At 35.3% G+C, this 72,089-nt stretch overlaps 1 protein-coding gene, 1 long non-coding RNA gene and 1 pseudogene across 2 annotated transcripts; 2 read left to right on the top strand and 1 right to left on the bottom strand.

Annotated features, from left to right (window-relative positions):
* Positions 1 to 19,773: 19,773 nt before the first annotated feature.
* On the bottom strand, positions 19,774 to 22,737 carry LOC105750934. The gene is made up of 3 exons (XR_001121310.3): positions 22,667 to 22,737; positions 21,532 to 21,605; positions 19,774 to 20,441 (listed from the first exon to the last, which is right to left on the bottom strand). It is a non-coding gene; the product is annotated as an uncharacterized LOC105750934 (long non-coding RNA).
* A 139-nt stretch (positions 22,738 to 22,876) lies between these two features.
* On the top strand, positions 22,877 to 60,233 carry NUCB2 (nucleobindin 2). The gene is made up of 13 exons (XM_031944120.1): positions 22,877 to 23,017; positions 33,628 to 33,771; positions 35,161 to 35,268; positions 42,309 to 42,435; positions 46,089 to 46,192; positions 47,249 to 47,434; positions 47,676 to 47,766; positions 48,993 to 49,051; positions 49,449 to 49,541; positions 52,387 to 52,476; positions 54,620 to 54,790; positions 54,954 to 55,035; positions 59,937 to 60,233. The coding sequence occupies exons 2-13, from the start codon at positions 33,628 to 33,630 to the stop codon at positions 60,068 to 60,070; spliced, it is 1,389 nt and encodes a 462-aa protein (XP_031799980.1). The 5' UTR covers positions 22,877 to 23,017; the 3' UTR covers positions 60,071 to 60,233.
* Positions 60,234 to 71,722: 11,489 nt separating this feature from the next.
* Positions 71,723 to 72,089, top strand: part of LOC111721406 — a 7,397-nt pseudogene continuing 7,030 nt past the window's right edge.

Below are 72,089 nucleotides of genomic sequence, written 5' to 3'. Positions count from 1 at the left end.
ACCAGGTGAATGCAGAAGCACTGAGGCTGGGAAGCGGTTGGCTGTGGATCCTTAAAGTTCTTGGTTTTAGATTCCAGGCCAAAAGGAAGGAATGAAGGAAGACCTGAAGTCATAAGCGCCATTTCTCCTCCTTATCCTCCCCTCTCCCGCCCACCCCCAGCTCCAGGAATAGAGGTGATTACACTAAGAAACTCTTGTTTTGTTTTTAAAAAGCAGTCAAAAGAGAAAGGACAGAACTATAGAAAATTACTGTCAGAATAAGGAAGACAAGATTTTATCTTCAGAGGATACTGAAGTAAAAAAAGCTTCTCTAACTACAAGATAATGTTAAAAATATTTAACATGCATTGATCTACTTGCATTCTAGGGGAGGAGTGAGGGTAAGGAGGGGAAAAGTTGGAACAGAAGGTTTTGCAAGGATCAATGCTGAAAAATTACCCATGCATATATCTTGTGAATAAAAAGCTATAATAATATATATATATATATATATATAATAAAAAAGAAATTTCACAAGACAGTAAAAAAAAAGGAGTAGTGATAAATTATTACTTGCCCTCCAAAAGTTTATAGAATTAAAAAAATAAACTTTAAAAATCCAATATGAGAAACTGAAGGGAAAAAAAAAAGAAATCAAGGAAAGAAAGCCAATCAACTAGAAGTTATCCAGAATCTTTCTTCTTCTTCTTCTTTTTCTTCTTCTTCTTCTTCTTTTTTTTTTTTTGTTGAGACAATTGGGATTAAATGACTGGCCCATGGTCACACAACTAGGAAGTGTTAAGTATCTGAAGTCAAATTTGAACTCAGGTCCTCCTGACTTCAGGACTGGTGTTCTATCCACTTTATCACCTAAACTGCCCCATGATCCAGAATCTTAGGGAGAAAATGACTCTTTGAAAATTAGAATTGGGCAAGGAGAAGGCAGCGAAGTTATAAGAGACTAAGAAACAATAAAAGAAAATATAAAGAATGAAAAAATGGAAACAAATGTAAGATATTTCATAAGAAAAACAACAAATCTAGAGAACAGATCAAAAAGAGAAAACAAAAGAATAAATGGACTACCTGAAAACTATGACCAAAAAAAGAACCTTGACATAATAATACAAGAAGCAATACAAGAAAATGGTCCTGAAATGATAGAACATGAAAGGAAAGTATAAATAGAAAAAAAAAAAATTTCAAAGATCACTACCTGAAAGAGATCCTATAAGGAAAACAGACAGGAATATCATTGCTAAACCTAGCAAATCCCTCTATCACCCTCCCATCAAAGAGAAAAATTTTACAAGCAACAAAGAAAAAATTCAAATATGCTGGAGTTACAATTAGAATTACACAAGATCCATCAGCAACCACAATTAAAGATTGTAAATCCTAGAATACTATATATCCACAATCAAAAGAACTAGGATTGAAGCCAAAAATATTATATTCAACAATTTAAGGATAAAACTGAATGGGGATGGGGGGTGGGAATGGGGGTGGAAGACAGTCAATGAACTGTCAGATTTTCAGGATTTTGTGCAACAAACCTGAACTCAATAGAAAATCTAACATATAAGAAACTAATTTCAAGACAAATTGTTTATATTTTATATATGGAAATGTAAACCATTATCTCTAAGATTGTCATTAGTTAATTGGATAGTCCAAAAGAAAGATTGGGGTAGTGAAATGGTAATATGAAATAGATTTGGGAGAGTAATAGATTTTTAAAAAAATTATATGAAAATAGTATAATAGAGATTTAGCTTGTAGCATCAAGAAATTATGTTATAAGGATGATTTCAGAAAGGCCTGGAGAGACTTACACGAACTGATGCTGAGTGAAATGAGCAGGACCAGGAGATCATTATATACTTCTAACAATACTAGATGATGACCAGTTCTGATGGATCAGGCCATCCTCAGCAACGAGATCAACCAAATCATTTCTAATGGAGCAGTAATGAACTGAACTAGCTATACCCAGAAAAGAACTCTGGGAGATGACTAAAACCATTACATTGAATTCTAATCCCTATATTTATGCACACCTGCATCTTTGATTTCTTCACAAGCTAATTGTACAATAATTCAGAGTCTGATTCTTTTTGTACAGCAAAATAATGTTTTGTCATGTATACTTATTGTGTATCTAAGTTATATTTTAATATATTTAACATCTACTGGTCATCCTGCCATTTAGGGGAGGGGATGGGGGTGGGGGTAAGAGGTGAAAAATTGGAACAAGAGGTTTGGCAATTGTTAATGCTGTAAAGTTACCCATGTATATATCCTATAAATAAAAGGCTATTAAATTAAAAAAAAAAAAAAAGAAATTATGTTATAGGCATCTATCACAGATTACAAAAGGATACTATTTATTTTACATGAAAATAGCTTCATGGACTCAAGCAGATATAACACAGAAGGCAGTCATACTGAAGGAGCAATTTGGTTTGGGAAAACACAATCTTTTAAAGTCTCAAAGGAACAAAGGAGTGGGGAGGAGGGCAGAATCTATGTAGTAAGGGGAGGGATAAAGGAGGAACCAGGTGGGCTCCACCTGACTGACCAGGTCCCAGAATTGTATAAAAATATGCTAATCAAGATCTCAAAGGTTGTTGTGACTTTCTTTTAAAGATGTTAACTAGACAATTTCAGAGGTTAGAAAAGCTGATTTAAAAGTTTCCCCTCAGATCATTGAAAAAATAAGGACTGAATGAGAAGAATTTGGGCCTCTTATTACTTTATTTTTTAATTTTTTTTTATTTTTTTATTTAATAGCCTTTTATTTACAGGATATATACATGGGTAACTTTACAGTATTAACAATTGCCAAACCTCTTGTTCCAATTTTTCACCTCTTACCCTCACCCTCCCCTAAATGGCAGGATGACCAGTAGATGTTAAATATATTAAAATATAACTTAGATACACAATAAGTATACATGACTAAAACATTATTTTGCTGTACAAAAAGAATCAGACTCTGAATTATTGTACAATTAGCTTGTGAAGGAAATCAAAATGCAGATGTGCATAAATATAGGGATTGGGAATTCAATGTAATGGTTTTAGTCATCTCCCAGAGTTCTTTTTCTGGGTATAGCTAGTTCAGTTCATTACTGCTCCATTAGAAATGATTTGGTTGATCTCGTTGCTGAGGATGGCCTGATCCATCAGAACTGGTCATCATCTAGTATTGTTGTAGAAGTATATAATGATCTCCTGGTCCTGCTCATTTCACTCAGCATCAGTTCGTGTAAGTCTCTCCAGGCCTTTCTGAAATCATCCTGTTGGTCATTTCTTACAGAACAGTAATATTCCATAATTTTCATATACCACAATTTATTCAGCCATTCTCCAACTGATGGACATCCATTCAGTTTCCAGTTTCTAGCTACTACAAAAAGGGCTGCCACAAACATTCGTGCACATACAGGTCCCTTTCCCTTCTTTATAATCTCTTTGGGATATAATCCCAGTAGTAACACTGCTGGATCAAAGGGTATGCACAGTTTGATAACTTTTTGAGCATAGTTCCAAACTACTCTCCAAAATGGTTGGATTCGTTCACAACTCCACCAACAATGAATCAATGCTCTTATTACTTTAAACAGGATAGTCTGGGAGAATTGATCTGATTGTAATTCTCATTTTTACAATTCTTGAGAATAAACTAGTTGAGGGTTCATATTATTAAGTTGAATATGATATGATTTTAAAAAGCAAAACTGTATAGGAAAAGATAAAAACAGTAATTATGTTATATGAATAATATGCAAGAGCAAGAGTCAACACAGAGGCATTAGATGGAGGAGGAGAGCTGGTAGATCTGAAATCCTATTTACATTGGGAATGGGTTAAAAAGTGAACAATACATATGGAGGAGGAGAGCTGGTAGATCTGAAATCCTATTTACATTGGGAATGGGTTAAAAAGTGAACAATACATATAGATACCTAGAAGGGAATAATACCTTCCAAAATCTATAAAGAAATGAGGAGCAGGGAATAGAATGTCAGGGTATAGAGGGGATGTATAGATTATTAGGAAAGGAATAAAGATGGAGGGAGTCAGGGCAGAAGAGATGGGAAGGGATGTTAAGTTATAGTAAGACAAACTAGAGGATAAAAGCAGAAGACTTAACAGGAATAGGAAATGGGACAATGTGTATATGTATACACACATATATGTATATGTGCATGTTACATGTATATTTATATACATGTAAACAAAAATATAACTATCTTTAAATGTAACCTGTTTGGAGGAGGTAGAAGAGAATAAAAGAGGAAAAATAATAAAGTAAAAATACACAGCAGACAACAAAAGAAAATCTACAAGGAAGCAAAGAAAAGGTAGACAGTTCTTAATACAATGTGTTCTATTATTATATATACTTTCTTGAATTGACAATTTATTGTTATATTATTTTGAATCCTCTCATGTTCTGTTGTGCACATGAGTTTTTTTTCTGTTTTTCTTTTTCGATTTTCTATTTATGTTTTAAATTTTTAAAAATTAAAAAAAAGAAAATCTCATGGAATTACAAAGAGCCTGAAGCAACTAAACAACAACTAGGAGTTATCTATATTCCCTGTTAAACTGGATTTTCAATTAATCACATAATTTTATCTTTAGCCAACCTGGGAGATCTAGGAAAGCTATTTTTGAATGAAATGGAATCTTCAGAAGTAAAGTTGTATACTACAAAATTTTCAATTCTTGTTATTCAATTCAGTTATTGTTTAAAAACTGACACGTTTCTAGGTTTGGTTTGCTGAACACCTACAGGTTTACTAACAACTACATTTTTGCTCATACCTATTTTGCTCATATAGTTATTGTTCTTGTTCTTGTTCAATCTAATTCTTTGTTATCTCATTTTGTTTGTTTTTGTTTTTGCCAAAATCTGACAAAAAAAATGGTTTGCATTTCCTTTTCCAGTTCATTTTAAAAATGAGAAAACTGAAACAAACAAGGTTAACTCTTACCCATGATTACACAGCAAGTAGATTTGATTTGACCTCGACCAGGTCTTCTAGGCACCAGATCCAGAGCTCTATTCACTAAGACACCTTGCTGACTCTTAAATAAGATTTCAGAACATATCCAAAAACTGAGTACAAATTTGCCTCAATACTATTTTAAATCTAAAACATGTCTAAAATCTAAAGTCTAAGAAAATTTATTTATGAGATTTTAACTCTAGAGATTCAATGGTGGTAACACACTTCTGACACTTTGATCTCAGGAGCATGCACTACAATTAACACAATTCAATGAAGTTACAACTATAATGGTCAGGGCTGACAGAGTAAAGCTTTTCTTTTTTTTATTTCTGGGATTTTTCCATTCTTTGATCCTGAAACTGTAGAAACTTTTTTCCTCAGATTAACTCCTCTGTAATTTAAAGATTTAAAAAGATGCCTGTGATATTGAAAGGCAAAGTCAACCAATTAATCAGCACTTATTAAGATCTGCTTAAATGCAAGCATTTGAAATACAGACAAAAATAAATAGTTCTTTTCCTAACAGAGCTTATATTCTGTTGAGAGAACAATAAATATGCATAAATGTATACATATACATGCTAATAAATTCAAAATGATTCTTTCCGGGGAGACATTAGCAGTGGGAAAGTTTCTTGTAGAAAATGGCATTTGAGCACCTTTTGAAGGAAACCAAGGATTCTAAAAAGCTGAGATGAAGAAGTACATTCCCTTTATGAGGAACAGCCTGTGAAAATATTATGTTAAGAATAGCAGTTTGAAATAAGAAATCCAGTTTGTCTGGGTCAAAATGAGTGAAAGGGAATAATGTATAATTGGCCTGGAAAGATAAGATGCAGTCTGTGAAAGGCCTTATCATGTCAGAGTTTATATTTGATCCTAGAAGTAAAAGGGGAAAATCTGTGTTTTAAGAATATATTTGCTCATGGTGACACAATATGTGGAGGAAGCGAATCTTGAAACCCGATTTACCTAACTGCAAGGCCAGCCAACTTATATCCACTCTGCCATGTTGACTTTCTCTGATCTTTAGGAGTACTGACAGATATCACAGAATTCCTTGGGCTGGCAACACTTAGCACCTGATGTTCTCTAGAAAATGTCAATTGCTTTCACAAATCTTTTGTGCCAACATGCCACTCTGACTGGGTTGAGTTTACAAAGCAGAATGACTCAAATTGTGGAAGCTTACTTTTTCTCTCATGGTTCCCCTTTTTCACAACTTAATGAGAAAGATTCAACAAATTGTGGTATATTAATTTAATGGGGCATTATCGTATCTAAATGATGAACATGAGAAAATCAGAGAAATATACCTAGATTTGTTTGAACTGATATGGAATAAAGGAAACAAAACTGGAAAATGATGTACATAATGATTACCTGATGTATTTGAGATTTAGTATGATGTAGTGTACCTCTGTTGCCCAATAATAACAAAGTTTCTCTCTCTCTCCCCTTCTTTCCTCCCTCCCTCCCTCCCTCCTTCCTTCCTTCCTTCCTTCCTTCCTTCCTTCCTTCCTTCCTGCCTGCCTTCCTTCCTTCCTTCCTTCCTTCCTTCTTTCCTCCGCTTTCTTTTTCTCTCTTTTCTTTCTTTCTCTTTCAATCGGGGTTAAATGACTTGCCCAGGATCACACAGCTAATATTGTCAAGTGTATGATATCAGATTTGAACTCAGATCCTCCTGACTCTAGGGGTGATACTCTATCCACTACACCATCTAACTACCCCAATAACAAGTTTCTGAGACAATAATGAGGTGCATACCAAACTATTCTTCAATTCTACCTTTAAAGTCATAAAACTAACTTATCAGTGACATGAAATATCTGATCTCTATCTTCTTCCTCTTTGCTAAATTCTTCTGGAACTTAGCTCCCTGTTAGCAGCATAGTAAATCTTTGCCCCTTAACTTGGAGACAAATCAAGTTTGCAAATTCTTTCCCCTTATCTTTGACAATGAACTGGGGACCCTAACATTGTTGGAGTGTCTTACACCTCATCAAACACACCAAATGATGAGATTTAGGAGAGCAAATGGCACCAAATGTTAGGTGTTTGGTACTAAATGTTTGGGTTGGTCATCTGAGGAATTCACAATGGCTATTCTCTTGAGCAAAATGTAGGCTTATTTACGAGAAGAGGTTATAGACAAAATAAAGAAATACAGTGGGCACCAGGAGTGGTAAATATGAAATAGATTTGGGAGCACATATGGCTAGACAGGAAAGTGGTTTTAATAATTAACAATGGAAAAGGCAAGTACTAGTAAAACTCACAATTAACCAAGAGACAGGGAACACACCATGAGGTGGGAGTATTCCATTGACTGGCAGACTAAATTCATAGAGGAGTTTAACACCCCAAAAGAGTTAGCTTTAAGAAGGAGAAAGATACCATGAGCCATAGTAGGGGGATGAGAGCAAAGACAACATGAGACTTGGGGGAGGGGTTAAGAGAAAGATACCATGAAGCAGAATGTCTTACCAAGTTAACCCAGAAGGAACTCAGCAAAGATGATATGAGCCATGGACAGATGTATAGGGGAAATTTAACCTTAAGGGTTTGACATAACTAGGCTTTCTGGTTAGATACAGTAAGGTGGGGTTACCCATGATTTCCACAGGGGGTGGGACTGTAAGGCTGAGCTGATCCCTATCAGTGCCCTTCTCTGTTTGCCTCAGGGAGTAATCTTATCAGTACTTCAGGCTTTCTCTGCCAACCACACTTAGTTACCCCAGGACCTCATCAATAACACAAATTAAAGTAGCCCTAAGGAATCAGAAATCAAACTAAATTCAGTGACTGATCTTGATTCCAAAGGACTGGCTCCAAGTCCTTCTTTAGTATAGAGGTCTGAAACTATGAAGCAAATAGTGACTATTCTGCCAACGCTCAACTGTTTTTCTTTGTTATAAGAGAAGGTGCTATTTTTGGCATATTGAGAAATAACTGGCATAAAACCTGAAAAGATATAAATAAAACATTTAAAAAGTAAATGTAACTGATGAGCTGATGCTCAGTGAAGTTAGAATAACCAAAATAACATTGTACACAGTAACAATAAGATTATGTGATGATCATCTGTGAGGGACTTGGCCCTTTTCAACAATGAGATAATTCAAGGCAAATACAATAGACTTATGATGAAAAATGTCATCCACATCCAGAGAGAGAATTATGAAGGCTGAATGTGGATCAAAGCAGAGTATTTTCATTTTTTTTGTTGTTTGTTTGCTTTTTTTTTTCCCTTTTGATCAGATTTTTTTTTTTTTTTTTTTTTTTTGCTCAGCATGACAAATATAGACATTTTAGGATTTAGAAGAATTGTATACATTTAACCTATATCAGATTACTTGCTGTCTCGAGGAGCAGGGAAAGGGAGGAGTGGGAGAAAAAATTTTAGAATACAGGGTTTTGCAAAGATGAATGCTGAAAACTATCTTTGCATGTATTTGGAAAAATAAAATACCATTAAAAAACACTTTTTAAAAGTCAATTAGCAAATTAACAATTAACAAAAAGAAAAAAAAAACATGACTTCAAAACATAAAAGTTCATTCCAGTTCTGCCTTTAGCCCTTGGTAGCTGTGTGATACCGAGTTAATCAAGTAACCTCTCTGTTGCTCAAGGAGCAACTATTCCTCCAATACCAATGAAAGCACAAGACTAATTTCATCCCATCATTGAACTCAAGCATTAGACCTGTGATTCTTTTGCTAAAGGGTACTTTCCAATGGAGAAACTCCTTCTACCAATGTAGACTATTAGCACTTTGTAATTTATAGTTTTAGCTTGTTTCTGGGGACATTCAGAAGTTTAAATGGCTTACCCAATGTCATTGTAATGCCAAAGAAACTGAGCAAGACAGAAGTTAAGAGAACAATTCAATAGTTTATTAAATGGAGAGAGATATTGGGACCAGATGGATCTTGGTCCCAGGGCTGGACGAGACTATCATCTCAAAGAATCCAGCCCTGGGTACTGGGACAGCAAGCTTTTTTATAGTATAACAAGAACAGTGACATAATGGGGGAGGTACCTAGGTGGGGATAACCTAATGGTGGGGGAGGCCCCTAGGATGACACAATGGAGGGAGGTTACTGATATTCTAATGACATCTAAAATACATAAACCTTTATCCTATCAAACATTAAGAAGGAATAGACATAAAGATATAAAACCTTCATAAAGAATGAATAAAGAATGGTGGATATGAATCCACCATATCAACCATTTAAGAGGGAATGATAATAGCCTAGGGTTTTGGGGCAGAGCAACTGAGGTAGACCTTTATCTCATCAAACATTAAGAGGGAAAGGTTATAACCTGAGACAGAAAAACTAAATAGGACAATTGGAGAAACTGGGTCACACATTAAAAAGGGAATTTTGGCACAACATCACAAAGCAACTTTAGGTCCGAGGCATGATCTGAATCCAAGTCTCCCTGACTGCAATGTGAGCTATTGAGTCACTATGTGACAATAGCTTTCTTTAATTTGCAACACCCTTATTTTCAAATTGACCAACTGAAAATGGTGAAAATATGGTAATATTTATGGAGATATATGAAACTGGGGTGTATTTAAAAGGCATTAATTACTTAACCAGCATTACCTTTGGTCTTTCTTTTTTCTTTTTTTTTTTGCCTAGCTATGTTCTGGCAAGAAAGGAGAAACAATGCTAAAATGGGGAGAGGCCTGGGATCTTTTCCATTTGAGATCAAATGACTAAGGAATGTGGGCCTTGATTCTTTATCTTCCCTTTATGTCATTTTAGTTGAAGATTGAAATCTATGACTTTGTAAGTTTTGGAAGGGTAGAAGCATGGGCCATTAGGAAATATAGGAATAGAAAATTTGTTATTGTTTACAATGTAGAGCAATGTCTTTGACTTAGATCAGTAATAGCTGAGAGAACTTGTAGTAGCAACACTGCATTTAGGCTGAATTTAATAGGGCCAAAGTTATGTCAAAGTTGCATTAAATCTGAGCTTGATGAGGATTCCCCTCATCAAACTCACTCTTGGTACAGGAACCAAGAAGAAGGTGTGGCCCCTATATGCTATGGGGAAAATGTCACACTGCTATTCTTGCTATATCTTTGAAGCAATTATCTCTTTGTAAATGCTTATTGATGTTAACTGATTAAATGGAACTGGGGTATTTCTTTCCACAGAATGGGAGCTTCATCTGATAGCTTTAGATAAAGACTCTCCAACTCCTTAGGAGTACCTCCTAGAACTCTAAGAAGGGAAATGACTCTTAGTGAAGTCAGAGTAATTGCTACATCAAGAGAAGCATGTTTATGAATTGGTGAGGGTATTAAAAAGTGTTTTCCAGTTTCCATATCCTTGAAATACTTTCTAGAGATGAACTTATAATCATGAATAGTGAAGAAAACAGAATAAACCATATCGAGGAAAACAAGTTCAACTGTTAGTGTGACATTACTTCCTCTAGCTAAATACTTATCTTGTTAGGTCACAACTGGTTACAACATAACAGCTTGGTAAGAGTTTTAATGATGTGTCTGGAAGGAAACTGCTGAGGAAAAGTCATATGAAAATGTATCATACTAATTTCTTATTAAGAAAAAAAATCTTAAAGGAAGTATGACATATATGGAGAATGTATCCTAGTGTCACCTATCTATAGATGTGAATAATCACCTATCTATAGATGTGAATAATTTAAAATAACTTGAATAAAGCACACAAATGAAGTCTAAACATTTTGACTTCTGGCCAATACAATTCTAGGGGAAATTTCTTTACTTTGTGATTTTGCTTTTATCAGTTAATGAGACAGTTCTCTCTGTTAGTGAATCTTACTCAATAATCTTATTGTGTTGAGAATTTTATTTTTGAAGCATTACTTAGATCCCCACAGAGAGTTGGAGATATTTTTTCTTTATCACATTTAAAAATAATTAACTTTGTATTATAATGTGTCATAGTGCAACACTGTACAAGTTGAAATAGATTCTTCTGCCTAGTAATCAGAACCACATTTCTGATAAAATAATTTATTGTCCCCCCCAAAAGCCCAATATTGATTCATTTTATATAGCTCAATCTTCTATTTACTGAGGCAACATTTATTTAGCTTAATACAATAAACATTTGCCTGCCTATTACATAGAATATTATATTAGGCCTCAGGAGTTGAATATAAAGTTAAATAAAGTTAAGCTCCTTTCCTTGTTAGGCTTATTATCTGTCAGGGTAATCAAGTGCTATAGTATGTCTTTTCCATGCCCAATCAAATATGACCTTTCTGAAAACTATCCCCAGTTCAAGGCATGCTTAGCATCTTGCATCTACTCAAAAATGCTTAGGAACTCTTTCTGACATTTTCCATTTATGAAAACAACAAAAGAAAAAAAATTAGTTCAAAGCACAACAGCAAGGTAAAGAACAAGGAAGATTCTCTTTATCTGGTACATACATACAAGGGCATGTCTGCCTAAAATTCCCATACCATTAGTGATAAAAGGAATATGTGAAATGAATGGTGAGCAATTAATCAGTCAACAAACATTTATTAAGTACTTACTATGTGCCAGACACACAATGTATCTAAGAAACATGTATGGGAGAGAACTCATATGTAGGGAATATTTTTAATCAGGGCAACTTACATTCCTATGGTTGCATTCTAGTTGAAAGGCTTATCTGTGTTTATGATCCTGTTTGTTCCTTTTTCTGCATCACTGCCAGTTGCTGGTGTCCTCTAATGAAAGGCCCTGATGTTTGCTACTTCTCCACTGAGTTACTCTCACTTCTCCCACTAGTTCTCCATCAAGCTGTTCTCAGCTTTTATCTTTTGTTTCTCCACTAAATTGAAGTTTTTATATGGGTTATTTTTCATAGGAGACAGACTATTTTGGCTCTTTTGTGAGTCTGATCCATGGTTGTACCCAGCCCTTTAGCAGTCTATTACCTAATGTGGTAATAAGCACATTCCTTTTAACTTCTATTATGCCTCTAGTGGCTACTTTGGTTCATCAAAATCACCCCGGGGGAACTTGATTTAGCAATATTGTAAGGATGCCTTTCTTCATGTACTAAAGTTGATCATTTGGCTCTATTTCAATCGTTCAAGAACCTGTAATTGATATATATATATATCCTCTCTATGATATGGTAGATTTTAAGAATTACTATGACAGAAAAACGAATCATTAGGCCAGTTTGATGATACTCTTATGAATTTAAATAGGTTGGTCCCTAGATAGCAGACACCCAAGTATATTTAAACCTTTCCAGTTTAGTAGCACCTGCCAGAGTTTATTATCTGCTGGCTTAGTATGAAGAACTCAGTCACCTCACTACCACAATGAGGCAATGGTATAGAATTTTAATGAATAATGGAAATACAATACATGTACAAATAGCTACAGAGGAATATAAGTGCATGACAGAATAACAAACAAAATATTATAAGAGAATGTCTCTAGAGGCAACAAGCGAAATACTTTCACATTTGTTGACTTCAAAGCAAAAATGAACATAAGAGAATAGGATGATAAATACAATGGAAAATATGGCTCAAGAGTAAAAATAAGAGGTGAAAATGTTATAGACTCGACAGAATCTATATGCTTATAGTACAATATTATGAATATTTTCTTACAGCAAAGAGTGCAGAAGTTCTGGACATGAGGAACACTAAATAACATAACAAAATATTAAAGTGACTATGTTTAAACAGACAGTAAGCAATTCATTTCCAAGGCAGGACTCATTCCTAAATCATTTTCTGTGTACATTCAGACCAATGATTTATTAGAACAGAGAACACAATTTATGCAAAACTAGAAAAAGGTATAAAAAGAAAAATAAGATATGCTGTGCAATTAACACAACTACAATCTAGAAAACTAGGCATATAAATTGATATAAAACATTCTTGATCCTTTAAGATAGTCTTAGATTCCATTCCTTCTAATGTTAAACAAGCTATTGACACTGAAAAAAATGAAAAAATGAAACGCAGATCATGATGATTTCCTAAAGAAATTTTAATAGATGTAAATAAATGATTATAACAGGAAATCACAGAATAGAGCCATTGCTTCAGCCAGCAAACATCTAATAGCCTTTCCAAATGGAGAGAAAATATCATCAAAGTAAAAACAGGTTGTGTAATCTTATAAAGGAGGAGGGGTACAAGATTATGAGCAGTTATTATTGCTTCATAAAACAGCAAGATCAGATAAAGAAAAAGAAGTTTACAGGAAGGTGGGCAAGAGATCCTACCAACTATGAGAGCATTTAAAGACAAACTTGGAAAGAGGACAATAAATGGGTAAAAAATAGAAAAGAATCACTCTTCATTCAGCTACACCCAGAGAAGGAACATTGGGAAATGAATGTGGACTACTTGCATCTTTTTTTTTTTGTTTGTTATCTCCAGGTTATTCTTACCTTCTGAATCTGATTTTTCTTGTGCAACAAGAGAACTATATGGATCTGCACACATATACTGTATCCCAAGATATACTTTTAACATGTTTAACATATATGAAACTGCCTGCCATTTGGGGAGAGGGTGGAGGGAGGGAAGGGAAAATTTGGAAGAGAAGTGAGTGCAAGGGACAATGTTGAAAAATTGCCCATGCATATGTTCTGTCAATAAAAAGCTATAATTAATAATAATAAAAAAAGAATCACTCTTCATGATAAGTGGTCAAAAGATATGAACAGAGGGGTTTCAGAAGAAGAAATAAAAATATAAAGAGCCAAAAAAATACCTCAAGTCAGAAATAAGAAAAGCCAAACAATACAACTCTGAGGTAAGCCTAAATATTTATTAAATAAAAATGATAAAAGAAATAATAAATGTTGGAAGGATTTTGGGAATATAGGCATACTTAAATATTATTGGTGGAGCTGGGAATTGTTCTAAACATTCTAAAAGGAAAAAAAAATTTGGAATAATATGAGAAAATAATATGAGAAAAATCACTGAATGGTTCAAACTTTAACTCAGTGATTCCACTACTGGGCATATAGCCCAAGAAGCTCAGGAATAGAAAATAAAGTCCCCTCTGTACCAAAATATTCCTAATCATATTATTTGTTGTAACAAAAAATTGGAAACACTCATTATTCATCAATTAGGAATGGCCTAACATATTGTGGGATATAAATGAAATGGAACATTGATTTCATTACAAGAAATGTAATAAAAAGAAACAGAAAAAGATTTACATGAAATGATGCAGAGCAAAGAAAAAAGACTCCAAAGAACAATATATATATATATGAAGATTTCAGTGATGTAACTGAAAATAACATTAAAAAGCAGCTGAGCTTATAATAATGGTAATAACATATCATGCTTCCAGAGAAGGGGGAGAGAAGAATAAGTATTTATTAAGTGTTTATTATGGGCCAGGAACTTTATAAACATTATTTCAGTTGATCTTCCCAACAACCCTGGGAAATAGGTCCCATTTTACAATTTTACAATTTACAATAAAAATAACATTTTATTTTTCCTCAATTACATGTAAAAACAATGGTTAACAATTGTATTTTTAAAAATTTGACCAATTCTCTTCTTCCCTTTTCCTCCCTGAGGAAAAGCATAATAATTATAAGCATAATTCCATTTTACAATTAAGGAAACTGACTTGCTCAGGGTCATACAGCTACTACAGGGTCTGAGGCTAGATTTGAAATCAGGTCTTTCTAATTATAGGCCTAATATTCTATCCATTGCTGTCTCCAGCTGGAAAAGAAAAGATGAAACATATTATTCTTTCTTCTTAAATGGAGGTACCCAATATTACACATGCTGTCAGACCAGGCTGCTTTGCTGATCAATTTTTCTCAACTGTTTAAATTTTTTTTTTTTTTCAAAACACACACATAGATAATTTTCAACATTCACTCCTAAAAAGTCCTGTGTTCCAAATTTTTTTCTCCCTTCTTTCCCCCAACCCATTCCCTAGATGGCAAGTAATCCAATATATGTTAAACATGTGTAACTTTTATACATATTTCTATAATCATCATGCTGCACAAGAAAAAATGAGAATAAAAATGGAAAAATGAGAAAGAAAACAAAATATAAGCAAATAACATAAAAAGTGAAAAGGCTGTATTGTTATTCACACTTAGTCCCCACAGCCCTCTCTCTGTGTTGTTTATATTTGTTAAAGGAAGATTTGGTGCAGGTTGGAGTTATAAGAATGATTCTGGTGCCTAAAAATCATCAATGAAAAAAAAAGGTGTTAAAATTTGTGTAAGAAATTTTTTTCCCAATGAGAATAGAATGACCACTTTCAGATTCTAAAATTACAGTCTCCAAAGTGGATCGTGAAGAAATGGAATTCAAAGTATCAACAAAGGGAATTGATTAATTAACATTCACTATATACTCCTATGTACCATGCACTGTGCTAGTCCCTGAGGAAAGAAACACAAGACAAAGAACAGTCTCTGCCCTCAAGAAGCTTACCTATATTACTGGAGGAAAGAACAGGTGCTCATATAAACAGATATGTAGATACTTCAAGTGAACAGTGAATTAATCCTAGTATTGAATAAAAGGAAAGGAGTAGGCTGAATTGACTTTGAGGAATTGTATAGTACTTTCAGTCATCCCTAAATTTCTTCTTGAAACAAAGGCCTATCTTTTTAATATCAACATCCATCAAGCTTGGGGATGGAGCTCAATGGCAGTGTGCGTACTTTGCATATATGTGGTCACAGGTTTTATCCCCAACAACTTCACTAATTTTTTAGGGCACCTAGGTGGTATACTGAACATGGCACCAAGCCTGGTATCAAGACTATATGAATTCAAATCTAGCCTTAGACACTTATTAGCTGTGTGACACTGAACAAGTAACAACCCCTATTTGCCTCAGTTCCTTATTCGTAAAATGGGGATATACTGGTTTAGAAATGGCAACCATTCTGGTGTCTTTGCCAAGAAAATCCCATGGACAATGTCCATGGGACCACATAAAGTTAGAAATGATTACATGACTGAATGGATAAATTCTTCAACAATGTTTCATGGCTATGAGTTATGGAAAAAATAGTCCCTGATAAGCTAAAGTTGAGGATTACTCAATGGAGAGTATCATTGGAGAGACATACAGTAAGCACAATCAGGCAGTAGTATAATGAGTAATTGTATAATTAGCTCATGCATTATACACACATCCAAAGAGGAAGACCCTATCACTTTAGGTAGACCTCCTGAATTGGCATCTTAGGAGATGGCTAAGTCACACTGGATGAGTAGGTGTGAATGTGTTGCTACTGGAGGGACTACTACTACATATGTAGTATAATTAAGGCAAAGTAAAGAGAAACTATCATTTTCTTATTCCTAGAAGTTATGCATCTCAATGCACACTGATGAGATCACAGATTTATCTAAGGAGAGTATTTATAAATATCCAAGGAGGTCATAGATAGCTTTCAGGGGGGACATGAATTTGGATTTTTAAAAAATATACATTTTTATTTTCATTAATGAGCTGGGTTGGACCTAACATAGGCCAGTCCTCTTGCAGTTTAGTTTGATATTGGAACACAACAAGACAACCAAAGTTCATTCAACAGGCAACAAAAGGAGATTTATTTGGCCACAGGAGATAGATATTCAACAAGAATAGTCATTGAGGACACTTCAAATTGATTCAGGTAAGAGAAGCTCCATTGCCCAAGCTGCCTATCCTGATTCACCCACAAAACATCAGAGATCACTCAGCTCCTTACAGCTATTCCCAGATGACCAGGAAATGATGTCAAAGCTTTCTATTCTGGTTCCTCTAAACCAATCAAGTCTTGAGGATGGTTTTAATAAGTTTTAAGGGAAAAGGAACCCTTCTAACATGGAGGTAAGGGTTAGGATAGTGCTCTTAACACATATTGCGTAATCTTTTGACTCTTGAGGAGGCATAGCTTTCGGTAAGGATCTAATAACTAAGTCAAAGATAGAAGACCAGACTAAAAAGTAAAGAGAATAATGGCATGTGAAAAAGTCTGCTCTTGTTAACTGTAAATTTAGTTTGCTAAAGTGTACTTTGGCCTTTTAGGCTTGCTTAAGAGTATACATCCAATCTGTACTATTCTGTAGTCAACTGAGGACAGAAAAGTAAAGCATTTCACAGGTGAGGGAGATGACAGAGAAAAAGCAGGGAATCAGACAAGGAAGAAAAAGGGAATATTTAAAATGGAAATGGCAGGATTTATTATGAGGTAGCATTCCTTATTCAAGGGCAGGAGACAAGGGAGAGAGATCAAATACTTTTCAATTTAGAAGTAGTTCTTTTAGACAAAACTGCAAGGTCTCTTATCCAAGGACAGCAAATACTTGTTATAAGAATAAATAAGACCATCTATTTTATTGTGTCCTTGCAAAAGGGTTGGGGATTTTCTATTATTAGAACACCAGGTTGGGGTTTTTCTACATCATTAAGTCCATCAAGATGTAGTGAAATCATTGTGGTTTCTATTCCCCTCTCCCCAACTAAGCTCTGATTGTGATTTAGCATTTTCTTCAATTATAAATGTAATTTTTTGAAAAGGAATACATAGCATTTATCAGATAGACAAAAGGGCCAGAAAAAATAAATTCTTTCAGAATATGGAACTTAGAAGGTGGTGAGTCTTGAAAGAAGCCATGGAAACTAAGAGGCAGATGTAGGGGCACAGAGCATAATAGACAAAGGAGACAGCTAGTATAAAAACAAGATGACAAAAGATGGAGTACCATATTGGACAGTTACAAAGAGCTTATTTAGAAAAGGGTATGGGTATAAGTTTGTTATGATAAGAAGATCTCAAAAGAAGAATGGAAAGATGAGAAAGAGATGTACTAAAGGGGGAAAGGAAAGGAACAATAGGAAAAATTATCTCATATAAAAGAAATATGTACTCCTTTCAGACCATAATGAAATAAAAATCCAATAGGGCCCATGGAAATTAGTAAAAACTAATTGGAAACTAAATAAGCTAATCTTAAAGAACAAGTAGGTCAAAGAACAAATTATGTAAACAATAAATAATTCATTAAAGATAATGATAACAAATGAGAAATCACATCAAAATTTATGGGATGCAGCCAAATTGTGGGATGCAGTACTTAGGGAAAATTTAGATCTTTAAGTGTTTATATCAATAAAAGGAAGAAAGAACAGAGCAACAAACTGGACATGCAACTAAAAAAAAAACAACTAGAAAAAGAACAAAATTTTAACCAATTAGATAGCAAAATGGAAATTTGAAAATCAGAGGTAAAAAAAAAATTTGATAGTAAAGCAACAACAACTATTGAACCAATAAATAAAACCAGATGCTGGTTTTATGGAAAAAACAAAACAAAACAACCACAACAATCCAATTAGATAGATAAACTGGACAATTTGATTTTTAAAAATAAAGAAAGCCTAATTACTAATATAAAAAGTGAAGATTAGTATGAGAGTGGGGATGATAAAGGAGGCAATCTGTTAAAGAAAATAAGAAGGGAATGAGATCAAGGGTACCAGTTGAGGGGAGGAGATAGTGAAGAATGGCATCTATGTGATATGAGATGAAGAAGAAGAGAGGAATATTTAAATTTAATGACCTCAAGTTTTTGGTAAAATATGAAGTAAAGACTAAGCTGAAACAGTGAGGGGAGGGGTTACTATGAGAAGCATGAAGAGATAATGTTTAGAACTACTGTAATAAGCAGGGCAATGAGTTAATTAGGGAGATAGAAAGAATTGCCTTGCTGAAATGAGAACCCAGATGAGATTATGTAATTTGTAGTAGATCTAGGCAGCAGTTTCCTGATTTTCTTTGGTTTCATTCAGCAGCATGTGAATAGAAGCATGGGCACCAGATGGTAGGAGTAATACAAATTTGGGGCTTGGCAAGGCATGATTGGTAACAGATAAGGGGAAAAGGAAATTAAGTATAGAACTGAAGTAATTTACCAAGCAGGTGGAATTAGAAAGGGGAGAGAATATAGCCACTAAAGAGGTGATGACTTGGGAATGAATTGAGGGGTGGAAGCTTTGGAGATCATGGTAATGGACAGGATAATGGTCATATAGATCAGAGGGAAAGTTATAATGATAAAAGATTATGATCAAATGAAGGAGTTTTGTAATTTATGAACATGAAAGAGGGATTCTTATAGGTGATGGAAAGATTAAGGGTATCTTTGTATGTAATTGAGGTGAAATGCAGAATATGTCATGAAATTTGAGAAGACTGTGGACAGGGAAGTTAGTAAACTCAATATATATGTTGAAGTCCCCTGGTACAAGAGCAAAAATTGAGGTGTAGAGAGACTATAAGCCAATATTTCACTTACAGAAAGAAAATATTTTTAGGGTTAGTAAATAGAAACTTCTAGAATCCTTATTGGGTAATAAATTTTGATTGAATGAATTTAAAGGAGCACTTTACTGAGTGATAGTGATAAGAGATAGTTTGGAAGTGACAATGGGGATTAAGGTATATTCTGATGTGTCCAACTTGATTAGTGAGTAAAACATTTTAATGTGCATCATTTTATCTCAATTCTAGTCATAAGGCAAGGTAACAAGTCTTAGACTGTCTGGATTGCTCTTCTTCCTTACCCTAGTCTATTGGCTTCCTTCAACTAAAATCTCATTTTCTCCAGAAAGCCTTTCCTAATCTCTCTTAATTCTAGTGGCTTCTGTTAATTATTTTCTGTTTATCCTGTATATAGCTTGTTTGTACATAGCTGTTTGAACATAGCTGTTTGCATATTGTCTCCCCCATTATTTTATGAGGGCCTTGAGAACTAGGGCTATCTTTTGTCTTTTGTGTTAAATAAAGTATTAAATAAATTTTTATTGACTGACTCAGCTCATCCTCACATAGAAAGGGTCTCTTCAAGTAATAAAAGAATAACTTCTTTGGGAATTGCTCAAACTAACCTATTTGCCACTTGTGAAAACCTATTGAAACCCTAATTTACAACAGAACTGAAAAAGTATATGTGTGTGTATGATTTTTTTCCCCAAAAGCCCTTTTTAGATTCTTGGGAAAGGTCAAAAGATGGAAAAGACCCTAATTTATGTGAATGTAATCCAGAATGATAACATAAAAATTACGCTGTCAATCATCAAATCAACAACACAGAGAGAACACTGCAGTTTTATTATGCTCAAAGCACAGGTTTCCCTGGATACAAAAGTCAGCAAGCCCAGCAATCTTATGCAGAATGTGAAGCAACATGGGGATTATGGAATATTATAGAAAGCAGAAATAGAGGCCACCACGAGCTTTGATAAAAGGTACATAGTATAAGGCTTTGAAGATTTTTTTTTAAAATTTGTCAAACACGATTAATACTTGCCTTTCTTACTTTTCCTTCTCCTTTTGGTAAATTATTTCTGCAGTTTCTCCATTTTGGAAAGAAAATTTGCATTCTCTCCTGGCTGACCTTTTCAAATATAAATATCAAGATTTAGCTCAAGAACTTTTTCTCACTCCTCCCCATTCCCTTTCTTTAGTATTTTGTTCCTTTAGGAGAAAATATAAGCTCCATATTTTTCTCTTTTTGGCATCTTTTTGTAGTCCCATGCTTAGTACAGTGCCTGGCAAATAGCAAGTGCATAACAGTAAATAGTTAATAAGTATTTATTAATTGCCTGCCATGGCAAGCTAATTAATTGCTTACTCTGTGCCAAGAGGCTGCTGAGTGGTTCAGTGGACAGAGTACTGGGTCTGTAGTTTTCAAGACCTGAATTCAAATGGGACCTTGCTGTGTGATTCTAGGCCAGATACTTAATTTCTGTTTGTCTTAACCCACTGGAGAAAAAAAAGACAAACCACTGTAGTATCTTTGTTAAGAAAACCGCATAGATAGCACTGGGGTCCATAGGGTCGTGAAGAGTCTACTATAACCGAAGGACTGCACAACAAAGTGCTAGGCAGTATGCTCTGTGCTAGAGATGTTAAAAGACCAGGCTCTATCCTCAAGGAGTTCATAATCTGACAGGAGAAACAAGCAAATAAATAGTGTAAACAAGTTATATACAGAATATAAAGGAAATAATCAGCAGAGGGAAGGCACTAGAAAGCTTGAGAAAGGCTTCCTGTAGAACATGACTTTTTAATTGAGACTCAATGGAAGTCAGTAGGCTGCGAGGAGGAGGGAGAACATCTAGGCCTGTTGCCTTGCTTTGTGGGATTGTTGTGCTATTGAGATAATCCATATTAAACTGCCTTGAAAACACCAAGATGCTATACAAAAGTAAGATATTATTACATTGTGTTCATGAGAGTTATGAGAGCTACATGCCTGTGAAGGATTTTTTCTGGGGGGAGTGCTTATTGGTGATGGTTGACAGAGGGAAAGGAAACCACAGAGAGGTGTGACTTGAAGCAGTCATTAGTGGAGTAGTCCTGTGGTCTGGCCTACCACATATTCAAATGACAAAACTGGGTTCTTCCTACCTAGAAAACTCCCAGAGCACAATAACAAATGCAAATTCAATCACCCAGGGGAATGGGGACAGGATGCAACTCACATGACTTCTATGCATGGCTGAGGAAGAATGGATGTAGAAGTCACCAAAGTGGAAAAACTGGAAGGCCAGATGTACTAGAAAGTGGGAAGAAAATATCAGCCAGGAACTCAATTGACTGGGGAGAAGTGAGGTCTACAAATTACTAAAACAAGGATCAACAAGATTTACTCAACAGAATTTAAAAAGAAGGGAGGTAACTCCATGAAGGAAGTTGTGAAAGTGGTAGTTTGGAGCAGAGTAGTCTAAGAGAAATGTGTTGCCTTTGGGAAAAAGCTAGATTCCACGTCAGATGGAAGGAATCTGAAAGGAAGAAATATAAGATGAAAGGGATTTATCAACAATAGAAAAGTGGAAAAGGGAGATAGGAAGGTGGGACTAAGTTTACTATTCAAAAGGAAGTAGCATATTGAGTGCCTCGTTTTACACCCCCATTCAGAGAAGTCCTTGGAGGGCAACGGCTCAAGTCAAAAGGCTGGCTTGGGCAGAGTTATGGCAGTCAAGCCTTCTGAGAGTAGCCAGCCAACCTGGGACGTGGGAAGGGAGCAGCAAGCTGAGCTCCTCTCCATCCAAGGTAGCCCCGGAGGTGGGGGGCTCGCTCGCTCGTGGGGCCCCTATTTTTTTTTTTTTTTAACTGCATAGCTTTTTATTTTCCCAAAGATAGTTCTCAACATTCACCTTTGCACAATCTTGTTTCAGATTTTTCTCCCTCTCTCCCCTGAGCTCTCCTCCGGATAGTAAGCAATCCAGGAGTAAGCTAACCAAGTGCAATGAGTAGAAGGGGACGGGGAGGGGAGTTCCGCGGGTAGGGGGCGCGGTGTGGGGGCAGGTAGCCGGGGAGGGGGCAGAGGAGCCTGGCTATCAGGGGCCAGTTGATAAGAGGAGGAGGAGACGGTGGGAACACCCCGACCCCTGTTAGCACCTGGGCCAGAGCCCGACAGCCCGGGATTAATTCTGTCTCCCTCCGAGGAAATGCAGGCCCCCTCCCTCGGAGGGAGCGATAAGGGAGGAGCGAGGCGAGGAGAGGGGGGGCGAGTGGGAGGTGGACCTTGGTGTCCCAGGCGCCATCCCAACCCCCGCGGAGAGAGGGGCGCGGCCTCCCCGCCAGGCCCCGCCCGCCTCGCAGAGCGCCACGTACCTCTTAGGGAGCCCACCCTCCTATCCGTCCCCGGGCCGGCCTCCTCTCTTTCCTTCTGGCTCTCTCGCCCCGTCGGCCTCATCCCCGCCCCGCCCAATCAGAGCCCTCCGCTAACCGGAGCCGGCCAGGCCGGACCAATCGGAGGCAGTTGGGGGCGGTGACTATCGCCATGGCAGCGGAGGAGGGCACGCTAGCGGCGGCGGCGGCGGCTGGACGGCAAGAGAGAGGGGCCGGCGCCGCCGCAGCAGGGGAGCGGGCGCGAGCGCGAGCGGGGAGCAGCTGTTCCGGACCCGGGGACCCGACGTGACCGCGCAGACGGGAGCCTGTGCCCACACGGAGCCTTCCGGCGAGGTGAGGCCGGTGGTCTGCCAGGGCTGGGTGAGACGGACGCCCTCTCCTCTTCCGCCCTTCATCCTGACCCCTCCTCGTTCGCTCTCGTGCGTGGAGGGGCAAGCGGGGCTCTCCGGCCCTGGCCGCCCCCGGCTGCGCGCGGGGAGACCAGAGAGAGGGCGCCCTTCGAAGGTGCTCCTTCCCGCACCGGGGGTGGGGGTGGGGCGGGGCATTCAGGCTCCCCCAGCTTTAAGGATGCTGCAAACCCCAGGCATCCTCCCCTCCCCCAGAGCTACGCCGGGCCCACATGGTCGCGTATTGTTTCCCTGTTACTTAAATCACCCCAAAACTAAGCAGAGGGAAGATCACACCGATTTGGGGACGCGTCTCTATGGAGAAAAATCTGCAAAACGATGACTCAGGGCAAACGTCGAATCCCGGTGGGGAAAGGTGTCTTTCGGGGCTGCACCTGTTAGTCGGGCTCGTCGTCGTGCAGCTCAAGAACCCTAAACGTTCATTTAAACCATTGAACGCGGGCGCGAATGCGGTGGGATATTTTGGAAAGTTTCGACGCAACTCTTGAAGTTGGGCAATGTTGCCTTGCACAAGGGTAGACTGTTTCACTTTGCCATATTGCGAGGCTTTGGTTAGTGTAGCCCCCAAAGCAAGAAGCCACAGTTCTTGCTTGTAGCAAAGGAGTGGTTAACTGGGAAACATTTTTGGAACAATGTTTTTCTTCGGTGGGAGATTGTAATCTTCCCCGTGTTGGAGGGTTTTAACGATGAAGATTGCTTCATAAATGGGTTGGATCCATCCGTTTGGCTCTCTTTTGAAATTTGCTTGATTTTAAAATCTCCCTGAAGAATTCTTTTAACTGCAGTAGTGCTTAGGTTGTAATGAGGCAGCAACACTTGAATTCAAATCCAGCTTCAGATTCTTACTAGTTTTATAATCCTAGGAAAAAAACTCTGTTTCAGTTCCTTTGTAAAATAAGAATAAATGCACTTTCTTCTTGGGGTTGTTGTGGGAATCAGATGGGATAATATTGGTAAAAACCCTTGGCACATAGTAGGCACATTCCCTTTCTCCATGTATTGCTCTAGAAACACGGCTAATTTGAACTTACCTAAACGTTTCATATTGAGTGTTGAGTCTCGCTTTTGACAGTGTAAACGACAAACACATGTTTTGTAGTTAAGTATTTTCTAAGGGATTGGGCATTTTTATTTTTGTTGTTGTTTTGGGCTTTGATGTCATAGTGTAAGAACTTTTTTTTTCTTTTTTGGTTTTATCTAATTAAATTTAAAATTTAATAATTTAATTTATAAAATAAACTTAAATTTAATTAATTAATTAATTAAGTTATTAAATTAACTTTATTTAGTATTTTCCCCCAGTTTTATTCAATATATATTTTTTAACTTAGAAACTTCTTTGTGAGGAAACTCTTCCCCAGTGCAGATCAGTAGCTAATAGGTAATTTATCTGTCACCAAAGAACTGACAAACATTGTGAGGACAGGGACTAGGTGTTAAGGGTTCTTTTGTATTCCTTATAGAGGCACCCCTTGGGGCTATGTATATTAGAGATATACTAATTGCTGCTGGAATGAAATTTGGCATTTAAGTTCCTTTCTGTGTATTCATGATTAATTGCATAAATGATGGCATGGAAAATTCAAAAGAATGCAGGTGTGAATGAGTGTCTATAACTGTAGTCCCTATAAGTTTACTTTCTTAATTATTTTTACCAAGGTTAATACTAAAATCACTAAAATACTAACACACCATTTGGTAATGGGAGAGTGGACAGCAGAAGAAATTAAAAATTTTTTAAAATTTGCTATAGATAACCCTCGAATTAGACAACCTGATGGTTCAGAACTTCAAGAATTTAGGCTATATTAACATGGCTGCATGGTGAAAGACATAAGGTAAATTTGTTAGCTGTGGCCTAGAATAGTTTTTGAGATATTTAAATTTTTTTCTTTTTTTGGTTAATTTTAACTAACACATGTCAATATTCAGAATATACAAAGAATAAAAAAAGAATCATGGAGGATACTGAAAATTTCCAGTGTTCAGCTTATTTCCTTTAAAAACATATAATTCAATATGTTAATTTTGAAGTTATCCCTCTGAACCTCCTTTTCTTTTCTGTTTAAAAAAAAAAAAACACTTAATTGATGCTCTTATTTATTTTCCTTTTCTATTATCCCTGTCCCTGCCTCCTCTTAGCTCTCAATTCACTTTCCCTTCATTAAAAGCAAAAGCCCCCAAACTCTCCATTATAACAAATTAGCATAGTCAAAACAGATTCACACATTGGCCATTTGCAAAAATGTATTTTTTTTTTCAAAGGAAACAGTTTCTTTTGAAGATCTCTCAAAAGGAGGAATCCATCACTTCTTAGAGGAGCCTTTTCCATTTCAGGACAGCTTTAATAATTAGGAAGTTTTTCCTTATATTAAGTATAAATTTACTTCTTTGTAACTTCCTTTCATTACTCCTGGTTTTGTTTTTTGTGGCCAAATAGAATAAGTCTAATTCTTCCTACAAACTCCAGGCCTTCAATTAGTTGAAGATAGCTATCAGATTCCTATTGAGAATTCTCCAAAGAAGACTTTTAAGACTTAAAAAGGAGTCCAGAGGACTGGACATGGATAATCAATATGGGCAGCAGTGAAGACTGCCTGGTTAGGTTTTTTTTGACTTGTTCCCTCTTGGGCTTGGAGGGAGAGTTAAAGATAAAGTATATATTACTTAGGATTATTGGTCACTAAGACTTTCATTTGCCCATAACTTGTCCAGGTGTGCTAAGTATTCTGTGAAGTTTTTGTTCCCTTCTTTCTAATCCCCCTCCCTCCTTTTCTTCTCTTTTCTTTCTCTTCCTTTCTCCCTCCCTTCTTTCCTCCTGACTCTTTTGTTAAATGATTTCTTTAGAAATAGACTGGTATAGTGAAAAGGTCATACATAGGATTAAAAACCAGGGGGATAAAGGTTATAGTCTCACCTTTGCCAACTCAAATTTCTGACTTGGGCAAGTCATTTAAATTCTCTTTAGTTTTCTCAGCTAAGATCCTTTCCAACTTTGAAATTCTATGATGTGAATTTAAGCCATTGGGAAGTGAGATAGCAGCTGTACATGAATTTTTTTTTTTTTATCTGTTTTGTTTTATTTATTTTTTATTTTTTTTATTTTTTATTTAATAGCCTTTTATTTACAGGATATATACATAGGTAACTTTACAGCATTAACAATTGCCAAACCTCTTGTTCCAATTTTTCACCTCTTACCCCCCCACCCCCTCCCCTAAATGTCAGGATGACCAGTAGATGTTAAAATATATTAAAATATAACTTAGATACACAATAAGTATACATGACCAAAACATTATTTTGCTTGTACATGAATTTTTGGCAGGTTTTAAACATACTATGTTTTTATCTCAAGGACAGAATATGTAAATATTGATGATCTTATATATTTACAAAGCAGGTTGATTAAATGTTACTGATATATTCTGATATAAAGATATTGTAGTAACACTGATAAAAAAACAATAAAACTGTTGTTGATTAAATGCTATTTAAGCTTGGAGGAAAAAAGGTAATCTCTTAAATACCTACTGCCAACAGAGTTGGTCAGAGATCCTAAAGCTTCTGTAATAGTTATAATCATTTTATATTATAATACTTTAAGGTTTTGTACAACACTTTCCTTTATCTGCTTGATACAAAAATTGATCATATCACATTACACTGCATGGCATAAAGCTAGTTGTTATATATTGAGCCTAATTTTACTGTTTTCCCACCTCCGTTTTAAAATTGAGTTGGGATCTTATTTGCTTTTATGTTTCCTCATACCTACATGTTGGGAAATCCGAATCAAAAGTCCTGATAGCTTCTACTTCCTATTGAACAGCATAAGGAGGCTTTTTTGCTTCTTCTTAGATTGAGTATTAAGAGTACCATCATTAATGTTAATATTTAATACAAAATCTGGGTCTCTGTTAGTTAAAATCATAGATCCAGAAAGTAGTGATAGTGGTAATATTTTGTATCTTGTGCTCTGCAATTGCCATTTCATCCTGCTTTTATCTTCCAGAAAATAATCACATTTAATCTCATGAAATAAAACATGTTACAATTTTAAAATTATCTAATTCTGAATTTCTGCAAGTATAGTCTACTGAGGAATCAATTAATTCTTCATCATCATTGATCCCTTCAATCAGTTGAAGGGAATCAAGACAGCAAATGGTTATTTGTTGGAATTGACTAACTCCATCTTGTGACTCAATTCTGGAGCTAGTTCATTTTTCTTTGTATTCTGTTATGGGTCTAATCTGAATTCTATCTTGTAAGAAAAATTTATTCAGTTGTGGGAACTGGAAGAAACCCCATTTGTTTGAACTTAGCCTTACATGGCTGGGAAAATGGACCACCTCCACCTGCTGCTTAAGAGACCCTTATGTCTTTTAAGGGTCTCATAGGTTATGATATATATCAGGTTATGTTAACCATAAATCCAGTGAGATGCAGATTGATGCAAGGTATTTTCACACAATTATACATCTCAAGCAATTTATATGTCTTATCTGAAAACTTGCCCTGTACTGATTACCTATTTCCATCTTTTGATTGTTCACAGGCACTAGAAGGGAAGTGGGGATACTTCTTTTTCTTTTTCTGAATTCAGGGAATTCATCTATTTACTGTCCCTCTCCCAACTTGGAAAGTGCCTAATCTTTCTTCCAATTAGGAATCAGATTACCTAATGTTGTATTGTTTCCTTTAATCGATCTCATTTGATTGATGGCCAAAATAGACTGGTAATATTATACTCATTAGCCTGTATACTTAAATTAGGTTGATCTTTGGACAGTAGACATAACCTGTCACTTGTTCTTGAAGTCTTTCTAGACTGGTAAAACTTGATGGAACTTGTGTTTGATGGCACAATTGGACAATCCAAGATCACTTGTAAGCTATGGAGAGGAATTGACTTTGGACTTTATGGATAAAATGCCAGGGATACTCTAAAAAGATTCCTGGGCCTGACCAGATATATATAATGCTGCAGATGACTCACTTTTAAAAGTACTTAGGGATTGATTTTTAATCTATCTCAATGAAGAGGGGATTGCAAAAGAAGAAGGCAGCCTTTTACCAGGGCCATGGTTTTGCTGAAAAGTTATGTGGTTATTTGGCAGTGATAGTGTCTTTTATCATCCTTAGAAAATAAGATCTTAAGGTCTCTTTGAGAACTTTTGAATTGATTGCCTGACATGGGAGATAGTGGCATAGAACTGCTCAACATGGTATGCCCTTATTAGAAAAGGTGCTATGCAAAACAGAATTGAAGTAGCTCAAAAGAAATGTGAGATATGCAAAGTTAAATCCTCTCCAAATGTTTATAAGAACTATTTATGCCAGACTTGTGGTAGAGCATTCTGAGCTCATTGCTCCGATCAGCCACAGTTAGACAGGCTGTATACCTTGATTTTAACAGTGATGTCATTTTGGTCCTCTTTGAGAATGAAGGATAACAATCAACTAACCAAAACAATATTTTTTAAAAAGAATTTATGAACCCATCAAAATTATCTTTGATGAAATATGAGAAGAGAATGGACTTAATTTTTAAAAAAATTTTTTTTGAAAAATTTTTTTTGGTTGAGGCGATTAGGTTAAGTGACTTGCCCAGGGTCACGCAGCTAGGACATGTTAAGTGTCTGAGGCCAGATTTGTACCCAGGTCCTCCGACTTCGGGGTTGGTGCTTTATCCATTGCACCACCTAGTTGCCCTGGACTTATTTTTAAAGAGAATTTTCTGTCTTTTTTTTTTTTTTTTAAACCTCAGTAGCAAAAATATCTAATGAAGAAAAAGGAACTGAATAATACACAACATTTACTGAATCTATATCAGAGAAGAGTAATCTCCTACAGTTCCAGAGGAGCTTTATTCTGTTAGGAAGCTTTTCTTGATTGTGAGTCTAAATTTACCTTTTTGCTTTTTCTACCCATTATCCCTGATTCTTCCCTGAGGTAAATTGGAACAAATGTAGTCCTTTCTCCATGTGATAACCCTTGAAGATGGTTATTGTGTTCCCTCCTGAGTTTTTTTTCCCTCTCTTTCCAGGCTAAGTATGACCAGTTCCTTCAGCTGATCCTCTTATGACAATGCCCTTCACCATCCTGTTTGCCTTTCTCTGAACATTCTCTCATTTATTAATATCCATGGTGTCCAGAACTGATCACAAGACTCCAGATAAAGTGTGTTGAGGGGAGAGTACATTGGAACTATGACCTTCCTGTTTCCTATTCCTTCCAGATATAGAATACCAAGATCTTATTACCTTTTTTGACTAATACATCACTCTACTGACTCATTTTGGATCTGAAGTTCTTTATTTTTTTTTAAATCTGAAAAAAATCATTCGGCCATATCTACTCTTGTGGGACTTTTCCAGTTTTCCATGATCTTTCAGACAATACTAATAGTGGCTCATAATTACATCTTCTGGTCCTTTAAGGACATGAGTATGTTGTTCATCTGAGCCAGGTGTCTCAATAAGGGCAGATTGATATGCCCTTATATTCTCCTAGTTTATGTTGAGTTAATACTCAGGAATTGATTCTCTCTTGTCATCCAGAATTGTTGTTTTAATCTGTTATCATTTCTATTCCAAGAAAAGATCCTATTCCTTTCTTAAGACTCCTCTTTCTCCCAATATATCTAAAAAAGAAGAACCCAAAGTCAGTTCTTTTTGTTGTCTTTAGTTTATCTCTCCAGTCTTTGCTCATTCTGAGTTTTATCATTCTTGATATATTTTTTAACAAGACTGCCGGATGTTTTAAATTCATTTTTTGTTGCATGACCTTGCTTTTATCTTCTGTATCTTTCTTTTCAAAACATAATCTAAATTAGTTGTCAGATTTCTTTTGCATCCCTATTTGTCTCTGAGCATAATCATTTTTCCTCCTCAATAGAATTGTTTCACTTTGTGTCTTCAGGATTAACTTGAGCATTTTTATGCTTCTAAATTGATTTCCTTTAATTCTACCTAGCTTTCTTCTGAACTCTTTGAAATCTGCTTTCACAAAATCTAGTGTGCAGGTCATACACTTCCTGGATTCCTCTCTTTTATCACAAACTCTAAGAAAAAACAGTCATTTTGCCTTAAGGTTCTCGTTTTCATTTCAGCAACTGTTTTGTCATGTTAGTGAGACATAGATCTAGAACAGAATGTCCCTTTGTTGGTTTCTCTACTTTATGAATGATGGAATCATAACTAAGGCAAATCAAGTAGCTATTTACTAATTTGCTTTTTTTGGGCAGAGAGAGCTAGCTACATATCTCTAAAGAGGCTGTCTCATTGAAGTTCCACACCCTTCTTAAATCAGACCACTGTGCCAGACTTGTTATCCATTTTACAAACTCCTCATTTCCTCTTTCTTTATAAATGGTATATCTATGGAAAAGTCTATTAAAATCATTTTTGCTTTTTTCTCCTTTGACATTCATCCAGAGATTCTCTGTCCTAATTTTCCTCTCTGGTTCCTGGATTTTTTCATGTTGAGTATACTAATTTTTAATAAAAGCTTTTTATTTTCAAAACATATGCATAGATAATTTTCAACATTCATCCTTGTAAAACTTTGCGTTCCAAATTTTTTGCTCCTTCTCTTCCTCCATCCCCTCCCTTAGACAGCAAGTAATCCAATATATGTTAAACCATGTGCAATTCTTCTATATACATTCTCAACAATTATCATGCTGTGCAAGAAAAATCAGATCAAAAAGAAAAAAATGAGAAAGAAAACAAAATGCAAGCAAACAATAACAAAAACGGTTTAAAAAAAGCAATGTTGTAATCCACATTCAGTTCCCCACAGTCAATGCTCTTTCTGGATGCAGATGAGTTTCTCCATCACAGTCCTATTGAAGTTGAGTTACTTCATTTTTGAAAAGAACTATGTCCATCAGAACTAATCAATATATAACCTTGTTGTTGCTGTGTACAGTGTTCTTTGGTTCTATTCACTTCACTTAGCATCAATTCATGTAAATCTTTTCAGGCCTTTCTGAAATCATCCTGCTGAACATTTCTTATAGAACAATAATATTCCATAACATTTATATACTGTAACTTATTCAGCCATTCCCCAACTGATGGGCATCCATTCAGTTTCTAGTTCCTTGCCATTACAAAAAGGGCTGTTACAAACATTTTTATAGATTTAGGTCCTTGTTCCTTTTTGATTATTTCTTTGGCATTCAGATCCAGTAGAGACACTGCATAGTTCCAAATTGCTCTCCAGAATGGTTGGATCAGTTCACAATTCCAGCAACAATGTATTAGTGTCTCAGTTTTCCCATATTCTCCCCAACATTTATCATTTCCTGTCTATTTTAGCCAATCTGAGATGTATAAAGTGGTACTTCAGAGTTGTCTTAATTTGCATTTCTTTGATCAATAGTAATTTAGAGCATTTTTTCATATAACTAGAAATAATTTTAATTTTTTTGGTCTAAAAAGTATCGGTTCATATCCTTTGATGATTTATCAATTGGAGAATGGCTTGTATTCTTATAAATTTGAATTCTCTATATATTTTAGAAATGAGGCTTTTATCAGAAGCCTTGGATGTAAAATTTCCCCTCCAGTTTTCTGCTTCCCTTCTAATCTTGTTTGCGTTGGTTTTATTTGTACGAAATCTTTTAAATTAATATAATCAAAATTATCCATTTTGCATTTCATAATGTACTCTAGTTCTTTGGTCATTCCTTCTCCACAGATCTGAGAAGTAGGCTCCATTGTTCTTCTAATTTGATTATGATATCACTCTTTATGTCTAAATCATAAATCACCCTTTTTACCTATTTGGTTTCTTTTGAATAAGGTATATCCATCTAGATCTGTAATCCAATCTTAGGTTTCATTCTACCAAATTGTAGTGAAACTTACATGATCAAATTTATTTAACTCCTTAAGTTAAGACTTTCTAGTTACTCCTTTTTGTTGCCTAAACTCCCAGAATTTGTGTACAGATACCTGAATCTCTATGTGGTTAAATTAGCTGTTTTCCTTTTATTTTCAAGGCCAGCTTTGCACTTTAAAAGTTTTTTTTCCTTTTTTTTTCATTTCTTGTTTTTTGATAAAATTTGGTGATAGTTTCAATCTTGTAAGAGAAATTGTGAGAGAACTTTTCTGTGGAGATTTGGAGAATTAACTGTCAGAGAGAAAGATCTGAGAAACTATAATTGCTCTCATCTTTATAAGAGTCCTATGACAACTGAATTGTTGGGACTATGGTTCTAATATTAAAGTTGTCAGTAGTGAGAGGCACTATGGCTTCAATCTGATACATTGTGGAAACATTTATCTTTCTGTGTCTCCCTTCTCCTCCCCAAAATTTGTTACTGTTTAGTTAAGCTAATGAAACTAGGGTTTGAGAATGAGATGAGAGTTTGTGGGGAAATAATTTATATAAATCTGATTGGGATTTTAGAGCTAATTAATGAGAATTTCTGTATATGTGGGAATTTATTTTATATCATTTCAGAATATATCTGTTGATTGCTCTTGAACCCAATGAGAAGAATTAAAATTCTATATTTTAATTCAGTAACAGGTAGATGATTTAGAATTTGGTTTAAACCCTAGAGGTGTTAGACCCCTTTCAAAAGTCCTGAGCCAATAAGACCAAAATGTGAATTAAAATGCTATAGTTAATATTAATTTGTGGTTTTCTAAATTAAATTGTGGCAGTCAGGAGGAATCCCTTTATATTTGAGTTGACTCCCCTGCTTACAAATGGTTACCATAAGAATGACTGACTGAACAGGACTGATTAGGAAAAGTACTGAAACATATGGAATCTTGGACTCTTTTATATGTGGGAGAGTAGCATGAAGTCTTGTGATGTCATACGAGACTATATGACTGTAATCATACACATTTGGGTTGTGAGAATTCAACTTTTTAATAGTTTCATTTAATATTCTCTATTTTGGCTTCTTCACATTTATGAGGGAAGAGTTGATTTTCACTTTGCATTCTTCTAGAGCATCTGAATACCTTGAATTGAAAATGGGACCTTCAAAATTTGGCTGATATTTTAGATGATCATTATGTAGCCTTGTTAGACTGTATTGGGCTAACTAATAACAATCTTTAGTGTCAAACTGTACATATTACTATAGTGTAAATTGAAAGAATAATTTTAAAAAGTTGATTATTTTATAATTATAATGATTAAATTTGATACTAAAGAGGAGAAAAACTATAGAAGATAATGTCTTAAAATGTTGAATATTGCATATGATGTTGGATAACTTTAATATGTTGGTTAGTTTTGTTGAATTTTTTATTTTGTTACAGAGGATAGCTCATGGTAGAAGTGGAAAGAGGGATAAATCTGGAAATGAACATAATGTAAAAATAAATTGAATAATAAAAAAATTTCAAATCCTATGCCAATTAAAGAATGTCATGTCCTTCAATTATAGACATTATTAATATAATTTAAAGATGTTATAGCATATGCATTGATCTTGCAATATATGCATTGAAATATATTCAACTTATTGTATTATTATTGTTATTTATTCTTTTTCAGATGTGGTGGAGAACCATAGAACTACAATGTTATTTTTTTTTAGTTAATTGTCTCCTAACTGGTTTAGAAGCCGTGCCTATAGACATAGACAAGACAAAAGTAAAAGATGTTCCTAATGTGGAAGGAGAAAAAATAGAAACTCCAGTAAGTAAAATGAATTCTATTACAATTTAAATATAGTTAAGCTTGAAAAAATTGAAATCATTGCATTCATTATTAATATCTTCAGCTTATTAAATATCATGTTTTGAATTTAGCAATCATCCCTGAGCAAATCCAGAAAAACTCATCTCTGTTATCTCTGGCTTTGAGTTAAGAGGACACCCTGAATATAAGAATGCACAGAAAACTGGACAAATGCTGAATATTGCTTCAGGTTTATTAAGAACAGGTAGTATAGCAATGTTTCAGGGTTGTTTAGATGGCCATCCACTGAAATGGTGACAGTGGATGGGTAGAGGGTAGCAAGTATGTCTCATTGATTTCATCTTAATTATTTTCTCTGTATAAACATGGAGATTAAGTCTATTGGGTACATAGCGCAGTAACATGAGGGTAGATAGGCCCTCCTATTCTGCTGTACTTAGTTATTTTAGCCGAAGGGCAACAGCCCTGCTGAGCCTGCTGCTGTAGCAGCTTGCTGATGGGAGGAAATAATTTCCCACTGTTGCTTGTTATACTATTAGCAACTGTGTTAATTTCTTTTGCAGCTGCATAAGCACCAGTTCTATAATTCAGGAACTGTAGCTGTTCCTAAATCTCAGATGCTAATCTATTTAAAATATAAACTGCTTCCAAATTTAGGAGATTTTAAAAAATTAATCTGAAGTTGGCATATATGTACTGTTAAAGGAAAGCAAATATGACAGAGATACTCTGTAGTGAAGCTATTCTAAAGAGATAGACATGGATTTCTTACATTGCTAATCATAGATAACAGTTTCTCCACATTAGTATGAAGAGGGAAAAAGAATACTTGAAGTATTCTACTTTTATTGGCTTGTAAGTCTAAATTATTTTGTTTTTCTAGATAGTATGGACAAGCAGCATGTTTCTGTGCAATGAAAAGGGTATTGATGGAATGACGACTAAGGTTTTAATTCTGGCTCTCATACTGACTAACTGTATGACCTTAGACACTTCAAATTCCTGAGCTTGTTTTCTCCTCTCTAAAATGATGGGGTTGGACTAGATGACCTTTGAAGTAATAACTTTATATAATCATTTCACTCATGTCAACATACTACATAATAGTTTAGTATTTCCTGAAATCTTATAGTTTCAGTGAGATAGCACATTCCATTTCGCTTTATAATTGGTACCTGTAATACAACTTTAATAATTTTAAAAACTAAGTATGGTGAAGCTCTTTAGAAAGAAGAGTATTTTATTTATTTTTCTGGGTTGCCATGGCATTTATTGAATTGTAAAAGTAAAAGAAAATGAGGAAGATCACAATACCATCATAAATTGGTATTTTAAAACTTTGATACTTGATGGGAAAAGTTTTTAATCAATATTGTTTATTTGAAGGATACTGGACTGTATTATGATGAGTATCTCAGGCAAGTGATTGATGTGTTGGAAACCGACAAACATTTCAGAGAAAAGCTCCAGAATGCAGACATAGATGAAATCAAGGTAAGTATAAATAGCTATACAATTGAATTTATTTTTAAGGTCAACTTGTTTTTCTGTTAAATATATCATCACAAATGATTGACAAGTTATGTACATGTAAAGTTTGCCAACTTTTAGAAAGTTCTTAACCAAATCTATTTAATTTGGATGAAAAATCTGTTTTATGAAATCCCAGTTTTTGAAAATCTGATTGTAAAGTTAACTAGCATTTATTAAGCACTTACTCTGAGCCAAGCACTGTGCTAAGTGCCAGAGATACAAATACAAAGCGGATATAAATACAAGCAGAATGAAAGTCTGACTTTAAGGAACTTAAAGTCTAATGGAAAACATCCATAAAAGAGAGCCGAAGAGCTGGGAATGGGGGAGAAGAAGCATATTAAGAGGAGCTCCAAAGAGAAATGAACACATGGTTGGTCTGGGCACTTTGCTAAAATAGAGGCGTTGGGAGGAACCAGCCAATCAAAGGAAAGGATTGTAGGGGCAGAATCTATTTCTGGTTTAAGAGGCCCGGGTTCACAGTGGTGAAAAATCTACTGTGGCATGATACAAAAAATTGGGAGGGTGAGAATCTGAACCTAGAAAAAAATAAAGACTGGAAATAGTAACAGGAAATTTAAAAATGCTTTGGAAAAATAATTATTACATATTGGATTGATAACTTCTCATTATGTGATGACTGCATTAGTACCCTGGATACTTTAAAATCAGCCCGAGTCAGGATAAGCAAAAGTCTTTGATCTTTATTCTTTGTGGATATGAACGGAATGGCGATAGGAAGTGAGAGGAATTGGGCGAATCCGCCAGGAATGACTCTGGCTTTCTCACTCCAAACCACCTCCCTTGTCCTCTCCACCCTCTAAATCCTCCTCAATCTCTCTATATGCCAACAGATCTAAACCTGCACAGAGTATTGGGCAGGGCCATTTTTCAAGCATATACTAATAGAGTATTGTTCAGTTGGTAATTAGCCTTAAGTGCTGGGACCTCAGTGCATCAACTCAGTTTCAGCCCATTACATCTCCTGCTTTCTTTTGTTTTAGAATACAGGTGGTCATGCCATCCCTGACTTCTCAGAGAGGTGAGAGTCCCCAAGGGGAGGTGATCATGCCCTCCCTGACTTCTCAGGAAGGGAGATGAAAAGCGCCAAAGGGAAGTGGGGATTGCTAGCAGGTTTCTGGGCTAAAGGGTCTTATTAGAAACAGGTATGCACAAACCCATCAGCATGGGATGTATTACACAAGCACATAGCAATAACGCACAGGCTATTAGTGGTGACACTCCCCACAGTCAGTACAGGCTCAGTATGGTGTAACAAACATGAATTGTACATGCAAGTAGTGATATACAAACAATATGAATCAACATGGTATTGTAAAAGATTTCCAGAAGTCCTAGAAAGAGGGTATGTAATCAACAGTCACACATACGCCTTCTTCAGAAGCCAAGAGATAGTCCAAAACTAATCTATTATCCATTGCTTCACATGTCAGGAAATGGAGTGATCTCCGCAAATTTTTGAAGTCCTGCAACAGTCTTATCATTTCTCAGAAAATCCAATGATTCCTGAGGGCTTTCAAGTCCTACAGCAATCTTCTGTCTCAGAGAATCCAATGATTCCTGAGGGTTTTGAAGTCCAACAATGTTCCATGACCATGAGTCAAACGCCATAACTGCCATGCTCTTTCAGTGGTGGGCGCAGTCAGCAACAGAACCACCCGATGTTTCTTGGATCTTCTCCTCCATTTCAAAAGTCCATCTCTCTCCGATGGACAAAGTGAATACAGCTCATTGGCACCCATCTGATTCCTTCTCCACCTGTAGAGATAAAAGCAAACCCTCTCCCCCAAGCAGTTAACTTATCTGTATCCTTCCATTCATCACTTTCTGGGTCTCTCCACATCACTGGCAATTATCTAAAGATAGTGGAGCTGCTCGCACTGGACACTGCCCTTTTGGTGGGTTATAAAACCTCTCTGCTGGAGCCAGTGCATCTTTTGTCAAAAATCAAGAAGTTAATAGTATAAGGTGCTAGATTTAGAAGTTCTCTAGGGTTATCTGTGGCTCCCTGTTTCTTTTGTTTTTGGAGGAGCATCTTAATGTCTCTGTTTCTCCTTTTTACTATTTCCTGTCCTTGAGGATTAAAGGGTATGCCAGTGGTATGTAAAATCTTATACTGTGCACAAAAGTGTGCAAAATGTTTAGAAGTATATGCAGGTCTATTATCTGTTTTTATTGCCTGTGGCACACCCATAATTGTAAAGTTTGTATGAGGAATTCAATGACCACTTGGGCTGTCTATTTTGCTGCTGGTATTGCAAAAGTGATCCAGAAAAGGTGTCTACCACAATGTGGATAAAAGACAGACGACCAAAAGATTTATAATGGGTCACATCCATTTGCCAAATTTCAGTGGGTCTCAAACCACGAGGGTTCTTCCCTGGAGATAGTGTAGGAGCGTGGAAAGGAAGGCAGGCTGTACAGGTTTTTACTATGCTCCTAGCTTCCTCTCTTCTCTCTTCCTTTTCTTCAAGAATCCATCACCAATTATGTAATAGTCTGGTTATCTTTAATGGAGACCTGTGTGTAAAATTTGGAGCCATGGCTAATAAAATTGGCCACTCTGGGATGGTTTCACAGCACACATTAATTTGTGTATTAGTATAAAAGGTATATATCTTATCAGGTCTTATCCCAGATAATTGTACTGCTCGCTTAATGCCTTTAATAAAATTCTAGCCACAAGCACTGGGTAAGGAGTAAGACTTTGTTCTGGTTGTGCAGGAGGTTCACCCACTCTATCACACTGTCTCCTTGATGAAGGACTGCTGTGGGTGCCTCTTATGTAGCAAAAACTGATATTTCCAAGGTTTTTTGAGTAACTCTTTCAACCACATTGGATAAAGCCAGTTCAACTTCTCTCAAAGCCTTTTGAGCTTCTTTTGTAAGCCGACGTGGTGAATTTAAAGCACTGTCTCCCCTTAAAATGTCATATAACCATTGCAATTGATAGGTAGTTAAGCCTAACACTGGTCGCATCCATTGGATATCTCCTATCAATTTCTGAAAGTCATTTAAGGTGTTTAGCTTCTCTGTTCTTAAGGACAGTTTTTGTACTGTGAGCACCTTAGGGTATACTTCATATCCTAAATATTGAAAAGGAGCATGTCTTTGAATTTTTTTTGGAGCTATGTGCAATTTGTAGTTCCTTAGTGTTTCTGTGGTCTTTTGTAGACATGCTTCTAATATTTGTTCCTCAGGTGCACATCCCAATATATCATCCATGTAATGTAATAACATTACTTTTGGAAATGCTTTTCTTACTGGAGTAAGAGCAACAGCAACATACATTTGACATGTAGTAGGGCTGTTTTTCATTCCCTGTGGCAAAACTGTCCATTCATATCTTTTATAAGGCTCAGCTAAGTTAACACTGGCACTGAAAAGGCAGATCTTTTCATATCCTCTTTATCTAGAGGGATAGAATAGAAATAATCCTTAATGTCTATAATCCAAAGAGGCCATTCTCTAGGCAATTGAACAGGAGATGGAACTCTAGGCTGAAGAGTTCCCCTAGTTTCCATCTGTTCATTTACCTTTCTTAATTAAATCAGTCAATATCCTCCATTTTCCAGATTTCTTTTTTATAACAAATACTGGGGAATTCCAAGGACTTAGAGAAGGTTGTAAGTGTCTTTGGTCATGTTGCTCCTGTATTATATCTAATAAGGCCTGAATGTTATCACTGCCTATGGCCATTGTTCTATCCACACTGATGTATCAGTTTTCCATTCGATAGGAACAGGTGAAAGTGTTGGCAGGCCTTCAACAGCAGCCCTGCCTAAAAAAACCAAAGTACTCATTTTTAATGCTAATTGTTGCAAAATATCTCTTCCCCACAGATTGATGGTGATTTTTTCAACTATAAAAGGAGTAAAACTCCTGTTTTGCCTTCAAAAGTCCATCTCAAAGGGCTAGCACTAACTTCAGCTGCTATTGATCCTCCTATGCCAGACATGTAGATGTCTGCTTTAATCTTTGGCCAGGGACTGGGCCAGTTGGCACCTCCAATGACTGTACGATCTGCACCAGTGTCTACCAATCCTTCCAGTGGTGTGCTATTTATATAGATGGTGAGCATAGGTTGGTCAGCTGTAACAGCTGCTGTCCAGTATATTCCTGGATTTTGTTGCTTGGAGTCAGAATCTGAATGACTATCACCAGATTGCTTATTAGGAGTCTGTATCAGTAAACCTGATGCTACTACTTCTCCTGGGTGATAAGTCACACATTATCTACCTGTGTTAGTGTATTATCTACATGTTCCCCAATTTCCCACATCAGGGTATGGATGGACACTGTTTTGTATGTACACTCAGGAGGTGAAATGGTCAAGTCTACTGTGCCTGGAGGCAAGGGATCCATAGTCTGGAAAGGAACAGATTTCACCTCTCCAGGGGGTATCTCAGTTTTCCCAGTTGCAAACAACTCTATTCTCCCCGATTGTAATCCCTTTCTCCCTTCAGATTGCTTGCTGGCTGATTGATTGTGTAATCCCTTTCTCCCATCAGCTGGCTTCCTGGCTGATTGGTCATGTCTGGGTACTGGACTAGGCACTCTCTGGGTGTAGCATCGGCTGCCATCATGCCCCAAGTGTTTTTTGCCTGGGGCCCTGGGGCTGGGCCCCTCATCCTGTTTCCCTGAATCAGTCTACATTCTGAGGCCCAATGGAAGCCTCTGTTGCATTTTGGACATGGGGTATTGGGTCTTGTTCTCCCACCCTGTTTTCTCACTCTGTCTCTATGCCAACATTGAGCTTTCAGATGCCCTACTTTATTACATTGAAAGCATTGACGAGTATCTCTGGAAGTCCCTTGCCAGAAGGGACCCTGTCTTCCCATGTTGGGATCTTGGGAAGTCTGCTTCATAACCTGGCTATAAAAGGTATTTATGCCCACTGTGGCACAGCGTTCTTATGATCTCATCTAAAGGAACATCCTAGCGTAGTCCTAATATATTTCTTCTACAAACCTCATTAGCATTTTCTTTAGCAAGTTGCCTTATTAAAATGTCTGTTACTGCATTTTCACCATTAGTTCGTATGACAGGTGTCTGCAGATGTCCCACAAAATCGGCAAAGGGTTCATTTGGCTTTTGTGCTGTTTTTGTGAAGGCTTCAACCTTGTCGTTTTTATTGTGGAAGGAAGCCCATGCTTTGATAGCAGCAGCAGCAATTTGCTCATATGCTGCTATGGGGCAATTAATCTGTACTGAAATATCTGCGTAAGAACCTGCTAGTTGGTTATAGGTGATTGGAGTATGAACTCCACTTTGACTATTTTGTTGTGCTTTTATCCTACAGAGCTCACTATATTCAGAAAGCCACAAGTAGTTTTGTCCAGGTTCTGAGCATACCCTTGATACATTTCCAGTCACTAGGGGTTAAGACTTCATAAGCTAAATTCTGTAATAACATCTTAACATAAGCTGATGTAGTCTCATAAAGAGTGCAAGCCTTTTTCAGGTCTTTGAGGATTTCTATATCAAAAGGAGCGTATTTTCTACTTTCTTGACCTGAAGAGTTAAACTGTTGAATCACCCGATACATACCCAGTTTCAGATCACTTAAAATATGTCCTTCTTCTGTGGCTTTAAGTACTGCCTTTTGCAATTTACTCCTAGGAAGTGGTGATTACTGGGGGGGGGGGGGAGAGAGGAGTTGTTGGTGGCATCACTGCTCCTCCCACTCCTCCTTCTCCTATCCTGGAAGGTGGAGTTGATGGAGGAGAGTCAATTATCTCCTCTGTAGGTAGAGTTGAAGCTTCCTAGTGGGATGGAAAGTCACCACACTCTTGAACCTCACTTAAATCTCCATGCCTTGTGGGGATATGATCATTAACCTGTTCATTGTCTTCCTCTTTTTCCTCAGACTTCTCATCTGGTGGTCCTGAAAACTTTTATTTTTTTCTATAACTTGCTGGATTCTTTAAGGCCAATTGTATTATGTTGTATACATAAAATGCTTCAATGGAAATTGAACGAGGACCTTTATCACTGTAGTATTCACATATCTGTTGTCCCACCAGTTTCCAATTATCTGGGGTAATTTCTTCTTCCTCTAAAAACCAAGGGGAGGTGCGGTTCTAATGTCCCCATCACCAGAGTTTGGACTCCACCCCCCTGCCTTTGTTTAGCTACTGTGTATTAATATGTCATTGAGAACTTGCATTGGCTGCTGGATGCTGGCTGGATGCTGGATTCTTGGAGGATAGCCCTGGGACTAAACCATGGATCCATTTGGTCCCAGTAAATCTCTCCCTTTCAAATAAAGTATTAAAAACTCTCTAATCTCTTTCTTGCCTCAGTTTCTCTGGCATAACAATTGAAGGGGCAGCAAAGAATTAAAATTGAAAGGGTATATGGAAAACTATCTTTTTGGTAGTGTGTCTTGTTCTTAGAGTTGTAAAGCAACCTTTTCCTTTTTGTTTAGTGAACATTTGTTAACATTGTTTTTGATCATCACAATGAAATGTTGGCTTAGTTTCGTCATTGCAAAATGAGCCAGGTATCTTCTTTGACTTAGCTAGCTGTTAAATTTTTTTTTATATTTAATAAATAATAATGTTATAATACTGGAGTTGAAAATTGTGACTATAGGAGCATGGACAAGAGAGAAAACATGATTAGCTAAAAGGTTATAGAGCACATATCTTATATGTTTAGGAAATTAAAAAGACTCAAAGAAAACAAAAATAAAAATGTGTTTGAAATTTGAAGTTGTTTACTTCAAACAATACTTGAAGGAGCAAAGGGATATCCTGTCTCTTTTCTAGGTTAATTTTTGCCTATTCTGAATTCTATAGTTTGTTTTTTTTAACTAAATTAATATAATTTGAACATAATACTTCCAGGTATTATTGTTGTTAAAGATGTCAAAGTTTGTAAGAATTATTTATATGAATAGCTTGATAAAATGATCTGACTTTTATCTTGTTACTTGAACTATGATGTCTAGTTTAATTTATATATTTTGTTAACAGAGTGGGAAATTAAGCAAAGAGCTTGATTTAGTAAGTCACCATGTTAGGACCAGACTTGATGAACTAAAGAGACAGGAAGTGGCAAGATTAAGAATGCTAATTAAAGCTAAATTGGATTCCATTCAAGGTAAGCACCTTGCTTAAGAAAGGTCAAGAGATCAAGAAAAATGATCATTTGATTGATAAAATGTTCATTCATAATTTATTTATCCTAGCTATATCTCTAGGAATACTTAGTATTATTATTAATGTAAGCATTGGTTTGGTTCACAAAATCAGAGAAATCTCATGGTGAAAGAATCTTTAAAACTGCTTTACCCAATTTAGTCATTGATATTTATACTGTCACAATGTGTCCTGATTGTTGGAGAATTAGGAATAATTTCAGCTGTCAAAAATTAATTTTTTGCTAGATTTTTTTTTAATGTTTAAGCTAAATTAATAATTGAAATGAACTCTTGTGTTGTTGATTGGAGTCTCATTTTGTTACTTAAATATTTAGCAATCCTTTTTCATGGACCAAGAATTACTTAAATGAGTCTTATTTTTGATTATTCTATTAAAAGTAAGAGAACTACTGCTTTATATTTTGCCATCCAAAACTTTATATTTTTATTTTAAATAAAGTTAAAATTTTGAATTTAACCTTGTTATTTGTTGCCTAGGATTTTTAAAATTACTTTCAGCCAAATACATTAATATTCTAAACAGGTCATATGATGCATCATGTTACATAGGAGATATAAATAATTAAACATTATGAGGTAAAACAAATCTTTATTCAAGTTTTAATTGTATACTTATGATGGTAAGGAAGTAACCTGAAGTTAAAGGGCCAAATTGGATCAGCACAAAAATTTGGACTAGATTTTCAAATAATCTTCTCTCTCTATATCCTTTAATCTCCTTCAAAAGATTCAGGAGTATCTTGGTATATGTGTTCCAGGACAGATCCACTGCACCTCTTGCTGTCTTTGTTTATGCTAGTCATGAGTTGCTCTGATCAAAGAATTCTTCCTTCTGGTGGCTGTCTACTCTGGTGATGACTTTTTCTATACGGATTAAATTTGACCTTGGACCACAAAAGCACACATTCTGTCCCTGGTTACATACTTGAAGTCTCTCTGTCTTGATAAGATCTGTAATAACTAGAAGTACCTCGGGTTCCTTCTTCATTATGATAAAATGTCCAATTAGAACTTGAGTTTTAGAGATTTGTTTTAGCTAGCAACCTTTATTTATTAGATCTACTGTGTAATATAGTGCATCATATGACTTGTTTGGAATATATCAAGAAATATTTAAATTTTAAATGCCATATTATCAAGTTTTAACTCTAAATTTTAAAATTTAATCTGTCATAGCATCCAAACCTTCCTGTTGTTTGTCCATCATATATTTTTCATGCTGAAGCACTTATGTGATGTTCTCATATATCATTCTAGACAATAAATGATGTAGTTGTTTGTTGGGGAAAAAAGTCAAATTAGGCTATTATTAAATAGAAAAGGAATCTGATGTTTGAATGGGATGTAAAGATACTATATTAACAACTGAAGCGAAAGTACTTAAATGCAAATATAACCTGTACAACAGTATACAATGATTATAATTATGTGAAAGAAAACAACCCTATCATGGTCCTGAACAAAAGAGTGAAACCAATGATAGAAGTGGTCAACAGTGTCTCTACTAGGTCTGTATCCCAAAGAGATCATCAGGGAAAAGGACCCACATGTGAATGAATACAGCAGCCTTTTTTTGTAGTTGTAGTGCAGAAGGTATAGACACAATATGTTATCCAGTGAAGTTTTGTGGAGATAATTTGACTAGTAGTTTACATTGCTATAAAGGGGGGTTTAGTAAGAAAGAGAGTTTATCCATTAGAAAATTATAATAATGTACAAGAATAAAATTTACTTAAAACTCCTCTACTATATACATATTTATTGTAGCTAGAATTTTAATCAAAATAAATTTTATTCAAATAAAAAATAAAATCAAAGTATTAGTGAAAATATATCTAATGATCTTATGAGAAAAAGTGTTTGAAATGCTTTGGCAATATTGTTTGACATATAAAGATTAAGAATAGAGAGGCTAGCATATCTGGTTTGGCCTGGGACCTGAAGATTATTCAGCTTTTTATGTTTGAACAAGCTATTCTGATAATCAAATCTCTTTTAAAGGAACACTTTGCACTTTAGACTCAGGCATTATCTTAAACTAACCATGTCTAAAACTGAATTTATTATCTTTATCTCTAAGCCCCTCACCCACTTCTAACTTGCCTATTATAGAGGGCACTACCATTTTACCAGTCCCTCAGTCACAATATATTACCAAGACCTTTAGATTTCACCTTTACAGCATCTCTTGATTATTCTTCCTTCTGTTCTCTGGTAGCACTGGCACACCTTGGTGCTAGCCTTCATCATCCTATAGTCTGCTTGCCTTATCTCTCACTCCATTCAGTCTCTAAATTGAATTTTTCTTGATAATAATAGCTTTTTATTTTTCAAAATACATGCAAAGATTTTTTTTAACATTCACCCTTGAAGAACCATGTTTTCTAAGTTTTTCTCCCTCTATCCCCCTTTCCCTTAGATAGCAAGTATAGGTTAAACATGTACAATTCTTTTATACGTATTTCCACATTCCTCATGCTGTACAAGAAAAATCAGATCAAAAGGAAAAAATGAGAAAGAAAAAAGCAAGCAAGAAACAACAACAAAAGTGAAAATACTATGTTGTGATCCACACTCAGTCCCCATAGCCCTCTCTCTGGGTACAGATGGCTCTTTCCATCACACATCTATTTGCCTGAATGAGTCATTGTTGAAAAGAACCAAGTCCATCACAGTTGATCATCACATAATCTTGTTGCTGGGTACAAAGTTCTCTTGGTTCTACTCACTTCCCTTAGCATCACTTCATGTGAGTCTCTCCAGGCTTTTCTGAAATCAGTCTGCTGATCGTTTCTTACAGAACAATAATATTCTATAACCATATTCATATACCATATACCATATGGTTCATATGGTATTCATATACCATAACTTATTCAGTCATTCTCCAGTTGATGGGCATCTTCTCAGTTTCCATTTTCTTACCACTACAAAAAAGGCTTCTACAGACATTTTTTCACATGTGGATCCTTTTCCCTTTTTAATGCAAATGATATAAAACATAAATAAGAAATAATTAACAAAGGGAAGGCACTGGAATTAAGAGAAGTTGGGAGAAGCTTCCTGTGGATGGTAGAATTTTAGCTGAGATACCAGGGGAAATAAGGAAGTCGAGTAAGAGAGAGCACTCCAGGTATGACACACAGCAAAAGAAAATGCCCATAGACAAGAGATTTTTATGTATGACTTTTGAGCAATATGGAGCTACTGGAGTTTACTGCATAACACAGTTAGATCACTGCTTTCAGAAGATCACTTTAACCTCATTTCAAAAATATATACAGAACTGACTCAAATTTATAAGACTACAAGCCATTCTCCAATTGATAAATGATCAAAGGATATGAACAGACAATTTTTAGAAGAAATTAAAGCCATTTCTAGTCATGAAAAAAATGCCCTAAATTGAATAGAGAAATGCAAATTAAAACAACTCTGAGGTTGTTTTACACAGATTGGCTAAGATGACAGGAAAAAATAATGATAAATGTTGGAAGGGATTTGGGAAAACTGGGACACTAATACATTATTGGTGGAATTGTGAACTGATCCAACCATTCTGGAGAGCAAAACCCATTTTCTTTTCTTTCAGATACAGGCATAGATCATCAAGCTCTTTTAAAACAGTTTGAGCATCTAAATCATCAGAATCCTGACAAGTTTGAACCAAGAGACTTAGATATGTTAATCAAAGCTGTGAGTATGCTGTCCTGAAGGAAATCTTATCTATCTCATAAATAGATGTACAGAGATTTTATTATTTGTCAGGGAGCTCAGAGAGGCAGACTCATTTTTTTTTGGTAGTTTCTATGATATCTTGTACAGTAATGGAACTTAATGTTGCATAAACACACAGTTTCTTTTGTATGAAGTTATCAAAGTTGGTGTTCTAATCTGTTGGTTCCTGGATTTGGTTCCTTTGTATGACTCTGCCCAGTTTTTTTTTTTTTTTTTACAATTTTATCCTAATTTTATATCCTAGTGTTACTTTTCATTTTTATTTTCTTTTTCCTTTTTGCTGAGGCAATTGGGGTTAAGTGACTTGCCCAGGGTCACACAGCCAGGAAGTGTTAAATGTTTGAGGTCAGATTTGAACCCAGGTCCTCCTGACTTGAGGACTGGTGCACTATCCATTGTGCCACCTAGCTGCCCAGCCCCCAGTGTTAGTGGCATTGCCTAAACCCTACAGTAACTATTTTTTGGTTGTTGATCAAAGTGACCGTTTTTTAGTACTTAGAAGAAAATATGTAGTACTTTCTCAAAAAGAGGTAAAGCTGAAACCTTACAGGATTTAAATTAAGCAAAAATTGCAGACTCAGATCAAGAAAAAAACTTTAGAGTGAATAATAATGACACTGAGTCATCAAATAAAATAACAAATTAGAAAGCATTTTGTAAATCCCAATTACTTTATAAAAACTAGCTATCATGGTGGTAGGAATCATGTTTTAGCCTGACCTCCTGATCTTGATCATCTATCTCAAGCATCTTAGATAGGATTTATCTATATGGATATTGCTTGTAGTTGAACTTTTTAAATTGGTTCAAATGGTAATATCTAAAAATAAAGTTATAGAATTAGACAATAAAACATGGTAAATTTAACGTTATTTTACTATTTATTTTAGTATTATCTAGTGTTACAACTTATCTTACTTTTCGGTAAAATTATTCGAGGATAAATTTTAATCAAGAATTCCAACTGTATTTCTAAACAGTAACCTTTGAGTTTTAAAATATCTTATTTTCTAGGCTACAAATGATTTAGAAAACTATGATAGGACTCGCCATGAAGAATTTAAAAAATATGAAATGATGAAGGAGCACGAAAGGCGAGAATATTTGAAAACATTGAATGAAGAAAAAAGACATGAAGAAGAATCTAAGTTTGAGGAAATGAAAAAGAAACATGGAAATCATCCAAAAATTAACCACCCAGTAAATATTGTTGCTTTATGACCGTTAGCTAAGTGAAAATCTTTGATCTTTCTTATAAAATAGTCAAGATTTGATGTCAAGAAATAAATTACTTGTTAATTAATATTATCAATACTTAAGCGATTTTTACTATTGTGAATCTCTTACAACACCAACAACAGATTAATTCTAAATATATTAATTCTAAATTCTAAAATAGTTTAGATAAACTCATGAATTTTTAAAAAAATCAATTTTGTAGGGGAGCAAAGACCAACTAAAAGAGGTATGGGAGGAGGCAGATGGACTGGATCCTAGAGACTTTGACCCGAAGACATTTTTCAAGTTACATGGTAAAAAATTAATATCAATATTGTATTTGTGTATCCTTTTTAAAAATAATAGCTTTTTCTCCCAAATATATGCAGAAATACTTTTCAACATTCACCTTTGCAAAACCTTGTTGTTCAAATTTTTCTCCCTTCTTCCCCTTCTCTACTCCCCTAGAGAGCAAACAATCCAATATAGATTAAACATGTGCAATTTTTCTAAACATATTTCTATATTCATCATGCTACAAAAGAAAAGTCAGCTCAAAAGGGAAAACAAGGAGAAAAGAAAAAACCCAAACAAACAACAACACTATTTCCCCCCCCCCCCCAAATGGCTCTCTCCATCACAGGTCTATTGGAATTGTCTTGAATCACTTCATTGTTGAGAGCCAAGTTCACCACAGTTGATCATCACATAATCTTCTTGTTGCTGTGTGCAATATTTTCTTGATTCTACTACCTTCTTTGGATATTCTTTTTGCAAAAGTTGAAAACTAAATTATTCTACATCAGAGGTATCTATCAAACATAAACCAAGTGAAAATATGATGAGGAAATATTTGATAAAATAAAAATGCAATGAAAGATAGCATTATAGTTTAAAAATAAGTCAATATGAGGCCAATTAGTGGCTCCATTTGTATTTGAATTTGACATCACTACTGCTCTACATATATTTCATCCAGAGCCTTTTATTGAATCTTATTGTCACTTGAAATTTTTATGGTTTTTCTCTATATAGTAAAATGCAGTCTTTATTGCTGAATTTTGATTGGTTCAGCATATTGGAAGTCGGTAACATGTTTTAAATCATTATGTGATTTAATTCAAGCTGTTTCCTGCTCTCTAAGTTAATAATAACTCTTTGGGTTTACCGGGTTATAATTATTTTAAAAACAATGAACATTAAATGATATTACTACTACCAGAGCTTAGAGAAATTTGTATGGATTTTAAAAAATTATTATAAAAATTAAAAAGAAAAAGTTTAAAAAAAATTGTTTGTAATATGAATTATTCAGAATTTATTTTGTATAAGTAGACAAAGTAGTGTCTGACTCAGACTTATCTGAAGATCTCATTCTTTGTAAAAAAAGATTTGGTGCTGTTGAAAATGAGAAATTATCTTATTTAGGTTGAATGTCAGAACCTGTCTTTTAAAAACTAGTACAAAATTGCTCTCTTTTTAATGATTTATTTTCTAGATTATTAAAAACAATTTTGCCTTTGTTACTTTTAAACTTTAGATGTCAACAGTGATGGTTTTTTGGATGAGCAAGAATTAGAAGCCCTGTTTACCAAAGAGGTAAAAATGGAACCCATTGAATTTATTATTTCTTGTTTCTCTTTTTGCTCCTACTCTTCTCTTTTTTGTGGGCCTTCTCTTTTTAAAAAAATTATGTTTTATCGATACCTTTTGTCTTTACAATAGTCATTTCCTAACTCTCCCCTATGACAAAGAAAAGCAATGAAGAAAAAACATTCAGTGCTATATTCTCTTCTGGTAATTTTCCACCTCTTTGCCATGAGAGAGGTATGTTTTGTTTTCTCTCAGTACCTTCATTTTTTCCCCCCTTTCAATAAATTTACTTTTAGAGGTCCTTTCATTTACTTCGTTATAATTATTATTTATATTGTTCTCTTTGTTCTGCTCACTTCAATTTGCATCTACTTTCACACTGATGTTTTTCAACCCTTTTTAGTTAGAAAAAGTATATGACCCTAAAAATGAAGAGGATGACATGGTAGAAATGGAAGAAGAAAGGCTTAGAATGAGGGAACATGTCATGAATGAGGTATGCTTTAAAAGTTTGACTCTGTATTGTTATGGTCTGTGTATTGTCATGAAAAGATTTTACTGGAAATAAATTTCTAAGTTCTTGGTATTTGAAACAAAATCTGTGATATGACATAATAAATGGATAAGAAACCAACTTCAATCTAGACCTTTTGGTTTTTTATAAATCTAGCACTGCATGAGCACAAAAGCAATGCATGATCCAATAAGAATTGTGTCAGAAATGCTCAGAATGAAGTGGAGTTGATGAAACAAGCTAAGGATAATAAAAATGCTGTCTCTTAAAAAAAAAAAATCATATGACTACACATGTATAATCTATGTCAAATTGCTATTCTTAATGGGGCAGTGAGGAAGAGAGAATTTGGAACTCAAATATGGGGGGAAATGATATATTAAAATTATTTTTACATAGAATTGGGAAAATATTAAAATTTTTTTCTTTTTAAAATTTTTAATGATAGCTATTAATTTTCAAAATACATGCCAAGATAATTTCCAACATTTACCCTTGCAAAACCTGTCTTCCAAGATTTATTCCCTCCCTTCCCCCCCACCCCATCCCCTAGATAGCAAGCAATCCAATATTTGTTAAACATGTGCAATTCTTCTATACATATTTCCATATTAAATAAGATTTGAAATAAAAAAGAAAATTATGGCAGTTAATTTTTTTTTTTAAGCCGTCCTGGGGCCTTTTCAACATTTCATGAACAAACATCTTAGTTTTTCAAAATGGGAATAGAGATGACATGCTAAAGATCCAGGTGCTTTCCTTTTTTTCTAGAAATATTATTAAACACATAGTGAACATTTAGGGGAAAAAAGCAATGATCACTAATGGCTCTGACTTATCAAGAAAAAGTCAAGGCATATTAACTCTTTCCTTTTTCACAGGATTATTAGAGTGGTTGATCAGGAAATGCTGTAGATATAATTGAGATTAGATGGTATTTCAGATGGTCAATTCAAAACTGGTTGAATGACCAGGCCTAAACTAAAAGAGTAGGCATTAACGATTTGATAATTATCTTGGAAAGAAGAATATTGTCATTAAATGTCAGTTATTTCATTTAAATCTTATTTTGTTAATAATACAAATCAATATTCTTGTTAAATTCCCACTATCTGCAAAGCTTCCACTGAAATCCTATTTTAATTATTTATGAAGAAATATTTATGAAAAATAATCTTGTTCCAGTAAGATGTTAAAAGAATACAACCACTGGAAGTTCTTAGCAGTTTGTAAAGGCTCAGAGTAGGTCAAAGTGGCCACTTGTATTGGAGGCCAGTCTGACAATAGAGAGAGAGGCACTTGTCATCAGAGACTGGCTCTAAGATGAATTTTTATAGTATTGCACCTTATTTAAATAGTTTATCTAAGGTATGGCGATGTTGCTATCTGTGTGAGTGAAAGGAATTTTCACTTTGATGAAATCACTGATACCCATAGAATTTAAAGTCAGAAGGGTTCAGATTATTGAGACTAAACCTCTTGTTTTACAGAGGAGGAAACTGAGACTTCATAGCGCTGAAATTATTACTAAATAACAGAACTAGGATGAGAATGCAGGTCTTCTGAAGCATTTTTTTTCCATTTTTCCCATTAAGCCACTAAAGTATCAGAATAAGTCCTTGATACGGAGGATACAAATCAAATTATGATACCTGCTTGCCCTCAAGGAGCTTATCGTTAATAGACTAAAATGACTTATCCTCTAGTAATTTCTTATATATAGTGGAGTGAGTTAAGTACAGAGGAGAGATCATGAGAAGCAGATATGAAGGGTGAGAGACAATGCATAGGGAAAGTTTCATGGAGCAGATGACATTTGAGTTGGACCATGAAGGAAGGAAATAATTTCAGGTGGTATAAAATATATCCATTTTATAGGTAAGATTACTGAGCCTTAGAAAAGTTAAGCAAGTTTCCAGCCTCAGTTCCCTCATCAGTAAAATGGGGATAATACTACCTAAAATGGGGATAATACTATAATATAAGGGTAAAACCTTGTAGATATAATCTAGATTTCAAGCTTGGGCATTTGCATATGTGTATATCAGTATGAGAATCCAAGAAGGGGAAATACTCTTACCTTCATGGGGTCTAGGGTGTCTCATTCTACTATTCCACTGAAAATTTCTCTCAGTCTGAGAGCCTTTTATAGTCACAGATTTAAGTTGAGCAACAGAAAAGCTTTCAAGCAACTCATAAAACATACTTTTCATAGTATTTCTTGGTTATTTAATTTGTAGTGAATTCAAGCAACAAAAATTGATTAAGTACTTTCCATGTGCCGGACACTGGCCTTCTAGGTGCTGGAGACACAAACAAATGAAGCAAACCTATATTCTTTGGGGTTAGGGATGCCATGTATATTCATAATTATGTACAGAACATTAACAGTCATCACTGTACTCAGGCTTAAATACAGATTAAACTCTAGGTACCAAATAGTAGTGACTGTAGAATCATATACTCGCATACATCACATTAATGTAGATAAGTAAAAGGGTGAAGGAGTCTGGAATTATTTTGCAATGAGGACTGTAAAAGAAAAGTATAAATTTAAGACTAGGAAAGTACTCAACTTTAAATTTGGTTTTGCTTAGGGCTTTAAAGAAACCTTTGAGCTCAGATATGTTCAACAGCATTCTAAGCTCCATTGTGAAGAAGTAAAAAATGTTCTACTGCTAATACAGAAGAGATGAATTTTTCTCAATTTGTACCCATCTTATCCTGAGGTCAAATAGTATTCAGTATTTCTTAACAGAAGAGAGTCTTTGTTGTCTAAGTGGTGGAAGGAAAAGTTAACATTACATTTCTGTTTTCTTTTAATTAGGTTGATGTTAACAGGGACCGGTTAGTGACTTTGGAAGAATTTCTAAAAGCTACTGAGAAAAAAGAATTCTTGGAGCCAGATAGCTGGGAGGTAATATCTGTTTTTTTTTTTTTTTCTTTAAAGATTTGTAAAACTTTGTTATGGGCGATGTCACCCATCCAAAATTATTCCAAAGCACATTTCATAAAGATAAAAGCAATGCAACATTTTCCTGCAGTGGTACCAGAAACCGGGCTTTTGAGGGGAAGAATGTTTTGGAGCAATGATCTAAGGGGAGCTTTGTAAAATGACACAATTCTTAATATACATGCAATTTGGATGAACTTACTTACAGAAGTGAAAAGGAAACCAAGAGAATAAAGTCTTTATGTTCACACACACATCTCTGCTATATATTATCCATTAGAATGGAAATTCCTAGTAAGCAAGAACTGGTTTTTCCATTCGCTTTATATATAGTAGTATTTACTGTGCACTTCAAATTTATGTTTGATTTGACTGATTTCGATGTTGTATTTTCTGAAAAGGAAGTTGCAAGCACCTAGAAGTTCAAGCTTTTTGGTTTTGGTGAGGAAGAGAGTTCTCTATGAGCTAGAATTTCTTGATTCTAAAGTTCTTTCTGGCTCTGATTCTAATGATACTATGACCCTGAGTAGATTGCATGCAAACAGAAGGTGACATCTGTTTTAAATAGACTTATGTTTTCTTCACTTTAAGACATTTACTGTTATCCTTATTGTCTTTGGTAATGTATTTAGATACTTAATGATTTTTTATGTAAGACCAAATTTTTTGTGAACTGGTAGAATTCCTACTACGTTATGTGTACTCCATGGGAAGTATTATTCCCTCCATCAGTATACGTAAATTTAAAAATGCTGGACTACACCGACATAAACAGAATCTATCATTTTCTAAACATAACAGCAACAATAACTTGCATTGATATAGTCCTTTAAGATTCACAAAACTCTTTACAAATGTTATTTTATTCTCGTATCAACCCTGGGAGATAGGTACTATTATTTCCATTTTAAAGATGAGCATGCTGAGATAAACAGAGCTTAAGGGACTTGCCCAGGATCACATAGCTTGTCAGTAGCTGAACTCTGGCTCCTAGCTCCATGTCTGGTGCTCTATCTACTGTAACAATTAGCTGCCTCTAATCTCGAATAAAAGTATGTCTTTCTCAATTTGAACATTTTGGATAGTATTTGAGAGGCTGATTTTTTGACCTTAGAAGCTTTTGTCTATTATTTGAAACATAAGGAAAAAAGTATGAGGGAAGATCACAGAGAAATAATATCATCTTTTAGTGCCCTCTAGTGAGCTTCAGAATGTCATGAGAAGAGTTGCTATTATTCACTGGCAGGACCTGTGATTTCATTAGTAGAAGGATTTCCTAGTTTGGAAACTCCACCTATTGATTTCCTAGTATACTTTATCAACTCACCTGGAATTGTTGGTCTTGGAATCCTTCAGCCCACTGAGCAGTTCAAGTGATTTGGCCGAGCTCATAGAGCTGGTATGTAGGTGTTAGTGGCAAGACTGAAACTAAATCTTCCTTTACTCCAAAACTGGTTCTCAATCCACTGTCTCAAAAACCATTTAGAATGATCAAATCATAAAGTTTTAAAATCTAGAAGTGACCTTAAATGATTACCTTTTAAAAGTTTTCTGTCTTATAATAAATTTAACAAACATTTCAGTATATAAAGAACAGAAAATAACATTGTATCTAAAACCATGACCTTTGGTTATATAGTTTTTAGAACTGCATTTTAATAATATGCAATAATAGACCTACTCTGCTTATCTGTTCCTTCTGAAATTCCTTCCCTATTAAGAATTTCTTAATATTTTATTAAGACTCTTTCCTTCCCCCTTCATTTTCCTCTTCTCCTTTTCCTCCCTTATTTCTCTCTCCCTACTCTTTTTTCTTTCCTTCTGTTCTTTCTTCCTTCTCCCAGCCCAAAAGAAAGCTCTCCCTTGTAACAAGTAATAATCAAGAAAAAGTAGTAGTTACATTGGCTAGATCTGGAAATTTGTCTTACTTTGCAGGAAGCACTCTGCAGGTTCAGTCTTGTGATTTGCTTGAAGGCTTCCTTCTGTGATAGCAGTTGATATGTGAGAAGCATAGCGCTCCTTCCTTCTGGTTCTTTGCCTCATGTTTCTGCCCTTTCCATAATAAAACTCAGGCCTTTTCTTGTCCTGATTTTTTTTTCCTTAATAGACATTGGATCAGCAGCAGCTTTTCACAGAAGAAGAGCTGAAAGAATTTGAAAACCATATCTTTGAACAAGAGCACAAGCTCAAGCAGAAGGCAGAAGATCTCCAGAAGCAAAAAGAAGAACTTCAGCTTCAGCACAACCAGCTTCAGGCCCAGAAACAGGAATACCAGCAGGTCAGCCCTGGAAATCCATCCCCTACCTGCTATTCAGCCGCTCTTTGTAAAACTTTTGATTGATTTAACCTTCATCCAGATGAGACAGGAGTTGAATGTCTTCCCCAATGAGAATCTCTTTCAGTCTACTCACACATTTAGCTTTCACTTTTTCATTTGCCAGGTGGTACAGCAGATGGAACAAAAGAGATTACAACAAGGAATACCTCCAGCAGGGCCAGGTGGAGAATTAAAATATCAGCCACGTAAGTAGCTGTTTTTTTTTCCTTGAAGAAAAACAGCAAGCTACTAATAGTACTAAATGAAATATCAATCATTGAAATGTAATTTCAAAGAATAAGGTGTATGCTTTTTTCTACTTGGCTACAAAAATGTAAAAGAAACTTTATTCACCAAAGTACATTTTACAGATTTTCTTTGAATGACATTGTAATTTGCATTGACATGCTTAACTAAAAATCTTTTGTCCTGTCCAATTAGACATACTATTGTGTGCAAGGAAGTATGGTTAGTAAGCTAAAAATGAGGCAGTTCCTCATCTCCTGAAGCTTGTGTTCTTTTGGGGGAAGGAAGAAGGGAAGCATGTACTAAGACCAAAATAAAATTTGAGAGAAGGAGGAAATATCAATAACAGGGGAGAAAAGAATAGTCTTCACTGAAAAGATGCAATCTCAAATGAGCTTTGAACGAATATAAGGATTTAGAGAGGAGGCAAAGGAGGACATTGTAAGCGTTTCAATTTCTGTTTATTAATTTTTCCCACTTCCTTAAAAGTACTCTCTCTCTCTCTCTCTCTCTCTCTCTTTCTCTCTCTCACACACACATGCACACACACATACAAGATAGAAATGATCATCTTTGGCAACTGATTAGATAAGGGGAGTGAATAAGGTTGAACCTGATGGCCTTCATAGTAATAAGGAAGGGGTGGTGAAGGTACAGATTTGAGAAGAAAACAATGAGATTGCATTTGTCCGTCCCATGTACTTCCCTCTGCTTAAGTGAGTTAGGCGGATTGCCAGTTTCCTGAAATTCCATTCTACAAGTGGGCCATGGAGGACCTACTGATACTGTGTAGTGACTTAAGAGGGGGAATGTACATATGTTAGGAAATAGATCTTCCCCTTGGCACCAGCACAGCATTTCCTACGGATACCTGGGTATCAGTTAGATTATAACTGCCCTGAGATACCAAGGCCTGATTCAGAAAGAGATTAGAGAGTTTATACAGTGGAAGGAGTGGGAGAGTAGGGAGGATAAAAGTAAATATAGTTGTAAGAATTGGATGTCAGAAGGGCAGAGATTGTCATTTACCTTTAACCTTTTTTTTTTTTTAATTCCTAGCACTTTGCACAATTCTTGGCATAATTTATTGACTAACCCATTGTGAGTGGTGAGTGAGGGTAGTGACTGAGGAAGTAAAGGTTTGACCTGAGCATATCATTTTATTTAGGCAATGCATGTCAGTTGCCCAACAAATTGGGACAGTGCTCTTCCTCCCAACAAAATGGGAAAGTTCTCTTTCTTGGCTTATGGCTGGACTCCAAATATAGGGGGAGACAGATTTTATACATTAAAAATAAATAAGATCAATTAATTATAAAGAAATAATACAATATTAGATAATCTGATTTCCAAATTGAGGAAAGATTAGGGACTTTACAAGTTGGGAGAGGGACAGTAGGTAGAATTTGAAGTGATACTTGAAAGCATCTAGCTGACAGAAATGAGGAGGGAGGCAGCCAGTGAAAAGATGAGAAGTTGGGATACGTGTTGTGTCAAAAGGACACAACTGGCATGGAAGTAAGTAAAGGTCAGAGGACTGGATGGGTTACAAGTGATGAAATGTTTTAAAGGCCAAACAAAGGATTTATCTTTGATGTCGGAGAGAATAGAGATTTGCTAGAGTTGATTGAACAGGTGGGATGGTGAGGATGAGTAATGATGGAGGTGCTGATTAGTGACATGGTCAGACCTGTGCTTTAGGAAGATCAGTTTGGCAGATAAGTGGAGGTTTGGACTGGGGAATAGGAAGAGACTGGGGCAGAAATACCAACCACAAGGCTGTTATAAACATGTGAGATGATGGGACCTGTATACATGGTGAGTTGTGTGAGTGGAGAGATGGGAAAGTATACAGGAAATACTATGAAGGTAGAATTAAGAAGATTTGGCAAAAGATTGGATATGTAGGGTGAGTCAAGGTAAGGAGTTGAGAGTGGCACTAAGTTTATGAGCCTGGGTGACTGGGAGGATGGTGACAATAATAGGGAAGTTGGGAAAGGAGAAGCATTTGAAGGGAAATACATTAAGTTCAGTTTGTCCATGCTGAGTTTGAAATGTCTGAGTTTGAGATGCCAGTTTGGGTTGTCTAGTAGGCAACTGGAGAATGGAAATTGTAGGTCAGAAAAGACATTAGTACTTGATAAATAAATCTGAAAATGATCTTCATAGAGATTAGAAGTTCATCCATGGAAGGAGATGAAATAATAAAGAATTTGAAGAAGATTGGGGCCTAGGACAGAGCCTTGGGGGACACCGCATTAATAAATAGGAATGACCTGGATGAAGTTCTAGCAAAGGAATCCCCTTTTATAGATTGAACAGATAGATAAGTAGAAGGAGAACCAGTATAGAGCAGTGTCTAGACTTTCTAGAGAGGACAGAATACCTAGGAGAAGTATGATTAACAATGTCAAAGTGTGCAAACAGTTTAAGAAAGATGAAGGTGGAGTAAATGAACTTCGTTTGGACTGAATGTCTTCTGCTGTAGTGTTACCCCATTTCCTGTTAGTTTGATTTCTTTGGACATGGAATGATCCTGTTGGGTAGAAAAACATAGTATACATTCATTTTTATAAGATTTTGAGTTGCAGAGTTTTCTGCCTTCTTTCCTTCTCCCCCAAGACAGCAAGCAATCTGATATAGGTTAAACAGTATAATCATGTTTAGCATGTTTTCATATTAGTTACATTTTGAAAGAAGCAAAATAGAAAAATCATGAGAAAGAAAAAGCAAAAAAGAGTGGAAAAAAGTCTGCTGTGGTCTGCATTCAGACTCCATTGCTCTTTTTCTGGATGTAGATAGCATTTTCATGTCTTGTCATGGTTTATCCTCACCTAATGTTGCTGTAACGGTATATAATGTTCTTTTTGCTCACTTCACTCAGCATCAGTTCATGTAAGTCTTCCCAGGTTTTTCTGAAATCTACTTGCCCATCATTTTATGACACAATAGTATTCCATTATATTCATACATCACAAGTTGTTTAGCCATCTCCAGTTGATGGACATTCCATCAATTTCTAATTCTTTGCCATCACATAAAGAGTTGCTATACAGTGTTTCTATTGGGCTTATATCCCAAAAAAATCATAAAGGAGGGAAAGAGACCCAGATGTGCATAAATGTTTCTGGAAGTCCTTTTTGTAGTGTCAAGAAACTGAAAACGGTGTGGATGCCCATCAATGGTATATGGTAAATAAGTATGATTGTTCTGTAAGAAATGATCAGCGGATAATTTCAGAGAGCCTGGAGATACTTACATGAACTGAAGCTGAGTGAAATGAGCAGAACCAAGAGATCGTTGTACATGTCAACAGCAAGATTATATGATGGTCAACAATGAGATGGTTCAGGCTAGTTCGAATGATTTTATGACGAAGAGAGCCATCTGCACCTAGAGAGAGGATTTGTAAAAACTAAATGTGGACTGCAACATAGTATTTTCATTTTGTTGTTGTTGTTGTTTTTCTTTCCCATTTTTTCCCTTTTTGATCTGATATTTATTGTGCAACATGATAATTGTGGAAATACATATAAAAGAACTGAGTATGTTTAACATATATTGAATTACTTGCCATCTAGGAGAGGGGGATTGCAGGAAGGGAGGGAGAAAATTGGAACACAAGATTTTACAAGAATGAATGTTGAAAATTATTCATGTATATGCTTTAAAAATAAAAAGCTTTAATTACAGGGAAAAAAGAGCTGCTATAGATGTTTTTGTATATGTGGATTCTTTTCCCTCTTTTAAAAATTTCTTTTGGATACAAATCTAGTAGTCGTATTGCTGGATCAAAGGGTATGTACAGTTTGATTATCTTTTGGGCATAGTTCTAAATAGAGAGCATTATTTTCAAGAGATTGCTATTGGCAATTAGAAAATTTCTGATATTAACTTAGATTTAATTAATAAGGTGCATTTCAGAAGAGATGAAATCACACTACTTCAACCCTATTAGAAGATACTAATGTTTTTTAGTGTATGATTTTATTTTTTCACACTGTCTTGTGAATGATCTAAGGCTTGTTTGAGGTGTATTCTTTAGCAAAATCTAGTAACATTAGAGTTATGACTTTTAAAAAATTAATATTTGCTGGTTTATTAAAAAGTATTTGGCTTATTTTAAAATATATTGCAGAAGTAAACCAGGAAATCTTTGAATCATAGATCTCTATTTTAATTTCTTACAGTTTGTTCATTCAGAATTATTATGCTAATTGAATTTTTTTTTTTTTTTTTGGTTAATCTACTTTTTTCACAAGTGGAAATATTAGGGGCAACTAGGTGGTGTAGTGGCCCTGAAGTCAGGAGGACTTGAGTTCAAATCTGGCCTCAGACACCTAATACTTCCTAGCTGTGTGAGCCTGGGCAAGTCACTTAACCCAATTGCCTCAACAAAAAAACAAAACAAACCCCCCCCCCAAAAAAACCTATCTCATTAGTGTCAGGTGCAAACTTTCTCTTGAATATAATCCCTAAAGGAACAGTAAAGATTTAATTTCTTTTTTTTTTTTTTATTATAGCTTTTTATTGACAGAATACATGCATGGGTAGTTTTTCAACATTGACCCTTGCAAATATTTCTGTTCCAACTTTTCCCTTCCTCCTTCCACCCCCTCTCCTAGATGACAGGCAGTCTCATACATGTTAAACATATTGAAGTATTAAAGATTTAATTTCTGAGAAAGATCTTTGGGGGCTCCATTATAGTAGTATGATAGTAGTATTTACTAGTATCTAAATACTACTAAATACTACAGTATTTACTGTGCACTTCAAATTTATGTTTGATTTGACTGATTTGGATGTTGTATTTTCTGAAATCTTGTTGCAATGACATGTTGATCTTTCTGTTTTACAGCTGGGCAGCAACAAGAGGAGAAATCAGAAAAACATTCTCTAGGCAGTGACCACCTTCAGCCTTTGCCACCACAGCACGTTTCTCCTCTTCAGGAAGGAGCAGCCATGGCTGAACATGTCCAGATTCACCCTTAATCACCTGGTGCCTCAACTTTATAATTGTTCATTTTTGTTTGTTTATAAAGGGAGACTAAAGTGGAGTAAGAAATTAAATTTAAAAGTCCTATTTCTTGCCCTTACCTGTAGCATCATCAAAAAAAAAAAAAAAAAAAAAAAAAAGAATGTAATTTTGTTTCTAGCAACATTTTAAGGCAATTTTTATTTTCTTGTAAAAATGTAAAGGGAGAGAAGGTTACTGAAAACCTAATTCCCTTTTTTGACTTCCTTAAGACAAATCTTATTGTCTGGAGGATAAGATCCCATTAGATAATAAAAACTACTAGTTAGCTGTGAATAATAATTTGTTCTCAGGAGAATCCCAGAACTAACTTAGAACATATATGTATAATTCCAACAAAAGATGATCGAGAACTTGGATCCAAAGGTCAAGTTTTTCCATTTCAAGCACTGCCAACCTGCTTGTTGTTTCTGAGACCAAAAAAGTAACCCTCAAAACAAAACTTTGGAACTTAAGCTTTGATTTTTTTAATTGCCTTGAAGAATTATGCAGAATAGTATTGATCATGTTTACAGATCCCTCAGATTCTCACTATGTAAAGACTTTGGCATAAATATTTTTAACTTTGGTTATAATGAAGGTAACATTGTACCAGTTGTGGGGCAACAATTTACAATATTGTTTTTCTTGCGTAATAGCCTCTCTTCCTAAGAGTCCCAGAAACTGCATGTTATTTAAATCGTTTTTATTGAAAAAAAGATATTACAAAAAATAACATTGGAGTTTGCTGTGCAAATTTGCCTACCTCCTTTCATTTCTGCATTCATATGGTATATTTCCTTTAATTTCCTGTATTTAAAATTATAAATTTCAATGTTAATAGTAGATAGTTGCTGTTTCTTTTCTTTCTTTATAGTACAATTGGACCCTTTACTGGATGATTTTTTTTGTTTTGTTTTGAAAAAAGTAATTTATTTTCTTCATTCTGATGAGTAGGACACACAACAAATCATAGAAACAATCAATAATTTCATCAAAGTTGAGTGATAGTAATGAGACAAAATACCAAAATTTATGGGATGCAACCAAAGCAGTATTAAGGAGAAATTTTATATCTCTTAAGTGCTTACATGGATAAAATAGAGAAAAAGTAGATCAATGGCTTGAGTGTGCAATTTAAAAAGCTAGAAAAATATTAAGTTAAAACTCCTCAATAAAAGACCAAATTAGAAATTCTGAAAATCAAAAATTAATAAAATTGAAAGTAAGAAAACTATTGAATGAATAATTTTAAGAACTGGTTTTGTGTGGTTAATTTGACTTAGAAAAAGAGAGAAGAAAAACAGTTTACTGATATGAAAAATGAAAAGGGTGAATTCACCGTCAGTGATGAGGAAATTAAGGCAATGATTAGGAGTTGTTTTGCCAACTGTATGCCAATAAATCTAAGTGGAATGGATGAATATATTTACAAAAATATAAATTGCCCAGATTATCAAAAGAGGAAATAAAATATTTAAGTAACCTCATTTTAAAAATAGAAATTGGACAAGCCATTGATAAAATCCTTAAGAAAGAATCTCCAAGGCCAGATGGATTTACAAATAAATGCTACCAAACATTTAAAGAACAACTAATTCTAATACTATATAAACTATTTGGAAATAGAGATGAAGTTGTAATCCTATCAGATTTCTTTATGACATAGATATGTTGCTGATATCCACACCAGGAAGAGCCAGAACAAAGAAAGACAATTACACACTAACTTACCTTATGAATATTGGTACAAAATTTTAATATAATAAGTTAGCCAAGAGATTACAGCTATTTATCACTGGGATAATACACTATGACCAGGTGAGATTTATACAAGGAATACAGGAATAATTTAATATCAGAAAAACTATCAGCATAATTGACCACATTAATAATAAAACCAATAGAAACCATATGGTTATCTCAATAGATGCAAAAAAAGCTTTTGAGAAAATACAGCACCCATTCTTTTTTTTTTTTTTAAGGTCCAAAGTCTTTATTGTCTCCTTCAGTCTCCCAGACTGCATCAGCAGTTTCAGTCAGCCAGCCAGTCAGCAGTCTGCACCTCTCAATGTAATGTCCTTCTTTCTAGAGCCCCCAAGTTGGGGTGACAAAACGTACTATTGCTTTCTTTTTTTTTTTTTTTTTGTTTTTAATTTAATAGCCTTTTATTTACAGGATATATACATGGGTAACTTTACAGCATTAACAATTGCCAAACCTCTTGTTCCAATTTTTCACCTCTTACCCCCCCACCCCCTCCCCTAGATGGCAGGATGACCAGTAGATGTTAAATATATTAAAATATAAATTAGATACACAATAAGTATACCTGACCAAAACGTTATTTTGACAGCACCCATTCTTAATTAAAAAACAGAGCATAGAGCTAGAGAACATAGGAATAAATGGAGCTTTCCTTAAAATGATAAGTAGTATCTATAACTAGAAGCATCCCCAATAAGATCTGGGATGAAGTGTGGATGCCTGTTATCATCACTATTATTCAATTGTTATGTTAGAAATTTTAATTTTAGCAATAAGAGAAGAAAAAGAAATTGAATGAATTAGAATAGGCAGTGAGGAAACAAAGCTATCATTGTAAATGATATGATGGTATACTTGAAGAATCCTAGAGAATCAACTAAAAAGTATTTGAAATAACAACTTTAGCAAAGTTGCAGAACATAAAAGAAACCTACATAAATGATCTGTAGTTCTATATATTACCAACAAACCCAGCCGCAAGTGAGAGAGAGAAATCCCATTTGAAATAACAGTAGACAATATAGAATAAATTTTGGAAAGAAATTTTGGAGTCTCCTTACCAAGACAAACCAAGAAACTATATGAACACAGTTAAAAAACTGTTCACATAAAGTCAGATGTAAACAACTGGAAAAATCTCATTTGCTCATGGGTAGGCTAATATAATAAAAATGACAGTTTTATCTAAATTTTAAAATTTAAATAATTTACTTATTCAGTGCCATACCAATCAAACTACCAAAAATTTATTAGAGCTAGAAAAATAACAGAATTCATCTGGAAAAATATCAAGGGAATTAGAGGGAAAAAATGCAAAAGAAGGTGACCTGGCCATACCAGATGTAAAACTGTATTATAAAGCAGAAATCATCAAAACTATTTGGTGCTGGCTATGAAATAGAGCAGTAGATCAATGGGATAGATTACATACATAAGATACCATGTGATTAGAATAATCTTTCTGATAAACCCAAAGACTCCGGTTTCTGGGATAGGAACTCACTATTTTGAAACAAAACAAAACAAAACAACAAAACTGTTGGGAACACTGAAAAATGATATGGCAGAAACTAGGAATATAGCCCTACCTCTGACACCATATATGAAGATAAGGTCAAAATGGGTATACGATTTAGACCTAAAGATGATGCAATAAGCATATTAGGCATGGTTTACTTGTCAGATCTATGCAGAAGGGAAGCAAACAAGAGATAGAAAATATGAGGAAATATAAAATGGATAATTTTGATTACATTAAATTTAAAAAGTTTTACACAAATAAAATCCATGCAACTAAGATTAGAAGGAAAGCAGAAAGATGGGAAACAGTTTTTATAGCAGGTATTTCTGATAAGGCCTTATTTAAATATGCAGAATTGAGTCAAATTTTTAAGAATAAAAGTCATTCACCAGTTGATAAATAGTAAAAGGATATGAACAAGCAGTTTTCAGATGAAGAAATTAAAGGTATAATCATAGGAAAAAACTCTAAGTCATTATTGATTAAAGAAATACAAATATGATGTACATCTATCAGATTGACTTAAAAAGACAGGAAAAGATAATGATAAATATTGGAAGGGATATGAGAAAATTGGGACACTACTACATTGATAGTGGAGTTGTGAACTGATCAGCCATTCTGGAGAGCAATTTGGAACATGGCACAAAGGGCAATAAAACTGTTTATGCCCTTTGATCTAACAATGCCACTACTAGGTCTGTATTCCAAAGATACAAAAAAGGGAAAAAGACCTATGTATACAAAAATATTTATAGCGCCTCTTTATGTGGTGGCAAAGAATTGGAAATCGAGGGAATGCCCATCAATTGGGGAATGACTGAACAAGCTGCGCTATGTGAATGTAATGGAATTCTATTATGCTATAAGAAATGATGCACTGGAAGATTTTAGAAAAACCTGGAAAGAGATGAACTGATGCTGAGTGAAGTGAGCAGAACCAGGAGACCACTGTACATAGTAACAGCAAGATTGTGTGATGATCAGTTATATAGACTTGGTTCCTCTCAGCAATAAAATAATGCAAGACAACTCCCAAAAGATTCATGATGGAGAATGCTTTCTATATCCAGAGAAAGAACTATGGAATCTGAATGCAGATCAAAGTATATTCACTTTTTTTTTCTTTCATGGCTTTTCTGTTTTCTTCTTTTACAATAGTACTGTTAAGAAAATATCTTTACTTGATTACACATATATAATCTATATTAGATTGCTTGTTATCTTGGGGAGAAGGATTGAGAGGAAAGGAGGGAGAAAAAATTTAAAAGTCTTAGAAAAAAGAATATTGAAAACTATATATAAGCGTAAAAAATAAAAGAATATTTTTTTAAAGAGGCAAGATAGCAAGACATTTTTCTTTCACCTGTCTCTAATTTAGCAATCCATTGATTCAAAACTACAATCTCACTTTGATTTTCTTGAGACTTCCTTAATTTTTCTCTCTTCTCTCCCTACCCTACTTTCATTTAAAAGCAGATATTTTTCAAAGAAATCTGTAAATGTAGACTTCTTACCTAGGTCAGAAATCAACCATGAATCACTGATTTAGTAACTGGAACCTGAGAATATGGAGCACTAGGATCTAGTCTAACTCTGTCTGTGATCTTGGCCAAGTGATTTCTACCTCATGTCCTTTACTTCGCTTGAAAATGATGTTTTGTTAATTTAGCTGTGTATTGTAAGGATCTGAAGAGGCTATTAAATAACATCTGAAAAATACTCTGAACTCTTTGGAGAAAAGAATATAGTTATATAGTCAAGGCTGAATTATATATACTAAACATTCCGTCCCAGAATGAATATCTTGCCATTTGGTTACACTTACGGAAAGGGTCCCAGATATTGGCAATCAGGAAATCACCACCACCATCATAAAAAAATAGTACTTATCTTTCCAGTTTATATTTTTAAATCACTTTGAAAATATTAAAGAATCATGTAAGTACTATTTTTATCTTTTTGAAGATGAAGAAATCAAAGCACAAGTTAATGGCTTATTTATGTACTTGACAAATGAGAGAAAAAAATGTGCTTCTGTGAAACTTCATAAATCAGTTTGTTCAAATTCTGTTTTTTTGTTGAACTTCAACTTTAATCATCTTTTTGAAAGCTGGTGCCTAAGTTGTCCATGCCATTTGATTATATTAGTAGTTCCTTGATTTTCTTGTGTTTCTCAAACTCTTCCCTCCCCCTGATGAGGGATAGATATGGGGTATCTAAATGAAATTAGGGTTTAGTTGAGGTCTAGTGGCAGGTTTGGGTTACAGGAAGTCAAATAGAGCTCTTCTGCAACCCCATTGGATTCGGCACAAGGATACGGCATTAAATGAAGTCTAGTAGCAGTGCAAGTCCCCAATAAAAGCATTTATTGGCCTTGAAAAGCTAGATTGCTAAAAGAGGTTTATTATGGGGTTTGGAAGTAAGGTTAAAGTATAGTTAAGGAAAGAGGCTAAGGTAGAGATAAGAAGGGCACCGGACAGAGGGTCCAGGGGACAGAAAGTCCTGACATGCCAGGCGTAAGGTTGGCACGTTTGGGACCTCTGCCAAGAGGGGGTCCCAGTGTGGCCCTTTTATAATGGGAGATTTAGCTAGAGGGGCCCCAAATTGGCTCAGATCCGGATCGGGGCTGGGACAGGCTGGATCTTCTATTGGAATTCAAAGGGACCAGGATTTCTGAATCAAAAGGTAATTTACATTAACTAGGAGGAGTTGGGAATCAGAAAGAAAGGAATCTTAAAGGGACCACACCTGCATCACCCCGACTGCTGTTTTTAATGTTAGAGTAATAAATAAATGATTGAATTTCTAAAGTAGTAGATTATTTGTGATTATCCTGTAATTTTTTTATGAATACCTGCTATTCTTCATAGCTTAAGAATCATTTTGTTGTATTTTTTAAAATTTCTTTTTGTTAAACATGAATTTTTAAACTATTTAAGTATGCTTAATGTTAAAGGAAAAAACATCAAATCTTAAGCAACTCCTTTCTTTGGCTTGGGTTTTCCTAGATGAATTGAATGTCTATTTCTTTTGTGGATTTCTTCCTCTCTTAGTATGACTGAACTTTGTTTTCATTGACATTTGTGGTATTTGAGAGGTGAAGTTGCACTTGGGAAAAGGCAAAAGCCAAATCAAAGGCAGAATCCTTTCCTCCTGGCCTTTTGCATTTCTGCACTTTGCCATAGGGAAGACTAGTCATCCTGTAGAAAAATCTTTGACGTGATAGATAGGATTGTACTTCCTGTGGAAAGCTGATGGGGAAAGGTGCGAACTCATGGGATCAATACTTGCACTGCAGTGTAATAAGACCCTGATGAGAAGATGTTTCTTATCTCAAGTCCTTGATGGTTTTTACTCCATTAAAAATAATATTTATGAAAATAAACCAGATTTTCTCCCTGTTGGTGTATGAAAACAAATATTTCCCTCTTTTTTAATTGTGATAAGGTAGTACAAGTCTTTTAATATAAAGCCATGCCCATGTATTGTCAAGGTAAATCCATTCCACTTTTTTTGTTTTCATTGTTGCTATTTTTAAAAGATTTAATTTTCAATACAATAAAGTTCTTTCTCCTTTCTGTTTTCCTGGTTTTCAGACTTTTTATAGAGTGTCCTACCAGTTTCTCCAGAATACCTTGAGGAAAACGGGAAGTTTTTACCTCACTTTTAGTTGTTAGATCTAGCTGGTCTAAAATGTCACCACCAACAACCTTAAAACAGTAACTATTAGACTTCTCATACAGTATGTTTATGCCTTAACAGTGCTAAGGCTGATCTTTTTTCCCCCTGGGAGTCCATCCTACAGTCATAACACTTTGAATTAAGTGTTAAAAAAACCTTTTTAATATAGACTTCTATTCCAAGAGACTTGTGTAAAAGACAAACATACATGCTAAATCTTTTTTTCTTTTAAATTATAGCTTTTTATTTACAAAACATATTTATGGGTAATTTTTTAACATTGACCCTTGCAAAAACTTCTGTTCCAACTTTTCTCTTCCTTCTCCCCATCCCCTTCCCTAGATGGCAGGAAGTCTCATACATGTTAAACATGTTAAAGTATATGTTAAGTACAATATATGTATACATATTTATACAGTTATCTTGCTGCACAAGAAAAATCAGATTTAGAAAGGTAAAAATAACCTGGGAAGAAAAACAAAAATGCAACCAACAATAACAGAAAGAGTGGAATTCTATGTTGTGGTCCACACTCAATTCCCAGTGTTTTTTCACTGGGTGTAATGCTAAATATTTTAACTTGAGGATGTGAAAGAAGAATGAAGAATTCTTGTGATGTTGAATCTTTCAATTTCTGAGGTCTTTATATGACTCACTTGGCCCCAGACGCAGGATTGAACAGGATGGAAGTAGAATCTCTCCGACCATTTTCTCCCTGGTCTCCTGCCAAAAGTGTCCCTGGCTAGTCTCACTCCACCCCCTAGTCCCTCCTACAATCCTCTATACACCAATCATTGAGCCAGTACAGATACTGGAAAGGACCATTTTCCAAGCATATGCCCATAGAGTACTGTCCAATCGGTAGCCTCAAGTGCTCAGCAGTCCTGACCTCAGTGCATTGATTCCATAGTTTCAGCCCTCTACATATGGCCACATATCAAGAACCTACAATTGGGAAAATTGGGGGTGTATGTCTGATTGTCTGAAATAAGTCTAGAGGGAATAAGTTTTCCTATTCTTTTTGACGTAGTTACAAATTCCTTTTTTGGAAAAATTATTATTTTTCTTTTAATCAGTGAAACTAGTGCTGCTTCATTCATATAACTGTTTTGTGTCTTTTAAAACATTTTGTGAAAGTTCATCAATTTTAAAGCTAGGGGCTTAAAAATGCTTTATAGTATATTTTCTGTCAGTGATTTTGAAGGAATTCTCAAGACTGTACATTTTAGATTTTACTTTAAACAGTCCTCTGTATCATTAAAAAAAAAAAAAAGCTGAACAGGCTCAACTACAATTTGGTTTTTAAATGGACTGATATGATCTGTGCACCACTGTATTTAGATTGGTTTGTACTCTGGATCTCTTAAAATGAACAATTGCTTTGTAATTTGGGTAACTAAGTCAAGAAGACATAGATTGAAACATTAGCTTTTCAATTTGTGTATGGATTTCTTTTTTCGATATGTGTTGTAAAAAATCATATTCTCCAATGTAATATTTGTTTCAGTCATCCATTGTATAGATTTGCTTTACATTTGATTAAACAGAAAATCCAATAATACATGGTATTTAGAGTAACTTTCTATGGAGCACACATATAATGATGACAACCATGTTCTTTGCTGTACACCAACATTGTATCTAGGAGTTAGAGGTCTGTTTTCTAATCTCAGGATTCTTTTTTACACTATTCTTGACAGACTGATATCCTGACTCTTCTGTTACCCTTTCAGGGATGGGAAGCTCAGGCATAAATCCATTTCACTGTTGCATGAATTGGACATAAGGAAATGATTTTTCATGCTAAGCTGAAATCTCCTTTTTCTAACTTCCATCCTTACCCTGGAATTCAAGGAACTTTATTCCCTCTGCCATAGGACAACCCTGAGAATAACAACCTCTGAGGACTGGAAGGGAATTCAAAGCCCTAACTGAGCAGCAGCCCTCTTTACAATAACCCCCAAAGATGGTTTTCAGCTTTTACTGAAAGACTTTCATTAGCTGTTGATTCACCCTTTGGATAGTAGCTTTGTTAGGATTTTCTTCTTACCCCTCATATTAAAGCTGTCCTATCCCTCCTTGGCTTTTCTTCATCCAGGAATCACCCCTAGGGCCTTCAATTCTTCTAGGAATACAATTAATTTTTAATGGCACTTGCCTATCCAATTACTTTCTTACAGAGCAGTCACACAAGAAGAATTTGGTCTATTTCCAAAGCTAATTAGGGTAAAGGAAAAGAACCTATATGTTCTTAAATAGTTACAACAGCTGTCTTTGTGGGGGCAAAGAACTGGAAATTGCAGAGGTGCCCATCAATTGAGGAATGGCTGAACAAGTTGTGGTATATGATTGTGATGCAATACTACTGTGCTATAAGAAAATGATGAACTCAAGTGAATTTAGAAAAAAGCATGGAAGGACTTGCAGGAAATAATGAAGAGGGAAATGAGCAGAAGAGAACATTGTATAATTACAGCAATACTGTTTTCAAATAATTCAGCAAGAAAGTTATTTTGATCATAAATACTTAAATTAACTATAAAGGCTATATGAAGAAAGATGCCATCTGCATCCAGAGAAAGAAGTATATATACAATTATACCTACACATATATATGTGCATGTATATATATGAATATGTATACATACACATTTACCTATTTGTGGCTAATGGTAACCATCTTTAGGTAGAGGAAAGAAAAAATAAGCACAACTTTTTATTATTGAAAGGAATAGCAAGTTTTGCATGGTAGATTTGCAGTTTTGTGTGCAACTATCGTTTTATGTTATTAACTTTTTATTATGGTATAGAAATGCTTGTTTTATTCCATAAATTAAAAAACTGATTAGATGAATGAATTCATCTTTCCAACGAGGTAGCCTAGAGACAGCGATCATTTATTAATTTTTGCCTTTGGCATGTTAAGCACATATTTGAGGAAAGGGAAAAATAAAGATTTTGTGTTAGTCTTTGGTATGTTAAGCACACATTTTAGGAGAGGGGAAAATAAAGATTTTGTGTAAGTCTGTGACCAGTGTTACAGGGCCATGTTAGTCTTTCTTTTTTTTTTTTTAATTTAATAGCCTTTTATTTACAGGATATATACATGGGTAACTTTACAGCATTACATGTTAGTCTTTCAATTTCCTCACAATTCATGTTGGCACAGTTTGGGAGTTGAATGTGTTTATGGAAATTACAAAGTTCTATTAATTTAGATCAAAGCTTTTTAAAAATTATTATTATAGCTTTTTATTTAGAAGTTATATGCATAAGTAATTTTATAACATTGACAATTGCCAAACCTTTTGTTCCAATCGTTCCTCTCCTTCCCCCCATCCCCTTCTCCAGATAGCAGGTTGACCAACACATGTTAAATATGTTAAAGTATAAATTAAATACAAAATAAGTATACATGTCCAAACCATTATTTTGCTGTACAAAAAGAATCAGACTCTGAAATAGTGTACAATTAGCCTGTGAAGGAAATCAAAAATGCAGGTGGACAAAAATAGAGGGATGGGGAATTCTATGTAGTGGTTCTTAGTCATCTCCCAGAGTTCTTTCGCTGGGCGTAGCTGGTTCAGTTCATTCCTGCTCAATTGGAACTGATTTGGTTCATCTCATTGCTGAGGATGGCCAGGTCCATCAAAATTGATCATCATATAGTATCGTTGTTGAAGTATATAATGATCTCCTGGTCCTGCTCATTTCACTCAGCATCAGTTCGTGTAAGTCTCTCCAGGCCTTTCTGAAACCATCCTGCTGGTCATTTCTTACAGAACAACAATATTCCATAACATTCATATACCACAATTTATTCAGCCATTCTCCAATTGATGGGCATCCACTCAGTTTCCAGTTTCTAGACACTACAAACAGGGCTGCCACAAACATTCTTGCACATACAGGTCCCTTTCCTTTAAGATTTCTTTGGGATATAAGCCCAGTAGTAACACTGCTGGATCAAAGGGCATGCAGTTTGATAACTTTTTGAGCATGGTTCCAAATCACTCTCCAGAATGGCTGGATGTATTCACAGTTCCACCAACAATGTATCAGTGTCCCAGTTTTCCCACATCCCCTCCAACATTCTGCATTATCTTTTCCTGTCATTCTAGCCAATCTGACAGGTTGTGTAGTGGTATCTCAGAGTTGTCTTAATCTGCATTTCTCTGATAATGACTTGGAGCATCTTTTCATATGGCTAGAAATAGTTTCAATTTCTTTATCTGAGAATTGTCTGTTCATATCCTTTGAAGATCAAAGTTTCTCAAACGGTGGCTTGTATCCCCATATGGGAGGTGTAACAATGTTTGGGGGGAGGGGTGGAAAAGTTATTATTGATATTTTATATACTTAAGGTCCCAAAAAGTTTCTTTGGCGAAAAGTGAGTTGAAAAAAGTTTCAGAAGACCTATGGATTGATCATTATAATAAAAACACTAAGAGATACACCCCTACACACAGATACCAACCCTGCCTCTCCCCCCCCCCCCCCCCCCCAAAAAAAAACCCTAGGGATAATTACTTAGGACAGATCTCCTTCACCTGGCTAGGAACTCTAGCTGAAGAAGATCTATTACTTAGAGGGGAACTCCTCCGCTACTTTTCTTTCAGTTCTGGGAGGGCTCAGAAAATCTCTTGCAGTCATTGTCATGGTCGCTGCTCGTCACTTCTTAGTGGTCGCCGCGATTTTCTCGGTATCGGAGGTGTCCCAGGGCGCAGGCAGGTCTGGGAGGTGGAGGGGAGAGAGAGAGAGAGAGAGAGAGAGAGAGAGAGAGAGAGAGAGAGAAAGAGAGAAGAGAGAGATTAAGAGATTGGCTACTTCAACTCCTTCTTCTTCTTTCAATCCCTTGAATGCACAGAGAGGTATAGCTGGTAGACACTTTTAGAATCGTTTAGGCTATTCCTAATCCCCATCCCTATCTCCATTCCCCCCTTCCCCCCTTCCCCTGCCTACCATTTAGTAGTAAAAGAAAGAAGTCCAGAAAGGGGGGGGGCAGGGTGACTGAATTGAAATTA

Source organism: Sarcophilus harrisii, chromosome 6 (assembly GCF_902635505.1).
Source record: "Sarcophilus harrisii chromosome 6, mSarHar1.11, whole genome shotgun sequence".
Lineage (NCBI taxonomy): Eukaryota > Metazoa > Chordata > Mammalia > Dasyuromorphia > Dasyuridae > Sarcophilus > Sarcophilus harrisii.
The sequence above is the reverse complement of the archived record's forward strand: the minus strand, read 5'-3'. Positions and strand labels throughout refer to the sequence as shown.

Excerpts from the sequence above, each read along its gene's own strand:
- NUCB2 (XM_031944120.1), top strand. The coding sequence starts at position 33,628 with ATGTGGTGGAGAACCATAGAACTACAATGTTATTTTTTTTTAGTTAAT. Across the intron at positions 49,052-49,448 it reads AAGCCCTGTTTACCAAAGAG|TTAGAAAAAGTATATGACCC; the intron begins GTAAAAATGGAA and ends AACCCTTTTTAG. Across the intron at positions 54,791-54,953 it reads AGAAACAGGAATACCAGCAG|GTGGTACAGCAGATGGAACA; the intron begins GTCAGCCCTGGA and ends TTCATTTGCCAG.